The 71,113-nt window shown below is 43.3% G+C and overlaps 3 protein-coding genes and 1 pseudogene across 11 annotated transcripts; 2 read left to right on the top strand and 2 right to left on the bottom strand.

Annotated features, from left to right (window-relative positions):
- Positions 1 to 2,665: 2,665 nt before the first annotated feature.
- Positions 2,666 to 5,386, bottom strand: Hspa2 (heat shock protein family A (Hsp70) member 2). Its single transcript, XM_028789472.1, has 2 exons — positions 5,279 to 5,386; positions 2,666 to 5,046 (listed from the first exon to the last, which is right to left on the bottom strand). The coding sequence occupies exon 2, from the start codon at positions 5,039 to 5,041 to the stop codon at positions 3,140 to 3,142; it is 1,902 nt and encodes a 633-aa protein (XP_028645305.1). The 5' UTR covers positions 5,042 to 5,046; positions 5,279 to 5,386; the 3' UTR covers positions 2,666 to 3,139.
- Positions 5,387 to 12,325: 6,939 nt separating this feature from the next.
- On the bottom strand, positions 12,326 to 37,446 carry Zbtb1 (zinc finger and BTB domain containing 1). 6 transcript variants are annotated; one of them, XM_028788927.1, is made up of 4 exons: positions 31,297 to 32,182; positions 30,141 to 30,190; positions 21,958 to 23,871; positions 14,146 to 14,367 (listed from the first exon to the last, which is right to left on the bottom strand). In XM_028788927.1, the coding sequence occupies exons 2-4, from the start codon at positions 30,155 to 30,157 to the stop codon at positions 14,331 to 14,333; spliced, it is 1,968 nt and encodes a 655-aa protein (XP_028644760.1). In that variant the 5' UTR covers positions 30,158 to 30,190; positions 31,297 to 32,182; the 3' UTR covers positions 14,146 to 14,330. The 6 variants fall into 6 exon arrangements, with proteins under 6 accessions (XP_028644768.1, XP_028644760.1, XP_028644742.1 ...); XM_028788935.1 differs by lacking the exons at positions 30,141 to 30,190; positions 31,297 to 32,182 and adding an exon at positions 37,237 to 37,446 and having other exon boundaries at positions 12,326 to 14,367; XM_028788901.1 differs by lacking the exons at positions 14,146 to 14,367; positions 31,297 to 32,182 and adding an exon at positions 36,437 to 36,623 and having other exon boundaries at positions 21,468 to 23,871.
- A 918-nt stretch (positions 37,447 to 38,364) lies between these two features.
- Positions 38,365 to 58,208, top strand: Zbtb25 (zinc finger and BTB domain containing 25). Of its 4 annotated transcripts, none has more exons than XM_028790094.1 (3): positions 38,365 to 38,455; positions 51,338 to 51,517; positions 56,454 to 57,776. In XM_028790094.1, exons 2-3 carry the CDS (start codon positions 51,345 to 51,347, stop codon positions 57,598 to 57,600), a joined length of 1,320 nt encoding a protein of 439 aa, XP_028645927.1. In that variant the 5' UTR covers positions 38,365 to 38,455; positions 51,338 to 51,344; the 3' UTR covers positions 57,601 to 57,776. The 4 variants fall into 4 exon arrangements, with proteins under 4 accessions (XP_028645927.1, XP_028645933.1, XP_028645941.1 ...); XM_028790100.1 differs by lacking the exon at positions 38,365 to 38,455 and adding an exon at positions 50,668 to 50,684; XM_028790108.1 differs by lacking the exon at positions 38,365 to 38,455 and adding an exon at positions 57,878 to 58,208 and having other exon boundaries at positions 51,241 to 51,517; positions 56,454 to 57,409.
- A 9,512-nt stretch (positions 58,209 to 67,720) lies between these two features.
- LOC114641006 lies at positions 67,721 to 68,483 on the top strand (annotated as a pseudogene).
- Positions 68,484 to 71,113: the final 2,630 nt, after the last annotated feature.

Here is a 71,113-nt window from a genome sequence, read left to right as displayed (position 1 = left end):
TAGAGTGAGATTCAAAATGTCACAGATCTCAATTACTGTAAGCATATCTTATTTTAATAGATTACCCCAATTTATCACCTTTAAACAGAGATGTAGTAATCAGACATTCAGACACAAATGTGCCTGCTTTGTACTGCCTTTTTTAATCCCTTAGCTTCTATTTGGAAACGAATACTGCATTTGCTTTAGTCACTCCAGCTACTATTTGGAAGTTCAAATGATGTTAATTATTCCTTGGACTGTAATTTAACCCCCCCCCCAAAAAAAAGCAAGCATTGTTTCCAGTGCTATTTGACCAGGGCTGGCCTAACATGTGGTAAGGAGTTCCCAGGTGTTCTTGAGTTACTGGTTTCAATTAACTCTTGGAAACAGTGGCTATTTTAGTGGCTTTATCTTAGTGATATTCAAATCTAGATACACTTGAGAAGATAGAATTAAAAACTTGAAAAGCCCCCACAAAAAGGCTAGTTTTACAAATTACTTTTCAAAATAACAGGAAATGAGGTAGGTAATGCTTCGAGGTTGGTGTGACAGCAAGAGGTCAGAGGTCAGACCACGCTAGTCCTCATCATTGAGACTTTAGAAATCAATCTCTTCTAAAGTGAGGCCTGAGACGAATCATACCAATGTGCACTCCTAGAAAGGCCTTACCGTTTGAAGTTGGAGCCGGGAAATTTCCATTAGAGACCAGGAATTCTGAGTGCTCAGCTGTCATGAACAAGGTACCAAGTTCAATAGCGACCTTGGGTTCCCACTCCTCAGGATTGGAAAATAAAAACCAAACCCACCAAACCACATTGAACTAATAAAGGACTAAGGGAAAGAGCAATATAACTGTTATTGTCCTGGTAAAACTTGTGTAAAAAAGTCACTTTAAAGCCTTTAATCCCAGCACTTGGAAGACAGAGGTGCATGGATCTCTTAGTTTGTAAATTAGAGGCCAGCCTTGTCTACAGGAGTTCCAGGATAACTAGGGCTGTCTCAAAAAAAAAAAATATTTTTTAGGCCAGGGGTGTTGGCCATAAAGTTGTGCTGTCAGCTCAAGGTCATCCTCGACTACACAGGTTAACCTGTGTAGCTCCAGGCTAGCCTGGGCTACTTAACACACTGTCTCAACAAAGAACAAAATCATTCTAAATCTATTAGGATCAAAGTACTTCAAATGTGGTCTTGTTTCACTACATCCTTAAACACTCATGGCTGGAAACACTTCACTAGTGTTACACCAGCATAGATTAGTCTGCCTTCACATTTCCAAAGTATAATCTTTGAAAATGTAAGCATTCTGAAGCAATTTTACAACTGTCCGTCTCTCTTCCTTCCCCATCTAAGTGAGGCTTGTTAAAAAAAGGTCCATCTATTACATAAGGGTCAACTATGTGACAGTCATTCCCAAACCCCAAATCTTTGCTTTCTAATTTTTAAATTAATGCATGCTATTTTTCTAAAAATAAATCCGTGACTAACAAAGAAGGATCCACCATACGTTAGAAATATAGCTTATAAAAACTCACTAGTATTTTAAAAATAATGAAGCAAATTTTTATGTTAGAAAGATATTAAAATGTCTATGTGCTGTTAAAACTATACATTTTCAAATCAACTACTAAATTTCCCCCAAATTCCTCTTAAATGAACTTTTAAATGTAATACCATTAAAACAAAACAAGCTGGGCAATGGTGATGCACGCCTTTAATATCAGCACTCAGGAGGCAGAGGCATGCTCTCAATTCAAGGGCCAGCCTGGTCTACAGAGTGAGTTCCAGGACAGCCAGGGCTACACAGAGAAACCCTGTCTCGAAAAACCAAAAGACAAACAAAAAAAACGAAAGAAACCCTGTCTCAAAAAAACAAAACAAAACAAAACAAACCATGCCCCTCCCCCCCAAAAAACCTAAAATCAATAACAACAACAACAAAAAAAACTAAAAACCAAATGGCTCAGCAGGTAAAGGCACTTGCTACCAACCCAAAAACCTGAGTTCAATCCTGGGGACATACAGTATAGAGAGCCACTCACACAACTTTCCACCCCCAAATAAATGTAACTTAAAAAAAGAACTGTAGTAGTGTCTTGAGACAGGTATTGTAAAAGCTCTGCTCTAAGCTCTTCAAAGAGAAAAGGAACCACTTCCCAGGTAATTACAACTCCCACTCAGGTCCTTACAGAATTTGTCATAAGCTCATGCCCCTGAGCTGTTTTATAGGAAATGAAAACAAGCTCGACCGGACTAGGACTCAGTGTCATTCTTAAGCTTGCCTGCTGGCTGGCTCTTGTTTCAGGAACCTGTCTATCACAGAGAGCATGTTTCTATACCCCTTTGGCTATTGAGAAAATATGCTGTCATTTCTGTTACTCTGGAGAAAAACTATTTTGTACAGGGCTCTGGAGTCTGGCGTGTACTTTCCCACACCATTCTTTTGTCTTAAACTTGACTACTAAAGCCAGGGCTTAGGAGTTTGGATTCACTTGAAAAGACCCCATCAGGTTTCTGTATATTAAAGGGATTACCAAGGTTCTTCACCCCTTTAATTGTTGATTTGAGGCAGGAGCTTCATCTGAGAATTAGAGAAAATTGGATTAGATACATTTCACAGCACACTAACTTCCAGATCAACGTGAGCAAAACATGGGAAGAAGAAATTGAAAACGCCAGACAGCAGTTTTGAGATCAATTTCAGCTTTACTTTAAATGTGCATTTGTGTGTTTACAGAATATACCTGTCTTTACTATTACCACAGTGTGTACTTTCATCTCACAGTACTACATAAAAATAAACAATTCAAGCTTCTCTATCTCAGTGTAGGACAGGTGTGCAAACATCAGGTTTCTCAATTCAGGCAAATCTCCACGTACATACTTAAGCTTAACAACAACAACAAAAGCTCAAATCAGCAATCGCTCTAAATGCATTAAAGAGAAACCTCATTTTTCCCCCAAATCAAACTTTAGAACTAACCTTTTATTAACTAAACTAAGTTGTTGCACCTTTCCTTTCATATGTATGCACCAGGCTAAAGACTTTCAACAACAGATCTTACTTGGCACAAGGACATTTCAAAGAAACCAAAACAAAAGGGAGGAAAAAAAAAAAAGAAAGAAAGGAAAAGAGGTTTACGCGGACTCCAGCGCAAGCCTAGTCCACTTCCTCGATGGTGGGTCCTCCAGAGGAGCCGCCGCCGCCTGGACCGCCTTGGTAAAGTTTGCTGATGATGGGGTTGCACACTCTCTCAAGCTCTTTCTGCTTGTGTTCGTACTCATCTTTCTCTGCCATTTGGTTTCGGTCAAGCCAGTTGATCACCTCCTGACACTTGTCGAGGATCTTGTTTTTGTCCTGCTCGCTAATCTTGCCCCTCAGTTTCTCGTCTTCCACCGTCTGCTTGATGTTGTAGGTATATGACTCAACCGCGTTTTTGGCTGCTACGCGGTCGCGATTAGCTTCGTCTTCCGATTTGTACCGCTCTGCCTCCTGCACCATCCGGTCAATGTCGTCTTTGCTCAGACGACCCTTGTCGTTGGTGATGGTGATTTTATTTTCTTTACCGGTGCTCTTGTCGGCAGCAGTGACGTTAAGAATACCGTTGGCATCGATGTCAAAGGTGACCTCGATCTGGGGAACCCCACGGGGTGCTGGCGGGATCCCAGTCAGGTCGAACTTGCCCAAGAGGTTATTGTCCTTGGTCATGGCCCGTTCGCCTTCATATACTTGCACCAGCACACTGCTCTGGTTGTCTGAGTAGGTAGTGAAGGTCTGCGTCTGCTTGGTGGGGATCGTGGTGTTTCTCTTGATGAGTGGGGTCATGACACCGCCAGCTGTTTCGATGCCAAGCGACAATGGAGTCACGTCGAGTAACAGCAGATCCTGCACGTTCTCCGACTTGTCGCCAATGAGGATAGCCGCCTGCACAGCGGCGCCGTAAGCCACCGCCTCATCGGGATTGATGCTCTTGTTCAGCTCCTTGCCGTTGAAGAAATCCTGCAGGAGCTTCTGGATCTTAGGGATGCGGGTGGAGCCGCCCACCAGCACTATCTCCTGGATCTGGCCCTTGTCTAGCTTGGCATCGCGCAGCGCCTTTTCCACCGGCTCCAGGGTCCCTCGGAAGAGATCGGCGTTGAGCTCCTCGAAGCGGGCGCGGGTGATGGACGTGTAGAAATCCACGCCCTCGTAGAGCGAGTCGATCTCGATGCTGGCCTGCGTGGACGAGCTCAGGGTGCGCTTAGCGCGCTCGCAGGCGGTGCGCAGCCGGCGCACGGCGCGCTTGTTGGGCCCAATGTCCTTCTTGTGTTTGCGCTTGAACTCCTCCGCCAGGTGGCTGACCATACGGTTGTCGAAGTCTTCGCCACCCAGGTGGGTGTCGCCGGCCGTGGACTTCACCTCAAAGATGCCATCCTCGATGGTCAGGATGGACACATCGAAGGTGCCCCCGCCCAGGTCAAAGATCAGCACGTTCTTCTCGCCGCCCGCGCAGCCCTTCTTATCCAGGCCGTAGGCGATGGCCGCTGCCGTGGGCTCGTTGATGATGCGCAAGACATTGAGGCCGGTGATGGTGCCCGCATCCTTGGTGGCCTGGCGCTGCGAGTCGTTGAAATAGGCAGGAACAGTGATGACCGCGCTCTGCACCTTGCCCCCCAGGTAGGCTTCGGCGATCTCCTTCATCTTCGTGAGGACCATGGAAGAAATCTCCTCGGGGAAGAAGGTCTTCATCTCCCCTTTATATTCCACCTGCACTTTGGGCTTCCCACCTTCGCTCACCACTCGGAACGGCCAGTGCTTCATATCGGACTGCACGGTGGCGTCTTCGAACTTCCGTCCGATCAGGCGCTTGGCGTCGAAGATGGTGTTTGTGGGGTTCATGGCCACTTGGTTCTTGGCGGCGTCGCCGATGAGGCGCTCGGTGTCGGTGAAGGCCACGTAGCTGGGGGTGGTGCGGTTACCCTGGTCGTTGGCGATGATCTCCACCTTGCCATGTTGGAAGACCCCCACGCACGAATAAGTGGTGCCCAGGTCGATGCCGATAGCCGGGCCGCGGGCGGACATCCTGACTGAAAAAAAACAGGCAAAGCGACGTTAGGACGAATGAGTCACAAGAGGCAAGCCCGGACCCGAGCCAACGGTCGCTTCACACAACTCCCCTCGAGCGCGACTGGCGTCTCTCGGATCCCTCTGCTGAGCTCCTCGTTCTTATAGTCGTCCCCCTGCCTTCGGGAAACTCCCAGAGCCAATCGGTCCCCGGGCCCGCCCGCTCCAACCCGTCCAGCGCTCCCACAGGCTTGCCTGGTCGGAGTGACCAGCCGGTGGTCCAACAGATATCTAGTTGGGTGAGGAGCAGGACACCAGCCCCGGGCAGAGAGACCAAGGGGCGGCCGTTATGCAAATGAAGCCCCGCCCAGCGCCTCCAGCCTCTTGGGGGCGTTAAGCTCGCGCCAGGGGAGCCAGTGTGAAAGCCCCTTTCCCTCGCCCTTTGCCTTTTCTAAAGCGTGATTCGTTGACATCTTTCAGATTGGCGGGGCAGATGCCCAATGAGCAGCGCAGAACCCGAAGAGTGTGGCAGGGAGGCGCAGGGCGGGGCGCGGGGCGGGGCGCGCGAGGGTGGCAGGGAAGGGGCGCTGGCCTCCGGAAGGGTTTCTGCTCGGTTCGGTGTCCGGTGCCGCCAGTGACTCGGCCCCCGGGGCCCGAATTCTTTCTGGGGCGGTTGCACCGAATAAAGAACGGCTGGGATCGGCTCTCGTCTTCCCCGCCCCTGCTGTTCCTGCAGCGGGGACCCGGGCTGGGTGCGGGGCGGTTCCAGGGCGGGGACTGTGAAGTTGGGCGGGTGCGAGCCTCCCCCAACTCCGGGTCTTGGAGAGTGCGCGGCGGGGGAAGGCTGCGCGGTGCTTACCCGGGAGGCAGGTGGCTTCCCGCGCAGCGCGAGAGGCCACGGCCCGCGAGCCGCCTCCTTGCTTGGACCCGCCGTCCAAGCTTCTCCCTCCGCTTTCCCCGTTTATTTTCTCTCAAGCGCCCTAATGGGCGGTTTTGACTTGTAGGCGGCACTGAGTAATAAGCCAGTGTCACCCTCTGACTCCTGTCCCCGCACACGAGATCCTGTTTAGGAACTAGTCATTTTGCGCGGAGTTCGGTTGAGTGAGATTCTTTTTCCTACGGAGAATAGGTTGGCAGCGCAGACTTGTGTGAGGAGATAGATGAAAAAGAGTGAGCATCTTTGACACTTGTTTGGCCGGAATATGAGAATAATTCTGGAAAATACTCTCTGGCACCAGAGGGTGGGCAGAAGCTGGTTTCTGTAAAAGGACTCCCTGGAGGAAAACGGAGAGCTGTAATGTGGAGCCACCGCTTCGCCTTACGGATGGGAAACCGAGGACAGTCGTCGCCATAAAACTTTGACAGGTGCCTAATATGAGATGAAAAGAAAAAAGGAAATGGCCCTTCCTTAGGCCATTGTGTGATAAGGGAGTAAACATAAATCCAGAGAAGTCCGGTGAGAACACAGGGCAGGCAGGGGCATACTGAGCCTGAGGGGAAATGTCAGAGCATCCCTGAGAAGGTGACATGCCTAACTCCCCCAGAGGAGTGTAAGAAAAGCATTCTTCTTCCAGGTTGAGATGGTGGAGTGTGGGCAACCACGAGGGCAGAAGAGGTTAGAACTGAAGACTGGAGTCAGGAGATTTCCGCAGTTTTTTGTGCTGTTGGGATTTTTGTTTGTTTGTTTGTTTGTTTGTTTTTGTCTTTGAAGCTCCAGGAAAGAACCACCCCTTTGAGACTGGCTAGTGAGTTGTGTGAGACAGTCATAGAGAATACTTTTTGTATGAGAAACACGAAAGTTTCCTTTGTGTAAAAGGTAATGTTGACAGACTTCTATAAAACTTTTAAAAGAGTTTTTGATTTTTAAAGTTGTGTGTTTGTGTGTGTGCAGTGTGGTGCAGAGGCCAGAATTAGAGACCCTAGAACTGGAGTGACATATGGTCCTGAGCCACAGGTACTGGGAATTGAACCCAGTCCTCCGGTGGAGCAGTAAGTGCTTATCCTCTGAGCCATCTCTCTCCAGTTCAGAGTTCTAGAAAACTTAATCAGGAAAGTTTTAAAGATTCCTATATGTAATTCACAGTTTCAAAAACACGTTTGCCATTGGCACCGCAAGTCTCTATTTTCCATGAAAGAAATTGAAGAAAAACTTGAAATAGGAAAGGATTAAAGAAAATATCAGACGATGAATGATAGTCTATGTTTATACACTCAGCACTGGCGAGGTTCAGCGAAGAGAGAGAGGGGGGAATGGAGCTGAAGAGATAGCAATAAAGGGTACTAACTACTCGGTTGCAGGGCCCTGGGCTCTGTTCCCAACATACACATGGTGGTTCACAACCACCGTTAACTCCAGTTCTAGGGAATGTCACCGGTTTCTGACGTCCTTGGGCTCTTGTACTCAAGTGCACATAAATTCATAAAGGCAAGCACATACATAAATAAAAATAAACCTAAGGCAAGATGGTACACATCCGTGTAGACAAAACACCTTTATTATTATTATTTATTATTATAAATGATATATTTTAAAATTAATCTTTAAATAAGAAAGGTAACGGGCTGGAGAGATGTCTCAGCAGTTAAGAAGCTTGAGGCTTGCTCTTGTAGAAGACCTAGGGTCAGATCTCAGCATCCACACGGGGGCTAACAAAACATCTGTACCTCCAGTTCTAAAGGATCCAACGCCCTCTTCTGGCCTTCGAGGGCACTGCACATAACTTTAAGCAAAAACAAGACTGAGAGCTGTCAGGCCCCAAACCCTTTCATACACAGACCCTTAGAGCTTCAGAAGGAGCCATTCATTTCTGAAGTAACTCTGCCCTATTGATACAGTCATTGCAGACAAAACTTGCAGTCTTCCACCGCACTCATCTTTAATAGTTTTCTGAGATGACAGCAGCAGTTATACCTGTGTTTGTATTAGCTCTATTTTTCTCCTTTCACTTCTCACCTGGTAAAATTACATTTTCACACTGGATATGATATCGTGGGCCTTCCCCATAAAGGTACAGTAATAGCACTTTTATGTGACACTTCTTCATAGAATATTAGCATACACCCATCTTGTCAATATCTTTTACATTTCCTGTGTTTGGATTATGTTTTAAAACAGGCTTTTTTTCTTTTTGATAATTATAATCCATAATTCATTAAAAACTCAGTCCAGGTGGGTGTGGTGGCAGGTACCTAATCTCAGCACTCAGGACCAAGAGGCAGGAAGATTACTGCATAGTGAGTTCCAGGCCTATATGAGCTATAGATTGAAACAGGAAACCCACGTAAATAAAAAGTTAAAATAACAGTCCATTATAAATTATTAAATCAAGTTTTTTTTTAACCAGATAATATTGTGTTATCAGTGGTACAGTAAAACAGGCGAACTCTCCCAAGACTGCCCACTACTGCTGCCTTTCTGGAGGACTATGGGGCAGTGTTTTTGTTTTCGCCTTGAAGAGACCATCCTCTTTATCCAACGTTAATTTGTGTGGGGTTCTTCCTGAGGAGATAATAGAAAAAGCCTATGCTATTATTTATGGTGGAAATAGTAAATTGGAAATGGCTTAAATATATAACAAAAACCAATTGCATATATGCCATGGTGAATTATGTGTGTATGTACATATGTTCACAGGATTTTTGTGCATATATTTAATATGACTCTATATATTTACATATATATATGTCCATATATATTTATATATATTCTTTTTCTTTCCTTTTACCCCTGGCTGTCTCAGAACTCACTATATAGACCAGGCTGGCCTTGAACTCACAGAAATCTGTCTGCCTCTGCCTCCCAAGTGCTGGGATTAAAGTCACATGCTACCAGGCTCAGCTATTCGCAAGATTTTTAAAACTAGTGCTAAACTAGCATCAACATTTGGGAACATTTACCATCACATTTCTTTTTTATTTTTTAAGAGTTGTTTTATATGTGTGTCTGTGTCTCTGTGTGGTATGTGTATACCTACAGAGGCCAAAGAGGGCACTGGATCACCTGCAGCTGGGGTCACACGTAGTCGTGAGCTGACGGAGGTGGATGCTGGGAACTGAACTGAGATCCTCTGGAAATGGAAAGTCTGCACGTGTTCTTAATAGCTGAGCCATCTCTCCAGCACTGTTTACAAGATTTTTAATAACACAGGAAATTGCCCTTGATATAATTAAGTGAAAATGAAGATACTCAACTTCTGTATGCTTTTATTATTATTATTATTATTATTTGCCATCATACATACACCCGAATGCATGCCCATTCACTTGCATGAGTCTGTAAACTTAAACTGTCTTCCCTATCGCTCTCCCCCGACTCCTTTCGGACAGGTTGTCTTGCTGAACCTGAGGCTTTTGGTTGGTTGTGTAGGCTGGAAGGCAGCAAGCCCAGCAATCATCCTTTTCCTGCACACACTCGGAGCTGGAGCTACAGATATATGGGGTGCATCCATCTTGTTATGTGTGCACTGGGATCTCAAGTCTGGGACTCTTGTTGTTGTTTTGAGACAGTTTTTTTTTTTTTTTCTGCATAGCCCTGGCTGTCTTGGTTCTAGCTCTGTAGACCAGGCTAGCCTCAAACTTATGAGATCTCCCCTCCTCTGCCTCCCAAGTGCTGGGATTAAAGGCCCGCAGCATCACAGCCCAGCAAACTGTGATAATGTTGATTACACAGCAACTGTTCTTTAAAAAAAAAAAGTTTATTTATTTCATGTATGTTAGTGCACTGTAGCTGTGTTCAGACACACCAGAAGAGGGCACCATATCCCGTTATAGATGGTTGTGAGCCACCATATGGTATGCAGGACCTCTGGAAGAGCAGTCAGTGCTCTTAACCACTGAGCCATCTCTCCAGCCCTGCAGCAACTGTTCTTAAACAATGAACTATTTTACCATCTCCAACTTTTGTATCTATTAGTAGAATAATTCTATGTATATGAGAACTATACCAGAGTTTAGATAGCAGGATTATTAGTAATTTTATTTTTATTATGTTTTTAGAATTGATTTTTTTTTTTTTGAGACAGGGTCATATATAGCCCAGGCTGACCTGAAAGTCACTATGTGGCTGAAGATGACCTCAAACTCCTGATTCTCTTGCCTTACCCTTCCAAGTGCTAAGATTATAAACATGTGCCAACATGCCCAGTTTATTCATATAAGGATTAAACTCAGGGCTTCATGCATACTAAGCAAGCTCTCTGTCAACTGAGCTACCTCCCCAGCCCCTATAATTGAGTTTTAAAATGGCATCTAACATTCAACTGAAACAAAATTCATCAGTCCCATTATTTACACATAACTAGTACTGATCTCCAACAGGTTAAACCTCTCTTTGTCAGATCATACATAGACTTTTCAAACTACTTCCTAATCCAAAGACTAAATTTTCACAGATTTGTCAAAGAATCAAGAGCTTTAACATAGTGTAAACACTCTTCAGTTAATCCCTAGTATCCAGAAAAGTATCTAGAACACAGTAGGAATTCCTAGCCTGTTGGGTTTGGATTTTTGGCTTGGTGTTGGTGATTGAACCCAAGATTTCATGTCCACAGAGCCTGAAATGCCCCTTATCTCTGGGCTATATTCCCAGTCCATTCATTTTTTATTACACATTACCCAAAGCACAGTATTTCAATCTGAAAACAACTTCACCTTTCCTCTGGGTAAGAAAAAAAATCCCCTTACATGTTCCTGTATCAAATGACATTGCAGAGGCAAACAGTTGAGACAGGTTCCTATCTGAAAACATCTGTGCTGGAGATCTCGAGCTAACACGAGGCCTAAAATGATGTGTGGTTAGTGTACCAGAGGCCTGAGATGATGTGTGGTTAGTGGACCAGAGGCCTGAGATGATGTGTGGTTAGTGGACCCACTGGTAGTAGAGCACAGGGCTAAACTGCCCTGGAACTTTTAATCCCATCCAAGCACAAGCTTTCTTAGGGCTAGGGCTGGAATTGTTTTGAGGAGGCCTGAAGAGTAAAGAGAGAGAGAGAGAGAGAGAGAGAGAGAGAGAGAGAGAGAGAGAGAGAGAGAGAGAGAGAGCAACAGCTTGAAATTTGAGGATGCATAAGCAGTTTGGAATTCAACTAATATTTATATACAAGGTCTCTAATAAACAGTGCCATTTTAATACATCTTTGAAATGCCTCCGCCCCTTTTTGTGACAGGATCTTGCTACATGAGACAGGTTAGCCTTGATCTTCCTGTCTCACGTGTCCTTTGTTGGTTTTTTCCTCATACATATTTACTGTATGTGAATACACATACATACACATGTTCTTGTGTGTATGGCGGTCAGAGGACAACTTGAGATTGCTGGTGTTCACATGGTTCTGGGGATCAAACTAAGGTCTTCAAGTTTGGTGGCAAGTGCTATAACCTGGTGAGCTACTTTATCAGCCCTAAAGCGCCTGGTCTTAAAATAATTCTCCAATTCCTTGGCCCTACACGAGGGGAAAAAAAAAAACACTACTTGATTTCTTTTGACTCTTAAATTTTTGTCTTATTTGGTATAGTGATTTATCCTGTAATTCCAGAACTCTGAAGACAGAGGCAGAAAGATCACTACCAGTTTAGGGCAGCCTGGGCTACAGAGTGAGACCCTGTCTCAAAACAAAACAAAACAAACAGTAAAACAAAGCTTAGTGTTAAGTTACAACTATAGTTAACTGGAGATACACAGGAAGTGGGCAGGAGACTCCATGTCCCATTCGGACAGCTAAAAACCTGGACCCAGAAGAGATGCTTTCTGAGACAGAGGTAACCAGAAGATGCAGGAAATTTGCTTTCTTCATCTTGGGCTACCCTGATTCATGGTCCTTGGGGAACAGCCTGAAACAATCTGGCAAAGTAAGATTGCCCTGTCAACAGGACAGACAGACCAAATACTCCATTATTGTCAGCACATAAAAAGATTCCTTACCTGAAAATAAGGAAAGCAAATTATACCGGATAAGTTATTTCTTTGAATAATGTTTGCTATTTTGAGTAAGGAAGTCAAAGAAAGAGCTAATAGTTTTATCAGATTTTTATACATCATTATTTTGTCTCAGGGATAAACCCAATTAATTTGTTTTCAGGTTTGCCATGAAACAATATTTTCCAATCATTCTTCTGTATCAGAAACAAACAAAAAACGATAAATTTTAGCTAATTCTCTTTGGGCCACACATAACCACCTCTGGTGACATCACAGTGACACTAGAGGACAGGAGGGGCTTGTAACTTATCCGACTAATTATGTTGTAAAAGAATCAGGTTTCAAAACAATTTAATACAAATAAAGTAATGTACAGACAGTTTAACTTCTGAATGTAGAGGAGGAACTTTTATTAGAGGTAAAAGCAACGGATTTTAAAATGTAACAAAAATAACTGTATGTAATCCAAAAATTCCATTTTAAACAACATACAGAAAATAATCACATTGTAATATGCACTTATGCCACTTATAATTATTGTAATTCAACTCAGTGTGGTCAGTACAGTCAAAATCCAAACCATTTTCTTTAGTAAATCTAGTGTGATAAAAATGTAATCAAAAATTGTTTGTTGAATCATTTCTATCTTGATATGGTTTAATTACTGGGAAGCCTTTCTGTTTTCTACGTGTTTTAGGAAGCCTGCAGTTCTATATGTTTCCTTATGTTCGCTAAAGAGATTAACTCTGGTGGGTGTTTAAACACTAACGCTTGTCTAGCCTTTTTGTCTTAAAGCAGTCATATACTTGGAAAATGTTTTGTCTGTTTGTGATAGGGTCTCAGGCAGTCCAGGCTGACTTGGAATTCACTCTGTAGCCCAGGCTGGCTCTGAACTTTTCTTGACCATCCCACCTCCCAGGACCTAGGACTACAGGGAAATGTCACCATGCCTGGCTTTGCTCTTTGGGGAAATTCTCTTCTTTCGTCTCTTTTCTTCTCTATCCCTACTATGCTATCATGGTGGACTCCTTCTCTGGTTTTTCAACCAAAGTTTCTACAACAGTTTCAAGTTCTTATTACCTCAGAATTAGGATTTTCTTCTATTTTTAATAAAAAAAATTTAAAGACAAGGTCTCATTATATAGCTTTGTCTAGCCTGGAACTCACTATGTAGATCAGGCTGGCCATCAATTTACAGAGATCAGCCTGCCTCTGCCTCCCAATTACTGGGACTAAAGGTGTGTGCCGCTACATTTTTCATTTCCTAAGACAGATTTCTTTGGGTAACTTATTAAAATATTTGAAGAATTTTGCATGAAAACAAAGTAAGCATTTAAACATTTGATATTACACACACACACAAAAGCAAAGCAATAAGTACTTAGTCACATAATTAACAGAAAGTAAAAGAAAATATATTCACAATAAGGAAATAATATGATCATAAGATTCCTATGGTTAAGGAGTGTATGTGTAGCAAAACATTTGTAGTCATAGCCAGACTCAACTCTCACTAAATCCTTTCTTCAGGAAAGGATTTCTACAAACATGTTACCATTTCATTTAGTACTTAGTTTTGAGACTTGAAGAAGAGCATTGCACTACACACTAGTTCTGACTAACAGCTCACACAACAGAAATTTATTCTACTCTATGGCATCGTAGTGGTAAATTCAGAAGAAAATAATGTATGATTTGTGAAAATCTACCACTACTGAATAATAATGCTCCTCTGTTCTTCAAGAGACGTAGAAAGAAGCTTCGCTATAACATTCAGAAGGGTGTGTGTGACTGGTACCCAGTGAGAAGGGAAGACTAGTGTTACATTTGTATAGTAGCTACATTATCTTGTTGAAGAACTGGCCTGGAGTCTTCTTTCTCGGTACCCATCTCTTTTTACTTACCCTCTACAGATATTTTTAGTATTCTTTTAAATTGCTTAACTATATTTCATAATATATAAGCTATAATTCTGGTTATTTTTAGAATGATGTATTTATGGAAATACATAATTATCTCCCTTTATAATGTATGTAAATAGTCTAGCAAGCCCTATTATTCTAGATCCACGAAGATACATGTCATAAAGTTTCATTTTAGTGTAGCTTTACTCACTGATGTCACATGACCTTTACAGTCACTTTTCTTTAGCAGATTTCCCATGAGTACTGGGAGAGTCACCATGAATCAGTTTTGTTACAACAAATTGATTCCAAAGTGATCTTTATTGAGGTTTTCTTGGATCTTTGCAACCGGAACTTTGGGGATGATGACGTTTGTCAGGGAGACAGAAAGGATGGTGCCACGTCAGATCTGACTTCCTGGGTCTGCACTTAAAGATTATCTGTTGAAGAATGATTCTTCCCCATGTCCTCTCCAAATTCAGATCTGTCACTTCTCCAGAGGCTTAGAAGGCCCTACTGCACCACTGCCACACAGAAAAAGACAAAACTCAAGAAAAATAGTATCACAAGTCAACTGCTCTACAAGACGACATCATGCTTAGGTCATAGTATTTTAGCTTTGGCACAGAGTAGGAACCAGAGAATCGCTCCTAGAACTCAAAGTTACTTCTCAAACGTAATGCACTGTACCTTTCAAGTATAAGGTATTATTACTGAAATAATTCTTCAAACAGGGGCACCTTTTTATTATTCATAACTTAAATAAGGACGGCTGGGTATGTCAATGTGTGACCCATGGGACATCACAAGTGAGAGCAAAGAAAGTGCTTCCCTTCAAACACGACAGTTTACAATGTGTTTCTAATGGACAGACATCTGACTGACATACAGATGTGATACACTGTAATGTCCATGGTTTTAGTCTGCAGCCATCACATAAATGCTACTCTATCCAAATAGTAGTTGTATACTCTGCAAATGAAAACCAAGTACAAACGTGGAAGGATTAGACCTAGGTCTGTAACTCTCCTAACCTGTCCCCTGGTATTGGGTGGAGTAATATTTTTGCAGGAATGTTTTGCCCTAATATTGATATCCTTTTAAAAAGTCCCTTAAAATGTTTTTCTGACATGAGGGAACATAAACATTTGAAGGTAAAGGTGATTTTCATAGTCAGTGTGTTTACGTTTGCTTCACCATCAACAGTATGGCTGTGCATACACGCTTGTGATACTGGCACTTGGGAGGTAGAGGCAGGAGGATCAGAAGTTCAAGGCCAGGCTGGGCTACCTGAGACCCTGTCTTCAAAACAAAACAAAACCCTAGTCCTATCTATTCACTTGATAGAGTGAATAACCAGGTATAAACTGTTGGTTTAAGGAGAAAACACAACATTCTTTTAAGTATGGCTTAAAGGCTTTATGTTTAACTCTAGTCCCTTTTCAAATAGGTCATAACAGACTATTAAACAAGAGAGAGAGAAAGGGGAGGGGTGTTTCTCTATGTAGCCCTGGCTGTTCTGGAACTCACTCTGTAGACCAGGCTGGCCTTGAACTCAGTGGTGTGCACATACCATCATGCACAGCCTTTTTTTTTTTTAATGTAAAATTTCTTACACAAAATTATTAATATTCTTGGCTCTGAAAGGTCTTCTGTCACCATCCTCAGGTGCTAGCCTTTCCTATGCCTTTATACTTAGCTTGGTGATCAGCATATTGACACATTTGAATGGAACCATGTACTGAATTGTAATCTTCACATCACCTTTCAGTTATAATGGCCTTCTGCCTTCCAGGGATCTATGTGGGCTTTGATACAAAGAATATCATTTATTAATTTACCTCAGTGATTTGGTTCTCCTGAATATAACTCAATGTTTATTTCAAATCCTTCTGTGTATGTATGTACATATGAACGTTGGTTATAAATTGGTTCAAGATTAGTATGGACTTAGAAGTTGTTACTGTCCTTTGGTTAATTTCTATTTACTGTCACTGACAGACAAACATGAAAACCCTTCTCTTTTTGTCTTTAGAAAGAGCAAAGTCTCATGTTTTTATTGAGATTATACCCTTACCAAGTAACGTGTCCTAGAGTTTGACAGAGGGCAGTGAAGAGCAGGCCACCTAAATGACTCTGTTGGTATTATCCACAGAACCTTCTCCACTCTACTGTTTTACTTAAAAAATGATGTATATTGTTCTCCTTAAAGCATTACTTAACTATTTTTAAGTGCTGTTAGACTTGGGTGGTAAAGAGCTGTCACTTCATGGGGTCATCTATCACTTTTTTTTATAATAAGACCACCTTTAAGGAGCTTGCCTGGAAATCTATAAATACTTTCATAAATGTAAGACTAACCAGCTTTTGTTTTTAGCCAAGCAACAGTACTATACCAGTGGGGGAGGGGAATTTGCTGCCAAAGAAGAGTGAGTTTCCTCATCTATGAAGGCGAAAAGAGGAAACTGGTTATCCTGTTATCTTGCTCTTTTCTCGGGGAGATTTGTTCAGGTAATCTGACTTCAACTCATTAGCTCCATAACCAATATGAGGAAACAGGCTTGTGGAGACATTAACGTGCAAAGAGCAGGAACAGAGCAGAGAAAGGGAGGCCCAAGACAGATATGTGGAATCTGAACCCAAGCCAACTTTTCAACTGATTATTGGGCCCCCAAAGAACTAACCATCCTGGCAAATACTTTAAGTTTAAATGAAGCAAATCAAAAACATTCCTCGGCGTGTCACATTTACGTCTAAAACAACTCACTTAATGACTCGTTACAATCAAGTCCGGCTTTCTACTCTCAGACTCTCCCTCATCCTGTTCCTGAGGTCCTACTAGTACCAGCCACCTTACCAGGCACCACTGATGACAGTTGATCAAAGAGCACAGTCTCACACCATCTTTATGTGTGTCCTGTGCTGAAAGGCACTTCTTTTTAGATGAAATGGAACTTCATGATTACAGACAAGAATGTAGCCTAAGTCAAAGATTAAAGTTCAAACCCCGGGTCTAATGTATACAGTTTGTGTGCTTTAGGAGAAAGTTTGTCTCTGGTCCTTAGTGCCCCATCTGGAAAGTTACTTACCTCAAAGGGGATGAGGCTTGATTATGCATGCAAAACACCTGAGAATAGAGTATTGCCACAGTGGATGCTGGGATTAGAGAGCCAGACTATCCTAATCCCGGATGTAAACTTCACATTCTTAACAGCAAGGATGGTGTCCCGTGAAAGCTTCTTAGCACACGTGCTAGCACTCCTATTGAGCCGCAGCTACCAAGCACGGGAGACAGGATGCTACAAACATGCTCCCCTGACCTGCCACTACTCTGCAATCCTAGTTAACGGTAAAGAATTTTCCAATTTTATCATTGGAAAGCACTTGGGAAAGCATTGGGAAAGAGGATGGTGACCACATTTGAGGAACTGATCAAAACAGATCAATAGGATTGGGAGTGGGGCTTCCATCTTTTCTTTCTTTCTTTTCCTTCCTTTCTTCCTTTCTTTCTTTTTCTTTCTTTCTTTCTTTCTTTCTTTCTTTCTTTCTTTCTTTCTTTCTTTCTTTCTTTCTTTCTTTTCTTTCAACAGAATTTCTGTGTAGCTTGAGCTGTCCTCAGAGAACTGTCTTATCTTTCTTTTAAACAATTCGTGACAGGTTATCATATAGTCCAGGCTGGCCTTGAGTTCTTAATGGTCCTGGTTTAACGTCCCAAATATTGTGTTTATAAGTATATACCATCATATCCAGCTCTTAAGTTATAAGCCCAGTTCAAATCAGGTATGTCAAATTTTAAACTTTTCAGCTATATATGCACATGTTCAGGTACCGTTTTGTCTATTGTTAATGATAGGTTTTACTTTTAAATATTAAGCTATGACACTGGTTCTTAGGAAGATTTTCAGCGATCTAGATGATACAGAGCTTTCCTAGTGATATAAAATGAATATTGCTTAAGCAGAAAGTTACCACCACTCACCACCACCAGGCTTTTGAGGCACATCCTTGGCATCACCACTATCCCATTGGGTATTTCAGTTACAGCTGGATTAGTCAAATGACTTGAAAGCCTATACCGTCTCCTACAACTTCTCTATATTGGTGTATGCTCAAATTTACAGGTTTTGTTTGTTTGTTTGGCTAGTTGGTTTGGTTTTGGTTTTCTGAGACAGAGTTTCTCTCTGTGGCCCTGGCTCCTTCCTGAGTGCTGGGATTAAAGTGGTGCATTAACAAACTCGGCGTATGTTCATATTTTTGCTTTAAGCTGAATGATGAATTTTCAAGCCCATTATTGTCCTGTCTTAACAAGCTGTATTCATAAGTATCTTTAATTTTTCTGAGACAGGGTCTTACTATGTAAAGACCAACATAGCCCTGAACTCAAGAGGTAACCCTGAACCTAGCCTAGCCTCTTTGGATTCTGGGATTACAAGCATAAACTACTACACTCAGTTTAATTTTTTTTTTTTTTTACCAGCACTCTCTGGAATCCTTTCTTCTAATTAATTCTTTGCTCAGAGTCAAACTGTTCATTGCTTTAATTAAACATTTGCTAGATACCATGTTTCCCATGTGGGTCATTTCTCTTGAGATTTTTCACTTTAAAAATATGGGAAATTAGCTGGGTATGGTGTTGCATTACTGTAATCCCAGCACTCCCAGTGGAGGGCTAAAAGAATGGAGACCTCCATCCCAACGTTTCTTGAGAAACGAAGAACCCGAATGCTTTAGCACTCTTCTTTACAGAACACGGGAGGCTGAGGCAGAGACCAGCATGGCCTTGGATTTGGAGCCGCAAGCCAAGGGAAAAAGAAGGGAAAGTGGAGAGGCTCAATCCAGGTCTTTTGCTGCCTTGTTTCTACTTAAGTTCTGAGCTCCAGTCTTTATGAGAAAATTATCTATCCACGTTGTAGTGTCGACCTTCTTAGAGATGGATTATCTCTTTAGGATTTTTGCTGTTTCCAAAAAGGAAAGTCCAGCACATAGCTCAGGAGAGAATGGCTGCCTAGCATGTCCAGGCTCTGGGTTTGATCTGGACCACCAGGGGAAAATATCCAATTAGACTGTTTGTGCCGGGCAGTAGTGGCGCACGCCTTTAATCCCAGCACTTGGGAGGCAGAAGCAGGTGGATTTCTGAGTTTGAGGCCAACCTGGTCTACAGAGTGAGATCCAGGACAGCCAGGGCTATAAAGAGAAATCCTGTCTTGAAAAACAAAACAAAACAAAACAAACAAACAAACAAAAAAAAGATAGACTGTTCTTTGTTTATTGAAATTCCAGAAATGGGCCTTCAAAATGAAAAGTGTCACTAACAGAGGGAAAAGATGCTATGCTTCTCTGGTTTCTCTTTTTATCTCCAGATAAGAAAATCTGGATCCTAAATGTGTATGAGGCATCAAAGCCAGAAGTTCCAGGCAAATTCCATTCCAGCCTTGACAACCCAAAAGGAGAGGCAATATGCAAAGGAGGTGGAACTTTCCTGGACCCTCCCAGGAAGGAAGGTGAGAGGGGTTTGAGAAGAAGCAGTGGCTGTTTTTCATTCACCTTAATTTTATAATTTAAATAACTTTACCTGGGTCCTGTCTTGTTAAAGGAAATTGTACATGCTGCTTAGAGAAACGTGTGCTACCTTGTGACTTAATTCCCCAAACCATGTGTGCTATGTAGTAATGACACAAATCATCACCAAACAAACCTTTTTGAGACAAGTGTCACAGCTGAGTAAAGCTAGCTTACGTTTATACATTCGCTTGCTAAATTGTTGTTAGCACACACTAAAACACTAAATTAAGTCTCTCTAATGAAAAAGGGGATTCCTCTCTCAAAGTGGGGAAATGACTGTAACTGTGGGAAAATCTTTTCAATAGAAATTCTGACAGGAAAAGTGACCACAAGAAAATTGGGTCCCCTCAGACACCATATAATCTGAACATTTGTCCCCTCTCCCTTTACACTTTTCGATGTCTGGCTTTTTTAGAGAACATTTATCAGGCTCTTATTAGTAATCTAAACATACTATTTCATTTTCAGTTCTAAGTATTTGCTAAACCAACATATCCAAAACATTTTAAAATGAACTTTTCCAGATTTTTCTGTTAACTATGTACCTTGGGGGGGGGGGGAACAAAACCAAAACAAAACCAGCTCAAGAGCTCATTTGTGCTTTGTGCCTCTCCTCGTGGTCACGCTTTAACTCTGTTCTGGGCCTGCACATCCCATTTGTCTCACTAACGCTTCAACACCCCCCCCCAACCCCCCCAGATCTCTGTGCTCACCCTGGACTTTCGACTCACCCTGCACTAGCCAACATGTCTCTCCATTCTCTTGGCAACTTGTGTTCTTATGCAAATAGGATGTGAAAATATGATTTGCATATCTTAAAAAATATCACGAGAGCAAAGAGCAATGGTTTTAAACTGTGGTCCACAATCAAAGTCATACTTTTAAATATAGATGTTCGCTAAAACCCCTTAAGAAGGGTGTTCCAAGTAATGCACATTAAAAGGCATTCTACAGATAGACGTGTTTATTGGTGGGTTATTCTGCCAGTGTTTTAGTTCACATGTAACTGATATAGACCCTGTCAACAACTGACAATATGATTATTTTACCTGAAAAGTAGAAGCTGTTTCCATTTATATGCTGAGATTAGTTTATAGTCCTCAAATCTTGTATCTTTTACAGAAAATGATATAGAAAGCATAGAAGTAAACTGTAATTTGCCACAACACATTTTCTCCAAATCTTAGTGTAAAACACAACACACTTTTGTGCACTCTACTTTTATAGAACAACCAGATTTATAATTGATTTCTTTATTTTATTAGATTTATCAATATACATGGCAGCTTTTTCAAATCTCAGTTCCAAAGTAATTTTAAAAATGAAAAATCATTTTTCTTTAGATGTCATATTCCTAAAGAGCTATTAAAGTCTATTTATAAACAAAATAATTGATAAACTAACACACTTTAGAAATCAGAATATTTTTAAATTAAAATATTTTAATGAATACAAGATGTCTTTTTTTTTAATTAACTATCATAGTTAAATTCATTATCACAAAACAAAATGGCTTATCCTCACTAATATCTCAAGTGAGGGAAAGTCATTGGGATTTACACTTAATATAAGTTTTAAATGTGATTATTAAATGATAACATTTTATCAATTATAGGAAATGTTCATTTATAGGAGTCTCCTTAGGTCTATCCATCTCAGGCCAAGACTGAGCCCATGTCAACCTTGAAGGTTAGATTCAGTGCACCTCACTTGCCTAATAAGTTTGTCAATTTAAGAATATAGATTTCATTTGTAAGGGAGAATAGTAGCCACCCCACTATACAACTGACAAAAAGCCCCCCAAAACAAAAAACCACCAACAAAAAAACCCAAAAAATCCAAAAAGCAAAAAACAAAGTTAAAAATGAATAGGATAGTTTTAAATAATTATTTTTAAATTCTTTAAAAATTTAAGCAGGAATGGTCAATAATCTTGGGTTTAAAATTTCATAGGATAACCTTAAAATGAAAGTACACAGAAATAGCAAAGTCATTACCTTACTGACTAAAAAAACAAAAAACAAAAACTAGTTTTAATAGTCACTGACGGGATAACAGCCACTTACAGTCTCCATCAAAAGTCATTTTAATGTAGTTAAAACTAGAAACAAAGAATGCGCTCAAAACCAACAAAAATGATAAACATGTAATGCCTAAATTATACCTAAGGTCCTAAACAAAAATGTTCAAAGTAAAAGGGCCTTGAAAATTTCCCCAACACTTGTTATTAAATCAGCTCTAAATAGCTCATATCCTTTTTGCTTTGGTGTTCTGCCTAGCAACTAAACATGTGTACAGTAGAAACCCATCAGGTTCTTTTCAAATGCTTGGCATTATAATGTGATCTCATATCCTTCCTCAAATTAAACTTCGCTCCACATATTCCACACGTATACAGATGAACATCCATGTGCTGCTCCAACTGCTCATTATTTGGGAATATCTGAAAGCAGACCTGGCATATAGTCTCACCACCAGACAAATGAGAGATCATATGCCGGACATGGTCATGTTTTCGGAAGTTTCCTTGATCACAAATGGAACAGACGTACCTGGCCATGCCTTTGTGCATATCATTGTGCAGACGCAACTGGCGCTCTCTTAAAAACTGCTTTCCACACGTCTGACAAACAAACTGCTTTTCTTTAGTATGAACAGTATAGTGCTCTCTCAAATGACAGCGCTGATAAAATCCTTTTCCACACAGATTACAAAAATGTTTTCGTCTGTGATCTCTTTCATTTTCTTCCATGATGGTACCCTTAAACATATCTTGGTCTAGGCAGCTAGACATATGTTCCACCACTAAATTTTCAGTTTCAAAACGCTGGCCACAATTAGGACATCGAAAAGGACAGGCAGAATGTTTAAATAACTGCTTCTTCTGGAGACTGTTTATCTGGTAATGATTGTCTCTGAAATCATCTAGCATCTCAACAAACATGTCTCTTATCTCAGCCTGCTCATCAGGGTTCTCTTCCATGTCCATTTTCTCGTCAGCGTTCCCTAGCCCATTCATTGTCAGATCCTGAGGTTCTCCGCATCTCTGAGCATGCTCCTGAAGCTGTCTGCCCTTGACAAGTATCTGTCCACATTTGCCACACGCACAGATATTTTCGATGTGCTTGGCTAAGTAATGAGATGACAGGTCCTCCTCAGTTATTGTGAGTCCACACAACTCACAGGATGCATTCTCTGCGTCCTCCTGGACTGGACTGGTGTTGTTCGGGGGTCTCATGTTCTCTAAAGCACTTCTTTCATCCACACTGATGGACATCCGAGGTTTCAGGGTTTTCCTACCACTTTTTTTAATGCCGACATCTTCCTCAACGTAGTATCTATAAAATGGCTCTTCAGGTTCATCTTCTAACTCATCATTGTCAGTGGACTCGTTGCAGTCTTTCTCAGTAACTTTAATAATGTTAAAGTCTTTCATGTCATCTGCAGGGATATCTTCTGGTTCCATCTTGATGATAATTCGTTTTGTCTCAGCAGCTCGACTTTTTTCCTCACCAGCTATTCCAGACTCCACGGTGCTTTTTCTGCTTCCAGTGGCTGACGCTGAATCATCAGGCGCCTGGCTGGCGTCTTCTCTGTATTTGTCTGTCTGTGCAGAAAATGGTTTAGAAGAATCCTTTTCACCAAGTTCAGCTTTGATGTTATTTTCCTTTCCATCTCTAATATCTACTATTCGGTGGTAAGCTCTTGTCGTGTTCTGGTAGGAGTGTCTGTTGGTACAGGTCAACACATGTTCGTCTAGTAATTTTTCACAGCTGAAGCCAAACCCACAACTATCACAGGTAAAACTCCGTCCAAAGCGTCGTGACACACGTTCTTTTGGAGTCGATAATTTGGACACAGAACTTTTTTTACACACATCAAACAGTGGCTCAGGAAAATTAGCCAACTGTAAAGATTCTTCATCAGGCTCTCTGTTATGCGGCGTATTCACTGTCGAACTGGGCTCCGCACACCACCTGTTGGCTTCGTTGCCATTTCTAGCCACCGTGTCTTCATACATTCTCACCCCAAAAATCATCTTGCTGTTCTGTTTGCTGGAAGCAGAAGACGAACATTTTGAACTAGAACAGTCTGCATCCTGTATATCTTCTAAGCAGTCAGGAACATTATACAGCTGGAGGTAGTTCATAGCCACTTTGAACTGCTCAAAACTGGAAGGAGCGGTCATAATCTTTCCTAAATACATGAACTGCAAAATGAGATCAAAACACTCAGCGCTTATCTTCATGTTGCTGAGGTTCAGTTGTGCAGTACTATGCTGATGGTTCATGAAAAACATCCTGAAGTAGGAGCTACAGGCAGCTAGGACCGCTTTGTGTGCCTGGAAGTAAATGTCGTCAATGGCAATACAGCAGTCACAGAGAAAGCCCCACTCTCTTTGGTTGTTTAGCTGCTGCAGGACATAGCTGCTGTGACTGGGCTTGGCCATCTTCTGTTGATTAGACCTATGTAAAATAAAAACACAACAGTCAGGTATCAGAAAGGCACTAATTCAGCGTGATTTTTGACTTGTATACTTTTGCTGTTACAACCAAAGTATAGTTTATAGTTTTCTACATTAAGGAAGCAAAAGCTGGTAAGTTTTTTTTTAGGTTTGAAGATGAAAATCCCTAGTCATTTATTCAGTTTTCTCATCTTGAACAAAAGGAATCAGAAGCAAAATCCTTTATATTTTTTAAATTGAAAACAAATCCAAACCCAAGCTCTCAGTTGGTGGAGTGCTTCTCTTAGAAAGCACGAGGGCCAGGCTCTGAAGCATCTGGTGTGCGGGGGCAGTCTTTAGTCCCTTAACAGCCGCACTCAGGAGGCAGAGCCAGGCAGGTCTCTATGAATTCCAGACCGGCCTGGTCTACAGAGTAAGTTTCAGGCCAACCAAGGCTGCTCACTGAAACCTTGCATCCACACAAACGAGGAAGTATAAGGACTACCCAGAAACCATACATTTAAAAAACCTGGGCATGGAGGCAGACCCATGAGACCTGCTGCAACTGGCTAGCCTACTTAGAAGTTCCAAGGCAACGAGAAACCCTGTCTCATAAAACAAGGTAGACAGCACCTGAAGAACAATGCCCGAAGTTGACCCTGGCCTCCACGTGTGTGCGCGCACACGTACATGTGCAAACACACACACACACACAGAGAAACAAATGAACATATAAAATGAATACAAAAAATGTTTTCATCCTAGAGGGAAAACATAATAAATCTGAAAGAGACCAGACATTAATTCAAAAGACACAAACAACAAAAGTAAATAAAACAGCAATTTAAAGTAAAAATTAATTTGAGAGATGAGCATTAAAAAACCCTTTTGAATGATTTGATGGTAAGGAACTGCTGCTTGTTTAAAAGTGCAATATGAGCCCCCCCTTTTTTTTTTACTGTGCTAAAAGTCTTCCCTTTTCAAATTAATTTTGAGTTTTTATTTTCTGTGTCTACGTATATGCACCATATATATGGAGGGGCCTACGGAGGTCAGAGAGGGCACTAGATTCCTTGGAACTGGAGTTACAGGTAGATGAAAGTGCTGAGAACCCAACCAGGGTCATCCGTTGGAGCAGTAAGCCTTTAACTGCCACACCATCTCTCCAGCCCCCTACTGTGATTCCCCCCACCCCTACCCCAGAACCTGGAACTCACTCTAGGTAGCTCAGGCTCACCTCAGGCTCAGAATCCTTCTACTTCAGCCTCTTGAATGCTGGATTACATGTGTGAACCACCACATGGAGTTAAGAACTTGTATCTTTAGATAAATGTATGAAAGTACTTACAGATGAAGTCACATATTTGAACTAAACCTCAAAACAAATGAGGAGGGAATGAAAGCGACGGATAAGACTGGCTGTGTTAACTACTGAAGCAGGGCCATAGACTTTCATTTCATATTTGCTTGAAACTTTTCACAGGAAAAAGTTTATTAGCGCTAGAGAATGGCTCAGTGGTTAAGAGCATTTGCTCTTCTTACAGAGGACCCAAGTTTGTTCCCCAGTACCTACATGCAGCTAACAACCATCTGTAACTCCAGTTCCAGGGGAGTCAATGCCTTTTCGGGGCTCCATAAGTAGTGCACACATGTGGTGCACAAACATAAATACAGACGAAATACCAGCACACATAAACTAAAATAAAAAATCTTTTAAAAATAAATAAAAAGTTCTACTAAAGAACCTGCTGGGCTTGGTGAAAAAAGTCCCAGCACTTGTGTGGATCTCTGTGAATTCCAGGACAGCCAGGGATATACAGTGAGACCCTGTCTCAAAAAACAGAAAACAAACTTTATTAGGTTATATAGAAATTACACCAATAGTTTATAGTCGGAATATAGCATTTATTATTCATCATGTAGTTAAGGGGAAAAGAAGCAATGGATATTTGGAAAGACAGTATCTATCTAGTTTTATATTGTAAACTTTCTCCTTCGGCTAAAAGAAAATTTGCTTAGGGGCTGGAGAAGTAGCTTAGCAGTTGAGAGCACTGGCTACTCTTTCAGAGGACTTCCCAGCACCCAAACAGAAGCTCAGACCTGTGTGATGTAACTCTAGTTCCTGGGCTTCTGACACCCTCACATAGACATAAATGCAGGCAAAACACCAATGCACATAAAAAACAAAACAAACAAACAAACACCCAAAACAGAAACCTGAATACTTAAATCCTAAAGGTTCTATTATCTTACAAAGCAAAAATAAAATCCAACTTAAAGATGGACATAACATATACCCATAATCAAAGGCTGAGACAGGAAGATTTTCAGTTCAAGGCCAGCCTAGATTACACAGAGTTCCAGGCTAATCAGGTGCACATAGTTGGACTCTGTTTTTTATTTTGTGTATATGTGTTTTAAAGAGGTATAAAAAACAAAAATTTTCTAAATTTTAGTCTCAAATTTTAATATGTACCCATAAAACTTAAAAATATCAAACCCAGCGGGCTGGAGAGATGGCTCAGTGGTTAAGAGCACCGACTGCTCTTCTGGAGGTCCTGAGTTCAAATCCCAGCAACCACATGGTGGCTCACAACCATCTGTAATGGGATCTGATGTCCTCTTCTGGTGTGTCTGAGGACAGCTATAGTGTACTCATATACATAAAATTAATTAATTAGTTTAAAATACAAACAAATCCAACAACCATAACAAGTTGTTCAGTGAAATAAAATATTCATTCTCTTATTTATTTTTTCCTTTTTTGAGACAAGGTCTCTCTGTTTAGCCCTGTCTGTTCTGGAACTTGCTAAGCATACCAGGCTGGCTTTGAACTCACAGATACTCCTATACTCCTACCTTGATTCATGTTCATTCGTGTTCGTTCTCTCTCTCTCTCTCTCTCTCTCTCTCTCTCTCTCTCTCTCTCTCTCTCTCTCTCCCCTCCCTCCCCCCTCTTCTCCAGAGTGCTGGGATTAAAGTTGTGAGCTGCCACAATATAGCTCTAAACCCTTTCTATCCCTCTAATAGTAATCAAGAAAACACCAAACCCACTTACTTCTCCTTGCCTTTATCTTTCCTCACAGATAACTACAGATCACAGTTGCTCATGCTTCCTGCTATATACTGGCCCATACTGTCCCCCTTCCTATTTCCTTCCCTACCTAAATGTCGACAGAGTTCCCTAGGAAGAGATGGGGCCTATGAATGGAGAAGCCATTGTGTCTCTCGGAAGCAAGATCAAGTGTTTCAAAAAGGTAATAAATTTCAAACCCATGTCTCGGATGTCCACAGCTAAACTGAGGACATGCCTAAAGACAAAAGCTGTACATGTTCAAAGACATCATTTATGTTATTCATAAGAGTTAATTACACAGGCTGGTGAGATGGCTCAGCAGTTAAGAGCACTGACTGTTCTTCCGGAGGTCATGAGTTCAAATCCCAGCAACCACATGGTGGCTCACAACCATCTGTAATGAGATCTGATGCCCTCATATGGGTGTCTGAAGACAGCTACAGTGTACTTACATATAACAAATAAAAACCTTTGGGACAGAGCGAGTGGGACGGGAGTGAGAGGGAGGAGGGAAGGGGGTAATAAAAAAGCCTTAAAACATTTTAAAATAAAATACAACTCACTAATGCACATAAAACTAAAGCTGTAAAATGTTTAAAAATGAAATATACTGATAAATGAAGGTACAGAAACAAATTATGTTACAACTAGAATTATATAAACAAATCTACACAGTAATACAACCTAATGCAAAGGTAAGAAAGTATACAACACTGACCCAAGCCCATCTTAAGAAAGGTGAGATTTTGAGGTCACTAGCTATTCCACTGCAGGATTCACAGAAACATTTAATAAAAAATAAAGAGAAACAAGCAAGAAGGCTCAAAAGCTCTAAATGAGTGTCTAGTAGTAACAGTTATTGGAAACTGAAAGAAACCGGGGTGGAACCTAGTGGTGCCCACACAGAACAGGGATGAAACTGAGTGAGGCAAACAGGGTGGGGCGCTGTCCTGCTTTCCCATTGTGCAAACTGCTTACAATCATTTGCCCCAGCAGTAAGGTGGGAATAGTAACAATGGCTCCAATAACAAACACAAAGAATCACACAACTAATGTGTAAAACGCAGCTGGCCACGTAATAATTAATGGAAACAATACCGGTTGCGGTTGCAATGGTGGCAATATTTATCTGAGCACCAGGAGGTAAATCTAACTAGTTAAGTTTCCTTCCAAGTAAAAGAAATGACAGAGTCAAAATCCCAAGACCCCTTCTTAGCTAAATGAAAAACGCTGACTTGGCCACTAACAGAAATGAATACAAACATAGAAGAAAGCCAACTACATACATGTGAAGCTATAATCACTTTTCAACAAGTTAAAATTCACATACTCTGCATTAACCCAAACAGGCACTATTCCAATCAGCACAGCCTCTGAAGCACCTTGATGAACATTTATTTATTCAATAAATCAGAAACTGTATACACCACTGAAACCAGCAAGGGCACAGGTGTCCTAAAGCCCAAGAACACGTGGAGAAGTTTTCTTCCCTAGATCATGGATTTCACACAACATGTAACCAGAAGTGCCTGCTCTAAAGAAGGCAGCACCTGTGCTGGAGAATAAGAGAGTCCAATGGCACGTGTAAACCCTGTGTGTCATATTCCTGTCCTGACATAGAAAGTAGCTGGGTGTAGTGGCACATTCCTCCAATTCTAGCGCTTGGGAGGCAGAGACAGGAGTGTCCCTTAGTTTCTGGCCAGCCTAGTCTGTAGGGCATTCCAGGACAGCAAGCTCCCTCCTTCACTCCCACAAAGAAATTATATTAAGCATTTATTTTTTATTAAACAATTTCACTCAAATGCCAAAAAGTTTCCTTTCTTTTTAATTTTTTTTATTTATAACTTATAAAAATGTTAGGAATAGGGAGATGGCTCAGTGGTTAAGAGCACCTGTTGCTCTTACAGAGGACCTGGATTCAATTCCTAGCACTCACATGGTGACTCACAACTGTCTGTAACTCCAGTTCTAGGGGATCCAATGCCCTCTTCAGACCTCAGCAGGCAACAGGCACACAGGTAGTATACAAACATACACAGAGGGAAAACACTCACAAAAAACACAAAATAATAATATGAGTACACTGTCCTGTCTTCAGACACACCAGAAGAGGGTATCAGATCCCATTACAGATGGTTGTGGATCACTATGTGATTGCTGGGAATTGAACTCAGGACCTCTGGAAGAACAGTCAGTAGTCAGTGCTTTTATCTGCTGAGCCATCTCTCCAGCCATCAAGATGTTTATTTACATATACAGAGTCCTTATATTTTACCTGCTCTGACTTATGTGATTAAAATCTGTTGCTGTATTTGTTTGTGTTACCAGCTATCACGGGAAGAACATGTTTATCACAGCTGGCAGTTGGGCCGGGACAGAAAGTCAAACCCTCAACTTGCATTCAAAGGTCTGATACCCAGGTCACTGCCAGCATTAAGGAGGCAGAGATCCAGTACATCTTCCACTACAATTGAAAATTACTTTGAAAATGTTTACCAACTAAAAAATTTTACATGTCAAAATGGTCAAGAAACACATCAACTGCATTAAGCAATGCAGAGTCATAAACCTATAGAGAATAGATCTTAATCTAAGTCCAAGAGTATCTCATGAAAGTCAAACGCCTAGGACTACTAAACACTGTATCAGGATAGAGTTAACTGAGGTAAACTAGGTACTAGGATTATAGACAAGTAGTCCTGTGTACCTCAGATGGTACGAAGACTTCCTTGGTACTATCTCGTATGGTCTTCTCCGAATACCATCAACTAAGGACTGGGTAGGGGTCCTGAATTCAGGTGCTATTGTGTAAGTGCAGAGCCTCATCTGAATGATAGCTGTGATGTGGCTTTATCTGTCTTTACTGACATGTTCCCTAAGGACACTATATATCCCTCATATATCCTAAGCTGTCTTCAAACTGTATTTGTAAAAGAAGATGACCTTGAACTTGTGCTCATCTTACTTCTGTCTTCCAAGCTCTAGAATTACAGGCCTGCATCACCATGCCTGCTTTACTAAGTGCCTGTGACCCAGGACTTCCAGCATACTGGGTAAGCACATTTGTCAATAAGCTATACCCCCAGGCTTGTAGAAGCTATTTTTAGTAAATTTCTCACTGACATAGTAAAATCTGAGGAATAATTTTCTGAGGATAAAGCTCCTGAATTACTAGGTTTTGCCGGATTGCACGATACGGGTGTGTTAATACGTACGTAAGTAGCGGTAGCATGCACCTTTAATCCAGCAGTTCCACACCACAGGGCTACACAGAGAGAAGAGAGACACCTGTGAGAATAACCAATTGTAAAGATTCCTCAAGATAAAAGGTTTTTACTCTGAGCCACTTAAGTGACAAACGCAAAAATTATTCACTATTTAAACCAGGCTTTCTGGCTAGCTATTAAATTCAGTGCTTAGTACAGGAAGTTCTGAATTTATAATTGGATAATGTTCCAAAACTTATTTTTAAGTTATTTGGAACCTGAAACACACATTCCCATAGAAACAATGCTATAAATGGTGGTTCAGTTTTGTGCTCACACCCAAGTCTGCTAAAGCCACCATGTGCCCTGCATCGGTCCTAACAATGCTGGAGTATGCTGTGCCATTAGCACTCCCCATCCAAGGAGCAGTGTGGTACAGTAATGCCCACTGTACCTAACCCTCAAGGACAGGGACAATGCTTAAAGGCCTTTCTGTTCTTGTGCTCAGCAGTCTTCCTACATGGCTGGCACTTAGCACATATTTGTTAAGTGAGAGGAAAAAGGAAAAAAGTCCTGGAAACAGGCACTCCTAGATATGGGTACCAGTTACCCCCGCTCAGTGACTCCCAGAACCTCTCCATCCTTGACTCCTTCTTCAAAGCATGGCAGTCACATTCAGCCAAGGACTCCAGCATTAACTAGCAGCATCAGTGGATTTGGCAATTTAATTTTTAAAAGTTAATGTCATTACACTGTACACAATTTATAAAATTTCATGCAAAATCAAGTTCAATTTACTACTCTGCAGATCAGAAAACAAACCCAGGCTTTAAGACAGTGGCTGTCAACCTTCCTAACTCTGTGGCCCTTTGATACAGTTTCTCAAGGTGGGTGATGCCCAACTATAAAGTTATTTCTGTTGCTACTGTTATGAATCATAATGTATCTGATTTTCAGGATACCTGTGGCCCCTGTGAAAGAGTCGTTCAACCTCCCAAAGGGGTCCCAACCCCCAGGTTGAAAAGCACTGCTCTAAGAGGTTAAGCAGCACACTCAGTCACATCTGGTTTCTGTGGCTGTAAGGGTCAGACCTGAGTCTTCCTCCTCCTAATCTAGGCTCCTCCTGTTACCAACAGTGCCTCTGCACCCCCTGACTTCTCCTTACCAGGAGGCCTTGCTGAACGCAGGAGTTTGCACTAACTCAAAACTCAGACTGCCGCTCTTTGGCTTGTCTGTTTCTGTTCCCTGGTCAAGCCAACGGCTGGCACTTCTAAAAGGCATGCTGGCCTGCTGTCCGCCATTTTAATCTCCGATAGGCCATGAAACTACCTACATAATTTACTTCTTTGAGGCCCTTTGTTATGTACTACGTAGAAGGTAACCAAATCGTCTTTTGGCTTTATGACAGGTCAATAGATAATAAATGTTACCAACTAACAGGAACGAGCCATTTCTGAAGTTCAACTGGATCCCACATCTAGAAATGGAATTCATCCACACAGAAGGCAGGAGGAAGAAAATGGGGTTTTGAACTCTGCTTTCTCTCCGGTATAAGAGGAAAGGTATTTTACATATCCATTTTTAACTCTCTAGAGGTAGTATAGCCATTTTCTGAACACTAGAGGGCAGTGTAGGCACCTCTGACCTAAAAGCAGCTGCACCACCAAATTAGTCCCTGAGCACGTGGCATTTGTATTGTTGAAAGAGTTTATTTTGTAGTACTTTTACTTATTCCAAAGTATTGGCTCTGTGAACTCACACTGTCTGCTGCAATTGTTAACAATTTGAAGGCAGGCCTCTAGAACTTAGGTATTCAGTATAAGCTGGCAGGGAGCTCTCCACATTGACTGTTTGCTTCCTTCTCTCAGCAGAGCCTGAAACTCAAATGAAGAATACTGTTTCCAGTTCTGCAGCTCCAGTGCTGCTAGTTGTAACCAAAACTGAGAAAACTTCTCTTCTTCTCTTTGGAGAAAGGGTCTCCCTATGTATATTAGGCTGGCCTCTAGAGATCAGCCTGCCTCTGCCTCCAAGTGCTAGAATCAAAGGGCATGTTAAAGGCAGGCACCTCTTTTCTGTGAGGCAAAAGCCTGCCCATGAGCCACAGGGAGACAAGAGCTGGGTTATCTAACCTGGAGGTTCTATGATCCTTCAGATGAAGGTGTTGGATCAAGCATTAGTACAACTCCAGTTGTTGCCTGACATTTAATTTAATGAGTTTTTTCAAGGAATAAATATTGAACCGGGCAAGTTTTATTCTGCTCATCAGTTTTTGCTTCTGGCTGTCACTGAAACTTTTATATAATTGTTGTCAGTTTTATAGAGCCTCTTTCATTGGTGAACGCATTCTCACAATGCCCCGAGATAGGCTTTTAGTTCTTTTGTGAATGAAGAAAATATGTGCAGTGGTTAACGACCCATCTTGTAAACAGAAGCTGAGGCTAAAACCCTAACTCTTGATTCGAAATGCAGAGTTTCAGTTTCTGTAACGCAGACACCACTTTCTGGGTATGATGATTCAGTGATGTGCCCCTCTAGAACATTCGAAGCCTCCCACGATCACTGTTTCCATCACTGAACAAACTCCCAGCATTCTTGCTGTCTTCTCTTGCAGTCAGGCAGAACGCACCCCCTCCCCATCTCCTTCTCCATCTGCTGACCACCATGCTCACCCCTACCGCTGGCAACTTCAAGTGGAAGGAGCTCTTCAGTTAGCTCTTAAAAGGACGACATGCACCTCACACAGGAAACTAACAGAAAATATAATTAGCAATTTATTATTTTTTGGTGACAGAGTCTCACTATGTAGCTGGCTGGAACTATGTATACCAAGGTGGCCTTGAACCCACAGAAACCCACTTGCCTCTACCTTCTTTTTTTTTTAATGATCTATTTATTTTATATATATGAGTACACCATTACTCTCTTCAGACACACCAGAAGAGGGCATCAGACCTCATTACAGATGGTTGTGAGCCACCATGTGGTTGCTGGGAATTGAACCCAGGACCTCTGGAAGACCCTTGCCTCTACCTTCTAAGTGCTGGGATTAAAGTAATGCACCCACACACACTGCTATTCTTTAATTTTTAATATTCATTATATTTTGCAGTGCTGGGGGCTGAACCTAGGGCCTCGGGCCTGATAGGCAAGTACTCTCCTACTGTACCTCCAAGACTTCAAATATGATTTTGAGAACAATTTATATTTACATAGTAGTGTTTTAGTAGGATACGCCCCCTGCTCCCCCCCCTTAAAAGCAGCTGGTGACACATGCCTTTGATCCCAGCACTTGGGAGGCAGAGACAGATGATCTCTGTGAGTTCCAGGACAGTCAATGCTACACAGAGAGACCCTCATCTCAAAAAAGCAGCGTGTCCTCAACACCTTCAAGTAACTACTGTGATTAAATCTGTATCTGTTCTTTTGGAGTTTTACTAGGAAATGCACGTGGAAGCTCACATCCACCTTGAGAAGTAGCTGCGTAATGACTACACGGGACACAATATCAGTATACTTAGAAATCTACCTTAAATATGTAAGATGCCAGATGTGGGTGGAATTCAGGCTAGATCGTCTTTGCACTTCCCCATGCCCCACTGCCAGTCCTTCCCACACCATAACTTAAAACAACACTCACTAATGCCCTCCGTTCCTCTAATTTCCTTTCTATCAAGTTTCTCTTGCAGTTGTACGCGGACCGTGAGGAACCCACCGCACCACACAAAGGCACAGGGATAGCTTGGCAGTGAGTGGTCTTTGCTGCAAGTGTACCTACTCATTCCCAGTGATAAGCTAAGAAGTTCTCTGCACTCAAGAGTTTCCTTTAATGAGTATACGCTGCATAAATCAGTCAGATAAGAGATTGCAATATTTGCTAAGGGCGAGAAGCAGCCCACCAAGGTGAACTGCGTGAGGTCTAACCTAAAACAGCAGTAAACATAAAAATACGTCCACATGTTACTAACTTACAGAATCAGCTCAATGCAAGCCAGCCCTCAACCTGGGAAGTCTCAGCAATCTGAGTTATAAGAAGAAAGCATAAGTCTGTGAACTGGAACAGGCCGGGGTGAGACACACACAGCAAGCCGCTCCGATGCTGCCTTCATGTTTTAAACAAGGAGTTGATTGTTCACAGTGACTATCTCTGGGGAGTGGGAGTCAGAGTGACTTTCAGATTTGTTTATGTACTTTTGTCTGAACTTTTATAAAGAGCATGTACTTTTATCATTGAAAAGGTATTTCCACTTTGAGAAAAAATTGTCATAAATAACTTAATTAGGCTCACATTAAAACATATGAACAGCAATGCATTTTCATTATTTTATCACGAGACATCACAAGAAACTACCAAAAATTACTACAAAGACCTAAGTGAACTTCAAGCAGATGTTTTACATATTTAACCCTCCCAAGACAACAGACTGCAGTCTAAAATTTTTTTTTCTGCATTCTAACACAAAATTTTTCCCCCTTTTAGGCAAAGTCTGAGTTCTGTGTAGAGAAGAACGGGCCAAAAAAAAAAAGGCAGCAACATTTTTTTCCTGAATGGTGTGACAAGGACACTGGGCACTTTGAAAAGGTCCCCAGTTGTACCAGAAACTGACAGAAGTGGAGGAATGAGGAAGCAGAAGGTACAAACATTTGGCAGCTACTATGAAATAAAAACACAGGGTCATTAGCAGGCCTTCAATCCTAGCACTGTGGATGCAGAGACAGGCACATCTCTTAAGAGTTTGAGGCCAGCCTGGTCTAGAGTTCTAAGTCATCCAGGGCTACACAGAGAGACCCTGCTTCACAAAAACAAAAACCCACAAGGTCGGAAGCCTGGAGTGGCGGTGCAAGCCCGTTAACCCACCACTAGGTGAGAGGTTGAAGGAGGACCAAAAGCTAAGGCTGCCCATAGACCTCACAGTGAGAATCTAGCTTTAAAAAACAAAACAAAACAAAAAACATAAAACAGCAGTCATGGTGGATTTCTGCCTTTGAGGCTAGCCTGGTCTACAGAGTGAGTTCCAGGACAGCCAGGGCTACACTGAGAAATACTTGTCTCCAAACATTAAAAACCAACTCACAAAGTCAGGAAGCTGTGCTCGTGCCTGGTTAAAATGGGTTCTCTTTCCTGACACCGATGCAGCGGCCGTGGTGCAAACCAGCAGGTATCGTGTTAGGAACTGGAAGAACACAGCCGGCTGGAAAGACTGATCAACCAGGTCTTCCTCAACACCATGAGAACTGAGGCTTTGGGTTTTTTAGTTTTAATTTCTAATTATGTGTATGTGGGGGGAGGGGTGTGGGCATGAGTACAGTTGTCCAAGAGTCCAGAAGACAGTACAGAGTTCCCTAGAAATGAAGTTACAGGTAGTTGTGAGCTGCCTGGTATGGGTGCTGGAAGTCAAATTTAGCTCTTCTGGAAGAAAAACAAACACCCTTAACCACTGAGCCATCTCTCCATCCCTGAGTTTTGTTTTTTGAAAAAAGGGTTTTGCTATGTATGCCAGGCCCAGGTTAGCCTCAAACTCCTGATCCAACATCTTGAAGTGCTGGGATAGGCGTGCACAACCACACCCTGTAAAACTTGGCTGCCAGCGGAGAGATCCTGGTGTTAAAATGGTGCAAGTGTCTATAACACAACACTGTAGTGCAGAATTTCTAAGTATTAACCTTTGGAAAGGCATTTCACCTCGTGTCTACTTTAGGTCCGTCTACTTAAGAGGAAGAAACCTCACGTAGCTACTAATGCCACTTAGTATTACTGAGACTTCAGGAGATAACAGCAAGTGATTCAAAAGGGAAGTTTTACACTTCTGGGCAATTGACCAGCCAGCCATCAGCTTCTTGTACCTTTATTCTCCCCATTTCTCCAGATCATGTCCATCTGAAGTGACAAAATTCCAGAGAATCTATTCTGTACCTTTAAAAAAACCATGGTTGCTTTAAAGCTCTTTAAGAACTACATCGATTTCCCCAATCGACTTCAGGGAGCCTCAAACTTCGGCTCAAGAAATTCTAAGTGGTCTTGGAAAGCCTCAGAACACGCCTATCACCCCAGAATTTAGGATTTCCCAAGGCAGGAGAATTATCCTGGGCTACCTAGCCAGACCTTGTCTCAAAAGAGGGGTGGGAGGGAATGCTTGGAACGCTTTGTGGATTCCAGTGTCAAAGGGAAAAATGTTACCGCAGCGATACATACTGTACGGAAATATTCTGACCAGTGGAGAATCTACGTGTACCGTCACAGTGACACTCGACTTAGGAACATGATCATACAAATACCCTCTCCCCAGAAAACAAGGACTTTCATTAACCTGTTCCAGACGCGTCCGAGTTGGAAAATGTCTTGTCAACCCCTCAGATCACGTGGACAAGTGGCTAAGGTGGAAAGGGAGCCTGGGAGCGGCGGCTGAGCTCAGATCCACGCCTGCACGCTTCAGCAGCAAGGACTCCAGATCGCCACCCAACTAGCTCACCGCCTCCACCACAACTTCTACTTGTAAGCGCCCACCACTGGAGGCAAAAAGCACTTTCTTCTCGGGACTCGGGGGGGGGGGGGGGATCTCGTACACAGAACCCCCCCCCAAACTCCCGAGACCTACCACTTTGGACCCGAACAAAAAGCGTGTGTGCTGAGGAGCGGGGGTGGGAAAGAGCGAAGCAGGAATCCGCGCGGCCCAGCCGCCTCCTCCCTCGGAGCGCGCCCAAGTCTGCGGCCTCCGGCTCCGGGACGCTCCCCTCCCACCGGCCGCCCAGCCGCAGCTGGAAGTTAGCGAAGCGCGCTCTGGGCCCGTCAATCAAGCGCGGCCTCCCGCCTCCACCTCCCCTCCCCCCCGCCACCGCCACAAAATAAAATAAAGGGAAAAGAAGTAATTTGGGAAGTCGTCTGGAGAGGGGATTCGTCCGGACCCGGAGAGGCCGCGCGCACCGGACTGACGGCCGGCACCGAGCAAAGCCGCTCGGCAGACCCCCGCCACCGGCTCCTCGCCGCGCGCTCTCCACGCTCCGGTTCCCCGCACCGGTCGGCGCCGCCTCGGCCACGCACTCCGCCAGGCCCGTGGCCCAGCTCCGGCCAAAGTTACGCAAATAGCCCCGACGACTGGCAGATACTCACCGGGCGCGGTGGGACGCGCGGCTGCGGAGGTTTTATGGAGTTTAGGGCAGCGGGGCCGCGGGGAAGGCGGGCGGAGGCGAGGGGCCGCGGGCTGCAGTTGACGGCGCGCGGCGCTCGGCTGGGCTGCGCCGAGACACTCCGGCTCTGCCAGGGACTGAGCTGCAACAAAGGACTTCCGCTGCCGCACAGCCGCGCCTGCCGCACCGCACTGAGCCGGCCCCGCTTACGCGGCGACTCCGGGTCTGCCCACCAGTTCGCGGCGGCGTCCGCCAGCCTTCCCCTCCCTCTCGCCCGCCCACCCACTCCGCCGCTGGCGGCTAGGGGCACCCGCGGTCGCCTGTTGGTTGCAACAAGTTTCTGCGTCGGGCCGGGGAGGCTGCCACTGCCCGCAGCGCGGGCGCCCGGGCGGCGGCTCGAGCAGCACTCTCGCCCCTCTCCCCTGGGTCGGCTCGGCCCTCCTCCTGTTTGCACAGCTGGACGCCACTGGGATCCTCCCGACTCCCCCGGGGCTGGATGCCGATCGCCCTCTGCCCAGATGTCAGACCCCTGCCCCGCAGCGCCCCGCAGTTGGACCCGCCCCCGCGCTCCACCCTGGACGCTTTGGGGGGGCTGACACCCTCGTCCCGTCCAGCCTAAAGCCTGTCCGCTCGGGGTCGCCCGTTCCCCGTGCCCCCCGACTCCTCCTCGCGCGGGCCCGCCGGCCTCGGGCCTGAGTCACTTCCCCCGCCATGCCCCGCCCGACCCGCCTCCCTCCCTGGCTCCCGCCGCATGTGGCCGCCTGCCCCGCGCCCTCATCCCCCTCCCGCGCCATCCGCCGGTGCATCCTTGCCCGTCCCCACCCAGGGCCGAGGGGGGGGCACCAGTGCTTTTGCACACGCCGGGGAAAGTCCCCGGGTCACGCTGAGACGTGTGGGGAGCCTGTGACGCTCAAGCTTGTCCCCACACTTCCGCCTCCAGTCACGACTGGCGACCGTGGCAGAGGCGCCCCAAGCGCGGGCCGACCCCCGCCCTGGCCACTCGGGCAGGCGCGCACGCACGCACGCACGCACGCAGTCACGCACACCAGCCCGGGTGCCGCCGGCTTCCCAGCAGCCGGGTCACGTGGGCCGGGCGCGGGAAGCCGCGCGAGAGCAGCCCGCCGGGTGCGTGAGCCGGCGCAGCCGCGTGTTGTGCGCCGCGCGGGAGCCCGCCCGCCCGCCGCCGCCGCGGCGGAGTCTGGGTAAGCTACGCGGCCCTGCCCCTGTGGGCTGCTCCGGGCTCAGTCCCTCCCGCCGCGAGCCGCCGGGGCGGCGGCTGCAGCTGCACCCGTCGCGGGACAGATGCAAGTAGCTGGGGAGAGGGGTGTTTTTGGTCCGTTGGAGATGTCAGTCAGGGCCCAGGAGGAAATTAGCAACGGCGAGCGAGTGCTGGGCGCGCGGAGCCGCCCTTGGCCGTGGGCCGCCGGGGCCTTACGCGGGCGGGATGGCGCGCGCGGGAGCCGCACAGCCTGGAGCCCCTCCCGCTGCGGGCCGGGCTCCGACCGGGCGCAGAAGCCTCCATCCGTCTGTGTCAGCTAGGTCCCGGGCAGCCGCGCCAGGCCTACAAGCTCTAGCTGGTGGGCGGGCATCCAGATCAGGCTGCGCAGCCCTCCCTGTCCCCTCCCCCACCCAGTTTTCGAGTACCTAGCTTCTAGGGCAGGCAGCCCCCTACCCTAATAATTTTTTTCTCACGTATTTTCTCTTAGCCAAGTGATTTTTCCTTTTTGAACCCTACCCCCATCTTAATCATCGTCTCCCTAGCACTCATCTGGAGAAATCAAGCCGTTATCAGTTGCTTAGGCAACGCACAGCGCTGTACCTGGAACCTGATAGCTGCTAGTCTTGTGTGTTTTATAAATTAACTCCCATCTCCCTCTAAGGATTAAACTTGGCCTTCTTCCTCTAGAGACTCGAGCAAATCCTTTAAAAACCTCAGAGCTGTTGATTGACGGGATTAAAGTACATCTTAGAATCAGGGTTTTCAGAGCGGAAAAGGGCCGTAAGTTATATCGAGTTCATCCCTCATTTCACAGAACACCCGGCCTAAGGAGCATAGGAGCTTGACCAAGTTTCTGTACCTTTCATGATTAGGCTTTAAGGCTGCAGACACTTTCGCCATTGAGTTCCAGTTTATCCTGCTTTGGACAACATATACACCAGAAGTGATTACATCAGGTTTACAGGACTTCTCAGGTTGATAGTCTAGGCTAGTGTAGAACCAGTGATGGATCTTACGTCAGGCTCCTGCGTGCAGAGACTTATACAGGCCATATGCCACCTTGTCTAGCCACTTGCTTATTCCTTAGTTTTAGGCATAATTCATGGAACACTGCCCGATGGACAGTGGGATGGATAGATATGAAATAGTTGGGATGCAGTTAGGAAGCAGTGACATGTCTAGGGTGGTCGGTGAGAAGACCCCCCACCCATAAACTAGATTGGCCCAGCACTGTAATAAATGTCTTCTAGCTATAAAGTGTTTCCAGTCAGGTTCGGTCACTGGTTAGTTCTATGTGCTAACCTTTAGCCAGCTGCTTTAATAGGTGAAATCACTAAAAAGGTAGTATTGTCTTGTTACAAATGTGTTTTAAGCCTGCAGAAGTGAGCCAGAGAGAAATACCTGACTGTGGTGACAGAGTATTTTGCAAAGGAATGTACGTCTAGATGGCTCGTCTTCCAAGCCTAGTCAGCGCTCCTCTGCGTTATATCTTGCTCCCCAGGAAGGGGGGTTAGAGAATGGCCTGTGGCTGATGTATTGGCGCCTGTGGTTGCCCAGAGAGGCCAAGCAGGACTTTCAGCTGCCCTCTATGCCTTACAAAGTGGAGCTATGTACTTCCACCCTATCTCCTGAGGGGAATGCAAAGGAGCCAGGCTGTCTAGCAGAGGAGGAGGGGCCCAAGTGGCTTGGCAGTAAAATCTCCTAGCATGGCTCTGCTGCTGGGAAGTGTTGCATAATGCCTTCCCTACCACTGACCCAAAGTGATTTATTCCCTGCAAGCTGTTGGTGATATCTGACCAATGTGTCCATTTTTGAAGTCAGAGCTAGAAAAGAGTTGAACAGCTGTATTATTATAGGGGTCCCATAGAAAAGCAGGACAGGTGTTCTTGTTTTGATGAATTGTAAAGTAGTTCTCCACCACTTCCTGTGCCCCCTTTCTGTTTGTTTATTTCACAGAGCATGTGCATCTGAAAGCCAAAAAGAAAATACTGCTCCAGTTGATAGTTACCCATACCAGGTACCAGCTCTGTTGAGAGCGCTTACTGTGCTTATAGACAGCTCAGATTTGACTTCCAGCACCCTTGTGGCTCTTAACACCTTTCTGTAACTCCAGTTCCAGGGGATCTGATTCCTTCTGGTTTCCACAGGCTCCTGCATACATGTGCGCCTGAATTTATAACAAGTACACACATAATATGTTTTACCAGGCATGGTAGTGCATGCCTTTTAGATCCTAGCACTTGGGAGACAGAGGCAGGCAGATCTCTGTGAGTTCAAGGCCAGCTTGGTCTCCGTAGTAAGTTTCAAGACAGCCAGAGCTACATAGTGAGCCCTGTCTCACCACCCACCCACTCCCCCCAAAAAAGTGGAGGAAAAAGACAGTACTCAAAGCTAACATGAAATTCGATTTTCAGTTAATTTTAGTTGTATTTGGTTATACTCTGGGGATCAAACATGACATCTTGTGAATGCTAGACAGCACCTCTACTACTGGGCCATATTGTATCCCCAACCCTTTGTTAGGTGCCTGTTCTCATTTTATTGAACCTTTTTTCTTCTCTTAAAAAAAAAGTTAACCGCCGGGCGGTGGTGGCGCACGCCTTTGATCCCAGCACTTGGGAGGCAGAGGCAGGCGGATTTCTGAGTTTGAGGCCAGCCTGGTCTACAGAGTGAGTTCCAGGATAGCCAGGACTACACAGAGAAACCCTGTCTTGAAAAACCAAAAAAAAAAAAAAAAAATTAACCTTATTTAAGAAAAAAGTCTTTATATTATGAAGGTTTTAAATTTTTTTCTAATTGCTTTTGTAGATGCAGATCAAAACCAGTGTTTTATTCTGAAAGATCAGGCTTTTTAAAAAGGCAGAGGATCTTATTTAGTGTGTTGGTAGTGTGTTCATGGAGCTGTAATTCTCTGGCAAAGGAAATGGTAGTTTACTTACAGAAGCTTAGTCACTTGCCTGCTGTACTCTGGGTCTCTTCTGGTTCTGTTCTCTTTCTCTCCCTGACCTGTGAGTACCCTCTTTTGCTCTTGTTAGAATGCAGTTTTTGGAATAAGTCAAGAAGAATTTTGTCCTTTTCTTTTTTTATTTCTAAGTTTTATTGGCTTAGTGCTTTATCAGATAGACAGACACATGCATGCACGATGGAAAAGGTGCCAGACTATCCTATCGAAGATTTCTAGAATGTAACTGCCCTTTCCTGTGTCATCCACCACATCTCTAATATTCTCTGTAAATGGGTTCCTGGCAGGTTTTATCTGTGTCTGTATTTTCAGATTTGGCATTTCCTGTATCATTTTTAGACACTATGGAAATAAATTTAAAGTTGTATAAGAATAAATGCTTCTTTTTCCTAGATACTTTTCACCAAAAAGTTTGGAAATGGTGTGGCCCTTCCTGGTCTCTAACAAGTCTACAGAGTGCATTAGTTTACATCAATTCTGTTTCTCTGAGGGGGGCGTCTGTGTGTTAAAGGTTGACCTTGGGTGTTTTCCTCACTGGACATGGAGCTCACTGATTCATCTAACCTGGCTAGCCAGTGAGCTCCAGGGATTTGTCTGGGGGAGGGGAGTGAGGACAGTGCCCTTGGGGACCAGAAGAAGGTCTCAGATCCCCTGGAGCTGGCATTACAGGCAGTTGTAAGCTTCCTGAGGTGGGTACTAGGAATCAAACTCAGGTCCTCTGGAAGAACAGTACTGTCTTAACTGCTGGGCCATCTTCCCAGGTCTCACTTAACATTTTTAATTTTTTAAAAAAGGGTTTTTAAGTTTTTATATGTATGGATGTTTTGTCTACATCTACACATGTACCACGAGCGTCCATGGAGCTCAGAAAATAGTTAAGAGTCTCTGGAATTGGAGGAATGACAGTTGCGAGCCATCGTGTGGGTGCTGGGAATCAAACATGGGTCCTCTACAAGAACAAATGCTCTCAACCAGTAAGCCTTATTTCCAGCACCACACACACACTCTGTTGTTGTTTATAAGGGTACCGGGGATCTGAACTCAGGTCCTCATATTTGAGTGGCAGACACTTTACTGACTGAGCCAATTTCCCAAGGGTCCTATTTTCTTTTTAAGATAGGTTTTTCTAAGCTCAGACCTCAAACTCCTATGAGCTGAAATTACAGGTATGCAACAGCGTGTCTAACTACTTACATTCCTTAAACCACCTAAATTTTTAGTTTAAAGTTGCATTTACAATAATCGTTGATATTTATTTATCTAACACAATCAACACAATTCTTTGGAATACTTATGCAATAGTAAGCATCCTTCCATAGTTGCTGGGAATTATGGTATATGCTTATGATCCCACTGTTCAGGAATCTGAGGCAAGAGAACGTACAGAGTCAGCCTGGGCTACAGTAAATTCTAAGTCAGTCTAGGTTATAGTGAGATTTGTCTCATAGATAAAACCAGATCAACTGTCACACGTCCAGTCCATTTAAAAATGATTACCATTTTACAAATACCAAGTCTCCCTTGTTGTAGAACGCCTTTTATCATGCAACATTGGAGATTTTTTAACTGTAGATTTTTTAAGCTTAAAAAAGCTTGACATTCCTCCGCCAGCTTTCCTCTTACTGATGATTGATTATAAAGTCTGTTAAGGATCCTTACAGTGTGAGAGAATGAAGAGCCGAGTATTCTAGGCTGTTCTACTGCCGATCTGAGAATGTGGGCCAATCAAAAAGAGTCTTCTAAACAATCCAAGATGTGGAATATCATGCGAACTAAATTATAAACAAACTAGTATAAACTTGTTTCATCTTAGTTTGAACTAATCCAGACCTAATTTACTACAATCTAGAAAGTAAATAAAGCTTTTATAGTCTCATAACTGTCAATACTAAGCTTGTTATAAATATTACTTTGGTGGTGAGGGTATGGTGCTTGGATGGGAAGGATATTATGATGATAAAAATACCTTGTATACACGTATGAAATTCTCAGAATAAAATATTAAAAATACTAATTTGATTTTTTTTTTTTTTTTTTTTTTTTTTGGTTTTTGGTTTTTGGAGACAGGGATTCTCTGTATAGCCCTGGCTGCCCTGGAACTCACTCTGTAGACCAGGCTGGCCTCGAACTCAGAAATCCGCCTGCCTCTGCCTCCCAAGTGCTGGGATTAAAGGTGTGCGCCACCACCGCCAGGCAATAAAAATGTTTTTAAAGTTTTTAAATGCTTTGCTTCTCTAAATAATGAAGGGTAAATTATTTTCTGCAACCTATTTTACGTATTTTTTTCTACCAAAAATCTTTTCTGTTAATTTTTGTTTGTTTTTTTTTTTTGTTAGATAGATCCAGGCCAGCCAGCCTTGAACTCAGTCTGTGTAGCCCTGGCTTATGTTGAATTTGCAGCAATCCTCCTGCTTCAGCTTCACAAGTGCTGGGACCACAAGTGTATATCACCATATCTGTCTTTCTCCCGGATTTAAATTTTTTTTATTGTTTTATGTATGTGGGCATTTTGCCTGCATGTATGTCTTGTCACTATGTGTGTGTTTGAAAATTGAATTGGCAGAAGGGTTAGCAGTGGATGTTTCTGTTTTTATGGCTTTGGTGGCACAGTGGCTGACTAAAGCTGGGATAACTGTTGCTAGAAGAAAAAGGGCAGAGCACAGCACATAACATACAGAGGGGAAGTGAGGGAGGTGCTCAAGAAATGGTGTGTTGGGGTGACGTGTAATACTCGGAATCTTGTCACCACTGAGCTGGACACGTTTACAGCAGCCACCAGAGACTATACCTGAGGCCAAAACCCACAATCAAGGGGCAGAACTTGGGAGTGTTAAGTTCAGCCAAGTTAATTATAAAAAAACAAAAACATCACTGTTTGGAGGAATATTACTGAATAAGAGTCTCTTATTCATAGTTTGTTTTATGTGTATGAGTGCTTTGCATGTATGTGTGTATACCATATATCATGTGCATGCCTGGTGTCCATGAAGTCCAGAAGAGAGGATCTGATCCCCTATAACTGGAGTTAAAAGGTTGTGAGTTGCTATGTGGGGTCCTGGGAGTTGAACCCAAATCTTTAACCAGAACAGTTAGCTCTTCAACCACCAAGCCATCTCAACAGCCTCTAGTCATAGTTTTTAGTATATAAATGACTAAACATGAGGGAAAAAAACCCAAAAGACCAGGAGGCCATCACCCTAATCAATGAAGGTTGATCCCACAGTTACACAAAAGGTAGTAGATCAAAGATGTAAAATAAGGCTGTAAGCAAATAGGACATTTCAGCCCAGAAAAGGCTTCCAGTAGAAGGAATGACACCAAGGCCGAGGAGGGGGAGGGCATGGCGACCAGATTGAGGTTCAGCTCCTTCCTGAGAAATTCTGGTACAGGTACCTGAAGATGGAGGAGAGGTATCATGTTAGAAAGAAGTGAGACAAGAGGAGAAATAGTTTTAGGCCTGAAAATAAAAGATTTGGAATCTCACAGAGTGGGTTTAACCACTTAGAGAAGGCAGGCGTCAGTGATTGTGAGGATTGATGAATGGAAACTAAAGTAGGAAGAAATTACTGCATATGACTGTTCTTACACAGCTTAACCCTGCTAGTATCTTAGGTTCCCTTTCCCTTTCTGTGTGAAATGACTTCATAGTATCCTCAGTCCCTCCAGCTAACTCCCTGGTTAATCTGGAGTTTGTCTTCAGTCTCTAAGGTCTCACCTTCCACCCAGAGCTCCTCCTGAGGTCTGCAGCTTCCTCAGGGCCCCACCCTCACCACCCTGAAAGGTTCTCTTGAATCAGAAAGTTTGCCCCAGCCCTCCCCTGTACTTGTAGGTCACCTGCTCTCCTGGTCACCACTGCTCCTTCTCTCAAGGCTCTGCCTTTTCCTCAGGTCCCAGGTTTTCCTGGTTTGTTCTATTGTATCTTTTCTGTTTTTCAAGTTTTCATACTTACCTTTTTTTTTTTTTTTTCAGAAGTACTGAAAAGTATACCTAGGGGCTCATGCATGCTAGACAAATCTACCATCATCTAGACTCTTTTTTAAAAGGATTTTTATTTTGACACAAAGCCTAAGTTTCCAAAATCAGCCTTAAGCTTATGCTCTATTCCAGGCAAATCTTGAGTCTGTGAAATACGGGCCCTGGCATCCAGGGTAGCTTTGATTACAACATGTGTGCCACCAGGCCCAGCCCATACTTAGCTTTTTAAAGTTTCTTTTTTTTTTAATTTGGCTTCACTGTATAGCTCTATGTATATTTAGAAACTTCAGTTTTGTCATTTCAGAGGCCTCCTTTGACACTGCTCTTTCTAGAGCTGTCTCCACTCATCACCAGACATTTCTACTTCCTTTTCCTGGAGTAGACACTTTGAACTCACTGCATAAGAAACCTCCTCCTCTAAGCCAGTTCCTGTGGCTAGCTGTGGTGTTTTACATTAATATCAACACCGAGAATATGGCAGTCACTGTGAAAATGTGCGCTGAAGAGATAAATGACATCTTCTAGTGACCCACTCACCTTTGTCTTGCAGCCTGTGGTTGACTGTCCTGTCTGCCACCAGGCTGTGCCGGTTCTGTGTCTGGTGGCTCTCATGCTCTCCCTCCATTCCTGCTGCCATTACGTGGTTTCTAGTTGGCTCCTTGACTGACCAACCTAGAGATGGTCCTGTCTAATACTTACTGAACACTTACTACAGGTCTTACCATCAAATATATATACCTTCTTGTCCCCCTCCCAACCCCCTCATTAACAAAGGCTCATGATGGTTCAGGCTGGCCTTAAATTCCAGACCCTCCTGCCTCAGCCTCCTGAGTGCTTCATCTGACACCTCAGGAAGATACTGCCATCAGTCATACTTCATAAGTGCTACTGAAGCCCAGGAAATTGTATGCCCTGTCAAGAGACAGACCTAGTTAGTGGCTGAGCTGAAACTCTCTAAGAGGTTAGGTTTCAGAGTCGGAGATTACAGTGCTATGCTCTTCTCCTTGCCACAGAGTGACTGCCAGTGCTGTTCCTACACAAGCATCTTACATAGCTCATTGCAGACAGCGGGGTACCTTCAGGTACAACTAGGGTACACTTAAACATTAGCTTCCTTAGTGAGCTGAGCCTGTCATTTCCTTCCATTTACTCCTTTTCTCCTCCCCTCTTTATACTCAATTGAATTCCAATATCAAAATATTGACACCCCTCCCAGGCATCTAGCTGAAGACCAGTTTGAATTTTATTTATTTATTTATTTATTTATTTATTTATTTATTTATTTATTTTTTGGTTTTTCGAGACAGGATTTTTCTGTGTAGCTCTGGCTGTCCTGAAACTCACTCTGTAGACCAGGCTGGCCTCGAACTCAGAAATCTGCCTGCCTCTGCCTCCCAAGTGCTGGGATTAAAGGCGTGCGCCACCACAGCCCGGTAGCCTATATTCTTGACTTGAGTGTTTATGCCATTTTTTTTTTCTGGTATGTAACTTGGTGCAACCCATGCTTTTCATGTGTATGTGTTTCAATGAGTATCTGCTGAGGAAATGAAATTTTTAACTGTTACTCAGCCCATTAACCACAAGATCTTTGTATTGCAGCTTTGTGTGTGCTATTTCTCATTTCTGTATGGCTCAGTAGTTGGTTATGTCAGTGAATAGAGATAAGCTGTATTTGAAAACATGGTGAAAATACCTATGATCCAAGAATTTGGTGGGGTTTTTCTTTTTTTTTTTTCTTTTTTTGGTTTTTCAAGACAGGGTTTCTCTGTTCTCTGTGTAGCCCTGGCTGTCCTGGAACTCACTTTGTAGACCAGGCTAGCCTCGAACTCTTGAACTCAGAAATCCGCCTGCCTCTGCCTCCCAAGTGCTGGGATTAAAAGCGTACGCCACCACCGCCCAGCTGGTGGGGTTTTTCTATGAAGCATTTTTAAAAATAGCTGATTTAGATTATGTTACTTTGCCGGGCTGTGGTGGCACACGCCTTTAATCCCAGCACTTGGGAGGCAGAGGCAGGCGGATTTCTGAGTTCGAGGCCAGCCTGGTCTACAGAGTGTGTTCCAGGACAGCCAGAGCTACACAGAGAAACCCTGTCTCGAAAAACCAACCAACCAAACAAAAAAAAAAGATTGTTACTTTGGGCCATTTTATTGATCTTAAAGTGTTTTTGCATGCTGAAGCTTCAAATATAGGTCTTTTAAAAATCTCCTTGACATTGGTGATGGTTTAGAAGCAAATGTGATGTAAGCAGTAACTTTTGGTCAAATAACCTCTTAGGACCCTCAGTTTGCAGTTTTATTTTATTTCAAAGGATAAGCTGAAGCTTCTGTAGAGTCCATTCAGTTATTTCAGTGATGCCAGAAGGGTTTTGTTTTTGTTTTTTGTTTTTTGACATGAGGAAGGGTCAGCAAGATGGCTCGGCATATAAAGGCGGTTGCTGTTTAAGTCTGACGGCTTGAGCTTGAGCCCTGGAACTTGTATAGGAGAGAGAGAACCAATTCCACAACATTGTGCGCACACACACACACACACAGATACACACACATTAAAATAATAAATGTTTAAGTGAGATGGGACCAGTGAGATGATTTGGCAGTAAGGGTGTTTACTGAGTTTGGATCCCTGGACCTACATGGTAGAATTATAGAACCATGACACATCTGCGAACTGTCATATTGTCTCCCCATGTGTGCCACGGCATACTTGTACCCAAACACACATACACATGCATACACACACACACACATGCACAAAATGTTAAAAATCCTTGTAGCTTATTTATGTTCACGTATGTGTTTGTGTGTGAGTGGGAACATGGAGGCCAGGAGCTGTAGGTAAAGGCATTTTCCAGGAAACCTGGTTTGTTATATCAGTGTTGGGATCTGAAACCTGAGCCAATGACAAGGAGGGGCATTGTTTGTTTGTTTGTTTAGATTTATTTAATTTATATGAGTACACTGTAGCTATCTTCAGACACACCAGACGAGGGCATAAGATCCCATTACAGATGGTTGTGAGCCACCATGTGATTGCTGGGAATTAAACTCAGGACCTCTGGAAGAGTAGTCAGTGCTCTTAACCGCTGAGCTATCTCTCCAGCCCCAACAAGGAGATTTTTTAAAAACCTGTATTTGAAGTTTCAGTATACAAAAACACTTTAAAACCCCTGTTGGATTCCTATTAACACAGAGTGACTCCCAACCACCTGTGACTTTGGCTTCTAGGGATCTGATACTTCCAGGAGCATCTGTACTCATGTCCAGAGTCCACACACAGACACATAGATACATAGTTTGAGATAAATAAAACCTTTCTTAAAATAATGTCTGAATATAGAATTAAAAGAATCAATTTATGGGATTCTTGAAGTTAGTTATTTATGAAGAATAAAACTTGTAAACAATACTATCCTTTTGTCAAAAATACGGTCCTACACAGGCAGAGTGTGATGATGTATAAGAAAGTCGAAAGCAGGGCTGGAGAGATGGCTCAGAGGTTAAGAGCACTGACTGCTCTTCCAGAGGTCCTGAGTTCAATTCCCAGCAACCACATGGTGGCTCACAGCCATCTGTAATGGGATCTGATGCCCTCTTCTGGTGTGTCAGGACAGCTACAGCTACCTCTGCTTCTTAGTTTCTTTCCCAGAGTTATTGAGGAGTGAAATGAAAAGCCTGCTGGTCTGTCTGAACCTTTCCAGTGATATATACACGGGCAAGAAGTTATTTATATAATACGTTTTCTCCCATGTTTAAAAGTAAAATAACCATTCAGTTCCTTTTACATAGTTTTCTTTATGTAGTTTTATATTCTATCTCTTATGTCTTAGAGATTATTTTGCATCAATATATTATGTAGTTTTTAATAAAACAGGTTTTGTCAATATTGTCATTATGCTATATTTTAGACGTTATTTTCATATATGTATATGTATTGTTGATGTATATCATCTGCTTAAGCAGCAGGACATTCAGGTTTCTCCCTGACTCTTCCTGTTAATACTCCGTAAGCTTCCCGTGGAGTTACTACTATCTGTAGCTCCTCTCAGTGCTCCTCTAGTCTGTGGGTCATGTTTCCTTTTAGGGAATATGGGGGAGGCAGATTTGGCCTTTGGAGCTTGGGTTTGAATCCTCTGCTTCTGCCCTTAGTAGCAGTGTGATCTTGAGTGTTTGTCATTCAGTCCTGAATTGTAAAGAGAACCTAATATTCCTTTGCTTGGAAAGTTCTGTTAAGAATAGAATGGGTTAAAGTGCCTAACATATAAGAAGCACTGTAATATGTTAGCTGTCTTTATTGTATCATCATCAATTGCTCACCTGTCTGCTACCCATGCTTCTGCTAATCTCCTGATGGTTGCCTCAGCCTCCATTACCGACTTCCTCAGACCGTGGTCTCTCTGGCTATGGAAGAAGCCTCATTCTCACTTTCCGAATCTGCTCTCTGAGAGGATGTTTCCCAGTGCCCTAGTGTCTCAGGGCGTCACTGCTGTGAGGGACATCATGATCATAGCACTCTTGGAAAGGACAACATCTAACTGGGGCTGGCTTACAGTTTCAGAGATTCAGTCCATTATCAGCATGGCAGGAAGCATGGCAGCCTGCAGACAGAGAGTTAATTCTACATGCTGATCCACAAGCAGCCAGAAGGAGGTTCTGATTCCACACAGGGTGGAGCTTGAGCATAGGAGACCTCAAAGCCCACCTACACAGTGATGCACTTCTCCAACAAGGCCACACCTCCTAATAGTGCCGCTCCCTATGACCAAGCATTGAAACACATGAATCTATGGGGGCCAAACATATTCAAACTACCACACTTAGTGACACCCATCGAATTGCAGCTGCCCTCTCCCCAAAGCACCAGGGCTGTTTGCACAGCTAGAGCAGAGGTGGTGGTGAAGATTAGCCTCCCAACTGCCTGAAACTGACTTTCCTGTGTCTTTGTTGCTTAGTCACACAGTCACATAGTTTGTCTCGGTCAGTTCTTGCTTGCATATCCTTGTGCGGGATTTTTCCCCTGGAGGCTCATTTGCCATCTCTCCCTTTTCTTACCATGGAGAGTCTGGTGTGTATGAAATCAGCTGTAGGTTCTTTCTCATGAGCTCTCAGGCCCCATATAAATCAGGGTATGGCTTGACATCTGTGACTGCTAAGTCCCACAAACATTTTGTGTCAGGAGGCCAGTGTCTCCTGAATGCCAGAGGATCTCAGAAGAAAATGGACAGTTCTAGTCCAGGTCAGATGTCCATCAGGCTGGAGAGATAGCTGAGGCTCACAACCAGGTAGAATGCCCTGTTATTCCCACTTATAGTTAACATTTAAATAGCATTTTCCATTACAACCCAGTTTTCACTGTTATCTCATGTAACTGAGCCACACATCAGTATCTCATTTCATCTCTCCAGGTAAGAAACAGCATTAGAATCGTGAACACAAGATGGGGGTAGAGCTCAGAAGTAGAGTGTTTACCTGGTGTAGATGAAGTCCCGGGCATTAAACCATAAGGAGGGTAGGAGTGGGGCTTGCCTAGCATGTGCAAGGCCCTGGTTTGATCAGGTACACATACACGAGAGCGAAACATGATCATATCGAAAAGCATGAGCATGTCTCACACTCATACAGGTTACGTTCTTCCTTGTTTAAAAAGACTGTTTGACTCTTTAGTAGTTTATCTTAGTGTCATAATTAAGGGGTTTAATGTTAGATGAGAATGAAGTCAACAGTGTTGAATATTTTCATTTAAAATGAGGCCTTAATGCTCTAGGTTTGTATGAACTATAACCAGTTTTGTGTATAAATACACATATTTGTGAGTGTGTGTATGTGTGTGTATATATACACACACACACACACACACACACATATATATATGTGTATATATGTATATAAACATCTATGCATCCCAGACATGCCTATCTATGTTGGTTTTTCTCAGAGCCGCGATGGATACTGCCAGCCATAGCCTTGTGCTTCTGCAGCAGCTGAACATGCAGCGAGAGTTTGGTTTTCTGTGTGACTGCACCGTTGCTATTGGGGATGTTTACTTCAAAGCCCACCGAGCAGTACTTGCTGCTTTTTCTAACTATTTCAAGATGATTTTTATTCACCAAACAAGGTAAGAAGGGGCTTTTGTAAATGAGAAGAATTTTTTAATGTTGTGATATATGTCTTATCGTTTAAGGCAGTGGTTTCTCAACCTTCCTAATGGTGAGACCCTTTAATACAGTTCCACGTGTTGTGCTAACCCACAGCTATAAAATTATTTCTTTGCTATTTCATAACTGTAACTTTACTAACTGTTATGAATTGTCATATTAATATCTAATATGTAGGATTTCTGATAGTTGACCCTGTGAAAGGATTGTTTGACCCCAGAGAGGTTGAGAGTCACTGGTTTAAAGGCTTATTATTGGGTTATCCTAATACAAAATTTTAATTATAATAACATATATATAGGTGTGTGTGTGTGTGTGTGTGTGTGTGTGTATATGTATGTATGTATGTATTAAACTTAGTACATGGTGTCCATGGTAGAACATATTTAAGGAAAACAAGTATAACTTAGATTGATTAAAGGCTTAGCCCAGTCTGGTGTGAGGCTATATTCCTTTAATCTTACCACTCAGGTGGCAGAGGCAAGGGGATCTGTCAGTTTGAGGCCATCTTGTCTACATAGTGAGTTCTAGGCCAACCAAGGCAATCTAATGAGATCCTGTCTCAAAAAACCCACTACCAACAAAAAAGGCTTAGCCAATACCCAGTCATCAAGTCCTATAATGTAAATTCCACTGTTAAATTCCACCCTGGTGTCAGGGAAAAGGCAGCTGAGACTGAGCTGTTGAATGGGCCATCCAGGAGTAAATGGCTGATTAGTTGGGCTCAAGTGTAGATCTGAAGCTAACCTGTGTACCTAAGCACTAGGCTGTTGGTCTTTGATGTAGCATCACTTCAGTGACATGTCACCAGTCAGAGAGGGTTTTGCTTCACATTTTCTGTTTTTGTGGTTTTTTTTTACTTGTTTTGCATTTTTTGAATTTAGGTAGTATGGGAATTCAAATTCTGAGCTCTGGGAAAAGATTAATTTTAGTCTAGTCTAGGTGTAGACAATTCTAGAATCTTGCTTGCTTGCTCATTTGTTTGTTTATTTATTTATAAATTTTGAGATAGAGTCTCACTAAGTTTCCCAGGCTGCCCTTGAACTTACTCTGTAGCCCAGGAGGACCTTGAACTTGTGATCTTTCTGCCTCAGCCTTCTGAGTAGGGAGAGCCATAGGCCCAAGCCGCCAGACTTAGTTCTCTGTGTATTTGGTGGGTTGTTGTTTTGTTTTTAAAAGACCTTACATGAAATTGAGGTGTCAGATCCCAATTATGTATTTTTTTATTTAACTGTTCAGTCAGTTAAATATTTCCCTTTTGTTTGTTTGTTTGTTTGTTTTTCGAGACTGGGTTTCTCTGTATAGCCCTGGCTGTCCTGGAACTCACTCTGTAGACCAGGCTGGCCTCGAACTCAGAAATCCACCTGCCTCTGCCTCCTAAATATTTCCTAAGTACATACATATTAGAGATTGAGCTGGAGTATGGTTATAAGTAAATTATACCCTGTCTTCAAGAACTCTGTAGTCTGATAGAAATGAATGTAAAGCGAATAATTGATCTGTCTTGTGTTAGTCACTCCCTGGTGCTGCGACAAAATCCCTAAGAAAACAGGATTTGTTGTGCTTTCAGTCTCAGGCCTTAGACCACTTGCAGCTGGCTGGTTCCCCATTACTTTAACATTGGGAAGGCATGAGATACCTTGAAAGAAGGCATAACAGAAAAGCTACCCACTTGGTAGTAGGCATGCAGAAAGCAGGAACAGCAGTGACCAGAGACTAGACAGACAGCCCTGGCAGGCGTGTACTTAGTGACTCTTCTTCCACCTTGGCCCCATCTCCTAATGTCTTCTACCTCCAAGTAATGCAGTCACATGACATTGTGATTCCATGACTGGAGAATACACTGGTGAAGCCAGAGTCCTTGTGACCTAGTCACTTCCCCGGAGCCCCTCAGCTGGCCACCAAGGCTGTAAGATTGCACACCTGAGCCTTCAGGGGGCATTTCAAGTTCAAAGTCTAACACTCAGTTCTCCTGTCTGTTAAATGCTACATGGTATTTGGGTATTCAAATATTAGTGACATTAAAATGTTTGGAACAGAGCTTTGCTGATAGTAATATGGTGTCAAACATCAGGTATACTCAGAATAGAAGAGTTCTAGCAGGCCTGTTTTAAGAAGTTTGCAACAGACTTTTCAAATCTGAAAAATCGAGTCTTTGAGATGTTGCAGAGGAATATAAGGAGAAGTATTACAATTGGAAGGGAAATAGCATGGATCACGGTTTGGTCCATAACTTGTATGTATCACTGTTAAACTCAGTACATGGTATCCATGGTAGAGCATACTAATAAAAACGAGCATAACTAAGATTGATTAAAGGCTTAGCCCAGCCGGGTGTGGTGGCAATGCTTGTAATCCTAGCATTTTAGGTACAGAGACAGGAGAATGACTGTGAGTTTGGGGCCAGCCTGTACTATACTGCAAGTGCCAGGCCTGGACTACATACTAAAACCCTGTCTTAAAAAAGAAAAAAAGAAAGAAGGGGGGGGGGAGTGGCACACGCCTTTAATCCCAGCACTTGGGAGGCAGAGGCAGGCAGATTTCTGAGTTTGAGGCCAGCCTGGTCTACAGAGTGAGTTCCAGGACAGCCAGGGCTACACAGAGAAACCCTGTCTCGAAAAAAAAAAAAAAAAAACCTACACCTACTCCAGCAAGGCCACACCTTCTAATAGTGCCACTCCCTGGGCCAAGCATATACAGACCGTCCCACAAGCAGAGATGATATAAAACGCAGATATGATCATTCAGACGACAGAGTAGATAAAGTGGCTAGAAAATGTGGTGTGGTACAAAGATGGGGTTGGAGTGAAGTCCTGCTAGACGTCTGATGTGACGTTGTAGATTACACTCACCACATTACAAATGCTACCTTCCTCTCAGTCTGCTCTGAGCTCTGAGTTGTTCAGCTTCTAGTGCTAGCTAAACACAGGCATTGTGAAGGCGAGGCCTGCCTTGTCTTGGGTTTGTATGATCAGACACCTTCAGGTAACAGAATTCTGAATTTACACCCCCAGAATGCCTGTCATAGGACATGCTGGTGAATAGACAGAGCAGATCAAAGAGTGAGACCTGAGAGAGCAAGCAGTGATGTCGGGATGAAGGACTAGAGAAACTAGACTGTCAATATGCTGGCTCCCAGAACAAACTGCTTCAGGGAAACAGTCCACCAACACTGCCCACTGCTTCTTCAAGTGCATCACCCCCTTTGGTGCCTCTACTCTAATTTCACAGAGTGAAATTATCACTATCTAGTAACCATATTGACTTTGAAATTACTAGGATGCTTGTCAGAATTATACCTGTATTCATTTGTGATTTAAAGATTTTAGAAGCCAAATAGCATCATTTACATTTTAAGTGTTAACAATTTCATTATATACCTTTAAAAATATAAATATTTTTGTTTGGTTTGGTTTGATTTTGCTTGTTTTGGTTTTATGTGTGAACTTGAGTATTTTGCCTGTGTGATGTGAACTGTTGTATGGGTGCTGGAAACTGAAGCCAGGCCCCCTGCCAGAGCAGTAAGTGCTCCTAACCACTGAGCCATCTCTCCAGGGCCCTGGTTTTGGTTTTCAGAGGAGGGTTTCTCTATAATTAGCAATTTTAAATCTTATGTCACCTGCAACTGTCACTGCTGTTTCTAAAACCTTTTCAGAAAGGTTCTAGAAACACTGTACCTAGTAAGGAGTAACTCTCCGTTCTCCTTCAGCCGCCTGTAACCACCCTTTTTAAACTGTGGGTTTCCCCACCCCACATGTCTCTGTCCTTGTCCCTTGTATATGGGTGTGTGGCCTGACTGATATATGTGCCCCCCTTGCACACCTGGTGCTCACTAACCCAGAAGAAGACATCAGGTCCCTTGGAATTGGAGTTACAGACAATTGTGAGCTACCATATGGGTGCTGGGAATCAAAACCAGGTCTTCTAGAAGAATAGCAAGTATTTTTAACCACTGAGCCCTTTGTCCAGCCCGGTGTAAGTGTTGTCTTAGATATTTTGTCCTTTGTTCGTTCTGTTTTTTTGTTTTTGTTTTTCCAGAGAGGGTTTATTTATCCCTGGATGTCCGTGAGTGCTGGGATTGAGGGCCCAGCTTAGTTTTAGCTATTTTGTGGATGTGGTACCATACAATTTTTGGCCTTTTGTGTCTGTTTTTTTTTTTCCTTAGTATGTTTCAAGAGTTCAAAGTTATAACCCATTCCAGAACTTCCTTGTTTGTATGGCAGAATGACATCCATGATGTTCCAGCCTGCTATGCTTACCCATTGTTTCTCTTTCTCTTTTATTTTTCTTTTATTCTTTCTTTTTTGAGACAGTCTGTCTATGTAGTTCTGGCTGTTCTGGAAATCTCTATTTAGACCAGGCCGTCCTCAAACTCAAAGAGATTCACCTGCCTCAGCCTCCCAAGTGCTTGGATTAAAGGCTGCACCACCACACCTGGGTCCATTCATCTTTTGATGGGTATTTAGTTGTTTTCAGCTCTTAGCTACTGTAAGTAATGGTACAGTGAACACCAGCATATAGGCATCCTTTCGAGTTTCTGTGTCTAGTTCCTTTCACTATATGATCAACATGAAACCAGAGTGCCTCTTTCAATCACTATTCTCTCTGTCCTCTCGCACCTAGAATAGACTGCACTGCTTAGGAGTCACCTGGTGTTGAACTATGAACATCTCTGTGTTTCCTGCTGTTAGGCAATAGGTTGAACACACAAAGCCTTGTTGATGAACCATAAAAGCAGTTCAGTTCAAAGAGTGATTTTTGCTGTTGTATTTCATCAAGGCAGATTGTCAGATTTAAACCTCTAAGGAAGAATTTGTTTTAACCTAAGACTGTTGGAAACCAAAAGGCCAACTAGGTTGTATTTCATTTTGTGTGGGTTTGTTTTTGTTTTAACAGTGAATGCATAAAAATACAACCAGCTGACATCCAGCCCGATATATTCAGCTACTTGTTGCATATTATGTACACAGGAAAAGGGCCAAAACAGACTGTGGATCATAGTCGTTTGGAGGAAGGGATCCGATTTCTTCATGCTGACTATCTTTCTCACATTGCAACTGAAATGAATCAAGTGTTCTCACAAGAGACTGTGCAGACATCCAATTTGTATGGTATTCAGATTTCAACAACCCAGAAAACAGCTGTCAAACAAGGGCTGGAGATCAAAGAAGCTCCTCCCAATAACAGTGGAAGCAGAGCTGCGGTCCCAGGGGACCACCCCCAGCTGCAGCTCTCCCTTGCAATTGGGCTAGATGATGGTGGCGCAGAGCAGCAGAGGGCCCGTCCTGCTGCCCAGGCCTTGGAGGAGCACCAGAAGCCCCCAGTGTCCATCAAACAGGAGACATGTGATCCAGAGTCTGTGATCTCCCAAAGCCACTCCTCATCCTCATCAGAGGTGATTGGCCCCTCTTTTACAGAAAACAGTATCAAAGTCCACTTATGCCATTACTGTGGGGAGCGTTTCGAATCCCGAGGTAACCTGAGACAGCACCTCCATACCCATGTGTCTGGATCTCTCCCATTTGGTGTCCCTGCTTCCATTTTGGAAAGTAATGACCTCGGTGAAGTACATCCACTTGGTGACAGCAGTGAGACTCTTGAATGCCGGAGGCTCAGCTCCTTCATTGTCAAGGACAGTGAGCAGCAGCAGCAGACACCGCCTGAGCTCTCGAGCAGGGGTACCTCAGAGCCGGTACAGATCAGTCAAGTATCTTTGATCTCCAAAGACACAGAGCCAGTAGAATTAAACTGTAATTTTTCTTTTTCAAGGAAAAGAAAAGTCAGTTGTACCATTTGTGGTCATAAATTTCTTCGAAAGAGCCAGTTACTGGAACACATGTACACACACAAAGGTAAATCCTACAGATATAACCGATGCCAAAGGTTTGGAAATTCGTTGGCCCAGAGGTTTCAGCAGTATTGTGACAGCTGGCCCGACGTCCCCTTAAAAAGCTCTCGCTTGTCACAAGAACATTTAGATTTGCCTTGTGCCTTAGAGTCCGAGCTCACACAAGCGGGTGTGGACACCATCCTGGTGGAGTAGCAGCTGTTCCTGCAGAATTCTTAACTGATCTTGGAAGAGACTCACGTGCCGTTTCTAATCATAAGTTAGTAACCTCCTCGTGGTCTTTTGACTTAAAATAATCTGTCCCTAGTTTTGAGGTTATACGTATCAGTTCTCATTATAAGACATGGGTATTAAATGTAACTTTCAAATTATCCTATGAGCGTTTTTATAAATTGAATCATAATTTGAAAATCAGAAGTTAATGTAGAAACTTTAGAGTGAGTGTTATTTATAAAATGTCTTGTTTTTCCAGGTTGCAGAATCAGTAAAATGAACTTGAATAAGAAGCAGATAAGATCTGTGTTAAAGACTTTTAGAGACTGAGTGGAACGCATCTGTAGAGTGCTGCCTAGCGTGTGTGAGGAGGCCCTAGGTTCAGTGGTCAGCACACACTCACACGCTCACACACAAACACACTTCTAAACCGTCACTCGGCTTATGTTTTATAGGAATTATGTTCTTAGGAAAGTGATTTTTAAATATTTTCTGCCATATAGGAAATCAAGAGTTATTTTAATGTATAACTATATATAAGAAATAAGTAGTTATTTTAACGTAAAACTACATATTATAATGTATAAAAAGTTTGTTTTGTTTTAAGACATGGCTATACCAAATCACGAGTAGTTTTAACTGTACTTTAGCATTCTTACATGTCCTTTTATTTACTAAACATCAAGTATACCTCATTTTTAATAAAACTATTTCAGCTAAAAGGAAGGACTGGCGAAGTCAGTGGTGAAGAAGTCTTGAACAGAGAATGCAGTGAATTCACATAAGTGGAGCACAGCTCCAGGTCTGTGTGAACTAACCCTGGTGCAGATAGGCAGATCTGCAGTGTGTCGTAGACACTTTCAGATGCCTAGAGCAAGAGGCTCACCGAGGTTTGAAGAGGAGAATGATAAGACACACGTCATCTCCCTGACTTAGTGTTGCAGACTTGTCCAGGCTATCTGGATTGATGACAGTTTTCTAACAGTCAGTCATAAAGGTAATTTTTTTTTTACCTTTTTTTTTTTTTTTTTTTTTTTGGTTTTTCAAGACAGAGTTTCTCTGTATAGTCCTGGCTGTCCTGGAACTCACTCTGTAGACCAGGCTGGCCTCGAATTCAGAAATCCGCCTGCCTCTGCCTCCCAAGTGCTGGGATCAAAGGTGTGCACCACCACTGCCCGGCCTATAAAGGTAATTTTACAGTGGCATGGCTTTCACTTTTCTGTTAGTAAGACCAGTGGAGCGGGTGCATTGAGCATTGCAGGCCTGGTTACCAGTGGAGCGGGTGCACTGAGCATTGCAGGCCTGGTTACCAGTGGAGCGGGTGCGCTGAGCATTGCAGGCCCGTTTAAAACCCAGGCCAGCAGCTCTGCTTTAGTGAATACACTCACTTCCTTTTATAGTGGCAATCCTTAGAAACTTAAAACTCCAGGAAAATGGAAGTTGTTGGACTAAGTGATGGATTTTCTGTGCCTAACAAGTAGCCCAGCAAATTACATTGTTTCCTAAGTGTTGTTTAAACTTGAAGTTCTCTTCTCAAGGATCAGAAGGCAAGACAGACTGTAGAACACCCCACCACCACCACCACCCTATTAAAGTCTCAGGCTCACAGACACTTGAAAAACATTTGAGTTGGTCCTGGCACACATACCCTCTTCTCAGATTGGAAATAAGAGTCCTGCTATGTTCCCAGGTTGGCCTTAAAAATCTTAAAACCGTTACTTTTTGTCACATCTGCAAAATGGATCCCCTTCTGCTCCCCTCCCTTCCCCCCTCCGCTGCCCTCCTTCCCCCCATCTCTCTCAAGCAGTATGGTTTGTGTAATGGCTGCCTAGTTGAACCGGAGTTGCCATATGTACTTTGTTGCCAAATGTCGCCCTCTTGTGGTGAGTAGTCTGCTGGGTAACGATTTTGAAGGCATGGTGGAGCAAGCACAGTTCTTTTTTTTTTTGGTTTTTTGTTTTTGTTTTTGTTTTTTTTCGAGACAGGGTTTCTCTGAGTAGCCCTGGCTGTCTTGGAACTCACTCTGTAGACCAGGCTGGCCTCGAACTCAGAAATCCGCCTGTCTCTGCCTCCCAAGTGCTGGGATTAAAGGCATGCGCCACCACCGCCCGGCCTGCAAGCGCAGTTCTTAGCAATGGCTGTGTGCTAGGTGGAGACTAAAGAGGTCTCTTCCACTTGGGCCAGCTTTAAGTCTTCCCTTCTTTATAGATCCTGCATGGAGGTGTTTTCCGGAGAAAATCAGAGGCCGTTTCAGCATTTGTTTTTGGTAGGAATGCTCAGTAAATGCAGTCTGCTTCACACACTGCATTGTTCTTTTTAGTATATAGAATGTTTGAGGTGGTTATGTACTTCTTCCAGCCTACCTCCCAGGGCTGTTGTGAGGCTTTGCTCTAACATGGGCTGGTGGGAACCAGAGCAGGAAGCGGCTCCACAGCTAACCCTAGTCAGTATTCCATCCAGTAGATTCTAGAACATGTGTGCAGCACTCAAGCAGTGCTTAATAGATAATTAATTGAGAAAATCAGTTTTTATGAAAATGCGCCGGAAATAGGATTGCTACCTGAGTTCTTTCTCTTCTGTAATTTCTCTCTACTGTTCAGCAAGGAAGATGGGGTTTGACATTATTGGAAAAAAAATATGCCAATTTCGGCATTAATGAAACTTTCCTCCAGAATACATTATTTTCATATGTGAAAAGGAACAAAGAAATAAAAACCCCACTGTTTCTTGGATGAAGACAGTCTAAGTAATAAGTAGGGACAGGAACCGGAGTGAGAATTATCCATAGGAACTCACTAACGTTCTTTTGAAGTAAAGCTGGAACGCCTTCTCTGAGCACTGAAGGAAATACCTGCTAGTCATGGCGAGGAGAACAAGCCGGAAAGCGGACAGTTCCTGAAGCCTGTTGGCACAGGCAGATTCCTGACTCTGAAACTTGGATTCCTGATGAATACTTGATAGGTATTTTTGTGGTATCTGTGCTAAAAATAGTTTATGTGGAAAATGTTTATACTGTAACCTGTGTCTTTTGGTATACTTAAACTAAATATGTCTGTGGTGTTTCATTAATAAGTTGTTAAATTCCTAGGAGTGAACTCTAAACGTTTCTGTGCTCAACCATGCTTATGTAATTGGTCTTTCTCTTTAATCTGGTATGTCCCAGTCTTTTTTTGTTTTTGTTTGTTTGTTTGTTTGTTTGTTTGTTTTTGTTTTTCGAGACAGGGTTACTCTGTGTAGCCCTGGCTGTCCTGGAACTCACTCTGTAGACCAGGCTGGCCTTGAACTCAGAAATCCGCCTGCCTCTGTCTCCCAAGGGCTGGGATTAAAGGCGTGCGCCACCACCGCCCGGCTGGTATGTCCCAGTCTTAAATCTGGACGTCTTAAATGCAGGTGTCCAGAACTGGCTCTCATCCTAGATTGGAGGAACCCCTGGTGCTCGGTGTGTTTGTGTGTTTCTGATTCCTCAGATTTATCCTTCAGCACAGCTGCCATTGGCCCCTCAGTCACGTCAACAGAGTAGGTCAGAGGAGAAACTTCACCCAGCATTCAGGAATCTGAAGCGCTATGATTGAGTTTAAGGCCAGGCTGAGCTGCGTCTTAAAAACTTAAAATAAGGGTCTGGAGACATGGCTCAGTGGTTAAGAGCACTGGTTGCCCTTCTACAAACCCAGATTTGTTCTCAGCACCTGTATCAGGCAGCTCATAACTCCCCGTAACTCTTGCTCTGGGAGGATCTAGATCTCGGATCTCTAAGGTACCTGCACTTGTGTGTGCCATACCCATGCACAGATACCCATGGTTAAAAATAAGCCCCAGTTAAACTTAAGAGCTTACGTAACAAAAAGGCCTAGTGAGGAAATCGTCAGATTATCAGGCATACACAGCAAATGGAGGACGATACACTGTAGAGTTATACTTCCATGCATCCGGAATATTCTACAGAGTTTTGTATCCCAGTTTGGAAACTTGTCTTTCATCTGTTTTATGAAGACATAATGTGATTTGATTCAATGCAACAAAATACTAGCTTATAGACCTGATCTTTAGAGCATTTTCTGTCAGCGTCACCTTTGTTGAGGTAAGTAGTCTCTGCTGGGTAACTTTTAAAACTCTTTTTTTAATCTCTGTGTTTTTTCTGAACATACGTATTTGCACCATGTGGGTTCCTGGGGCCAGTGGAGGCCAGAAGTGGGTATCTGACGTAGAAGTGGAGTCGCAGGTAGCTACAGGTCACTCTGTATGTGCTGGAAACTGAATTTGGGTTCTCTCAAAGAGCAAGGGATGCTCTTAACCACTAAAGCCATCTCTCCAGCCGCTCTTAAATTGGGCATGATGCAAAAGGCAAGAATGGACCCAATTCTTACCAACCACAGCCTGTGGCAAGAGAAAAAAAAGCGTGTCCTAATCCAGAAAGGCCCAACTGAAAGAAAGGGCTAGTCATTTCTCAGGGTTCTTGGTGTACTTTTACTGTCTGCTTTATATTCTGTCCTTCTGCCCCCAGCACCATTATCTACAACAGTGGTTCTTAGTCAGGGTGTATTAGGATCTTCAGAGAAAAGAATACGGGAAAGAAATAGGCAAGTAGATCTGTTCCGCTGACTCAGGGCTGGTGTGGTGGTACACACCTGTAATCCAGACACGTGGAGGTAATGACAAGAACAACTCTGAGTTCAAGATAAGCCAGGTCTCCTTAGCGAGTGCCATGCCAGTTGGGGCTTCATAGTAAGACCCTATCTCCCAAAACAAAGACACAAAAATAGAAAATATGACCTTGATTCTGCCTTTATAGAGACAGAATTATGAAGAGCTACACTCTGCAATCTGAGTGCCTGGAAATAACTGGTGTAATTCCATTGTAAATCCAAAAAAGGTAGAACCAGGAGAACCACTGAGACAAATTCCAGTTTAAAAGCTGGCAAACCCAGAAAGATAGGATGCTCGCATTTTTGCTCAAAGTTAGGAAAAGATGCCTCTCTCAGGCAGGAGAACGTTGGCTTTCTGTGCAGGCCATCAGCTGGCTAAATGAAAGCAGTCTATTTTACTCACACTACTAATTCTCATGCTACTCTAATCCCCAGATAACCACCACCAAAGCCAGACGTGATGGCTGACATACTGAGGTTTAGAGAGTTAACTGAAGTGGGAAGACCATCGGCGTACATGGAGACCAGCCTGAGCAAGAAGACCTTGTCTCAAAAACAAAACAAAAAGCACCTTCATGCATGCCCAGAGTAGGGGGATGGGAATGGGGCTCAGTAGAGTGCTTGCTTGGCACCCACAAGGCCTTAAGTTGCATTCTGCAAAATAACATATACACAAAAATATATTCCATAGCTCACTCAATGCAAAATTGACAGTAAAAACTATCTTCACCTTGTGGATGATCAATAATGTGGGGATATTCGGGGTGTTATGTCTGGGTGGAGGGTATGATAAGGTTGCTGCTGGTGTCTAGTGAGTGGAGAGCAAGCAGGTTGGTAAGCATGCCATGATGAGTATCTCCCGTGCCTATGCCACTCAGACCCACTCAAGGTGTCAGTAGAGTTGAGGTTGACTCGCTCTGGTCTAAAACTCTTTAAATCTTGTGATAGTGCGTAAGGGCACAAAAGTTTGGGGTTTCTGTCTAGTCAGTTTGGAGTTGATGTTGATCCAATGGGATGTATGATGTCTGTACAAAGTCAGTTCTACTTATATTACCCTTTTAGAAATCTTAAATTGGATTATTTAAAGTCTGAGCTGCAGGAATGGGTTAGTGGGTAACATGCCACTTACACAAGCATCAGGGCCCATATAAAGCCCATGCTGTCGCACATGCGTGTAGCCACAGTGTGTGGTGAAGATGGGATGGACGGGTGGATTCCTGAAGTTCACTGACTCAGTGAGAAACCTTGTCTCAAAGTATAAAGATGGAGAACTGTGGAGGAAAGACCCACGTACAGCCTCATTCGTGCACACACCCACTCACACTAACAAGTACAGACGCAACACTCTACAAACACAAGTGTAATAAAATCAGATATATTCATCAGCAGACTTGGCTATCCTGGAACTCACTTTGTAGACCAGGCTGGCCTTGAACTCAGAAATCCGCCTGCCTCTGCCTCCCAAGTGCTGGGATTAAAGGTGCGCAACATCACTGCCTGGCTCAGCAGACCATTTAAAATTTAACATCCTTTAAAAACAAAAACCCAGCCGTCTTGTTCTGTAGCTCAGGCTAGCCTCAAACTCAGTTCTTTTACCTCAGTCTCTCAAGTTACGGGACAATAGATGTGTGCTGCCATTTTCAGGTCCAGACAACTTTAAACTTATTAATAATGTTGAACCAATTTTATGTCTAAACTCTGGAAAAAGAAAAATATGATTGTTGTTTATAATTTGTGTGGATTTTAATCTGGCCAAAAGATGGCGCCAGCGTACTGTAAAAATGTGTATTCTCAGTTATGGCGTTACTCTCCAGCTCCTTTTGTATTTGATGAGCTGCATTTGGATCTTTCCCTGCCTTGCAGTCCTTCGGTGTTAGGTCTTGACATCCCCTCCGTGCATCCGACTCACAAGAAGTACTCCAGCAGGGAACAGCACACGTAACGGTTGTACTATTGAACAAGTCTGAGGATTTTTGCACAGTCATAGGATTTTACTCCAATGACATTGACCTTCCTAATCATATATCAAACTCAGTTAATGTTTTTCCTGGCCAAGAGCTAAATGGAGACATTGAAGAAAATCATACCTTGCTTGGTTCCCCCCCCCCAATCTTTTATTGGCATATATTCACTGCACTCAGTGTTGGGTTTCATAAAGTTATTTCAAGTCTCTCTTGTGTTTTAACCATAGCCAACCCCTCCCACTTCCTTCCTTAGCCCTTTCCCTCACCCGCTTGTCTACCCCAGTCTCCCTTTTAACTTTTTGCTGTTTTATGTTTGGTTTTGTTTGTTTGTTTGTTTGTTTTTGAGACAGGGTCCCTCAGTTATGTTGCTCTGGCTATTTTGGAACTGGCTGTAGACCAGGCTGGCTTCAAACTCACAAAGATCTTCATACCCCTGCCTCCCACATGCTGACATTAAAGGCGTGTGCCACCATGCCTGGCTCTTTTGTCATATGTGTTTTTTGTTGTTTTGTTTTTTTTCTAAAGGGGAGGGGGTTTATTTAGGAGATAGGGAAGAGGAAAGAGAGAACAGAGAGGTAGAGGAGTGGAGGCCAGCCATGACCATGTGGAGAGAGGGGGAAGGGAAGGGAGGAAGGGCAAGGAGAAGCTAGAGGCAAGAGAGTAAGAGCTGTCATATGTGTTTAAGCATGAGGCTGGAAGTGAACAAAAGCATGTATTTTCTTTCTGTATTCAGCTTAGTTTTCTTAGTATAATCTCCAGTTCCATCCATTTTGATAGCAAATGGCTCATTCTTATGGCTGAATAAAACTTTGTTGTGTATGTATACCACATTTTTTTACTGCTGGACACGTAGGCTATTGTGGATCTGCTGTAATAAGCATGGATGTGGAAGTATCTCTGTGGCGTGCTGATGCAGACTTGTTCAGGTATATACCCGTATAGTGGTACTGCTTGGAAACAATACCAAGAATTGATAGGTGGAGATGCACAAGATTTAAAAGCTCCTAAACAGCCCAGGCGTAGTGTCTCGCCCCAGGGAAGTAGAGACAGGAGGACCTATGAGTTTGAGGCCAGCCTGGTTTAAGGCATGCATTCCAGGACAGCTAGGGTTGCATAAAGAGACCCAGTCTCAAAAGCAGAAGAAAAAGGAGAGGAGGGAAGAGAAAAGAGAAATAGGAGGAGGAGGAGGAGGAGGTCCTTTGGCAAAGGAAAAGAGTAAATGGTAGTCTATGGAAGGGAGAAGACCTGTGCATCTGACAGGATTACTATCAATATATAAAGAAGTCAAAAAGCTAAACACACAAACAATCCTGTCACTGAACGGTCTAATGGAATAACAGCTAGTTCTCAGAAGATCAAGTAGAAATGGCTCAGCATCCTTAGCCACCACTGAGACACTGCTTAAAGGCACCCTGAGATTCCTCCTCTCAGCAGTCAGAATGGCTACATCAAGAAAACAAGCCGAGGGCACAGGAAGCCTCATGAACCAGTGGGTGCAGAGATTGACAGTCATTGGAAACCAGCATGGAGCTTCCTCAGGCTAGAACAGGCTGCCTCACTTGTATCTTGCTTCTCCTTCCCTTTGTGAGCTGTTTGCCTTTCAAAAACACAGTCCTGCCAACCACAAGGGTGCCCTTAGATTCCTTCCTTCCCCCCTTCTACCCAGGTCCCTCTTTAATAGACTTCTCAGCTCTCATAGTCCACCCTTTTCAGTGCCCGGACTTTGTCTGTTCTCCCTGTTTCTGCTAGTATTCTCCTAGGACTTCCTACTAAGTCAGTTTCTGTACAGCTGAGTCCTCTTCAGAAATGAGTCCATTTTCTCTCAGATAAATTGTTTCCTGGCGTTTACACAAACCATTTCCAGCTGAAACAATTTGGTAGTACTGTATCAGAATAACAGAAATAAAGTATCCCTCCAGCTATCCATTCCATGGTGTCTTCTCCTGCCAGAAACCTGAAAGAATGGCAGTGCTGTTGGAGGATTCTTGTATATTCGTTGTCCCTTCGCTGGGGACTAGAAGCCCATACAGGGAAGGAAGTCTAAGCACCCAGGTAGCCTTCGCCTCTGTGGCCCTCTGCCATTTGACTTTCAGGAAGGTCCAGGGAAGAAGATCTCTGTGTGCCTCATAGGCCTTTGAAGAAGGGAAATTTGTGAATTCAACTCTACCATATTTTTCTATGGTGAAAGCTGTATAGAGTCCACATCCTATGTAGATTAAAGTATGAAGGCAAAGGGTTCCTTAATGCACACCAAAGAGGGAAGGAGAGGGAAAACTCAAAATTCTCACCAGGTCAATCTTGCCCTCCATCAGCCTCTCACTCCCACAAGTCTGCAGTCTCCAGTGCTCTTAGGAAGTGGCTCCTGATTGATTTACTTTTGGGTTTTATTTCTTTTTTCTCTTGAGTTCCCAAGACACCACCATACCCAGATTAAATCTACATGTCTGTATACTCACAGACACGCCCTCCCGTATTAATGCATTAATGCAGGAAATGCATTAAACCCAACCCCTGGCAAGTGCTCCAAACCTTCCTGCTCTCCATTTTGATTGGGGTTTTAAACCAGGAAGAAAAGCATAAAAAGGGAAATGCCAGTCCTCAGCACCTGTGTGGATGTCTCATGGTGGCTGTGTCAGCCACCACAGTGGCCAGAGAGTACACTCAATCCCACCCGGTGACCAAAGCTCATCAATGAATGCTTTTGAGGTTATTTGTGCTACATGTCACAGTGGGGCATGCCAGCCTAGCTTTCTCCTGGACTTTTGTTCTTGTTTATTAATTGATTCGTGGATGCAGAGTGTGTTACTTGCCTGGCTCTCCCTAATTTAAACACTGAGATTTAAAAGCTTAATTAAGCCAGGCCTAGGGTCCAAATCGAGTTCCAGGACAGCCAGGGCTATTCGAGAAATCCCATCCGAAAACAAACAAAACAAAAAAAGTTATTTTGGATTTCTGCACAAATTGCAAGTTTTGCTAACATAGGAAAGTATTTTAAACTAAAAATACTCAGGTAGCATTTGCAATGGTTACTTTTTTGTTTTGTTTGTTTTAAAGGGTTTCCCTCTGTAGCCCTGGCTGCCCTGGAACTGTTATGTAGACCACGGTGGCCTCGAACTCATAGATCCTCCCACCTCTGCCTGGGATTAAAAGACATGTGCCATCATACCCAGCTTTATGCTAAGTGTGGTGACATGCGTGTCACCACAACACTAATGAGGTACAGGCAGAGGCAGGAGGATCTCGAGTTCGAGGACAGCCTAAGCTATACATGCCTTGTCTCAAACAACAAAAATAACTTTTTAAAAGTTCATAAGAGGCAGCGCCTTGGAGGTCCTGTGGATCTGTATCTTGCTTCAACAGTGTTTGTATGGAACAGACCCAGGGACTCCCACTTTATTAGCTTCCAGCCGCCTTATAAGTCTCTCCAGTCGCAGCTTCCGGGACCTCGCTGCCTTCGGCTCCTAGGACCAGTTAGCCCCATACCCCGGATCAGCCATGATCTCTCAGATCCTTCAGAATTATTCCACCGAAGTAGAAGCTGCCGTGAACCGCCTGGTCACCTTGCACCTGCGCGGCTCCTATACCTACCTCTCTCTGGGCTTCTATTTTGATTTGGATGATGTGGCTTTAGAGGGCGTAGGCCACTTCTTCCGTGAACTGGCCGAGGAGAAGCGCGAGGGCTTCTCAAATTGCAGAACGATCGCGATCCTGGGGCGGTGCACTCTTCCAGGATGTGCGGAAGCCATCCCAAGATGAATGGGGGTAAAACCCAGGAGGCCATGGAAGCTGCCTTAGCCCTGGAGAAGAACCTGAACCAGGCCCTCTTGGATCTGCATGCCCTGCGTTCTGCCCGCACAGACCCTCATCTCTGTGACTTCTTGGAAAGCCACTTCCTGAATGAGGAGAAGCTTCAAGAAGATGGGCAATCACCTGACCAACCTCCATAGGCTGGCAGGGCCGCGATCAGCGCAGACTGGCTTGCCCCAAGTATCTCTGGGAGAGTATCTCTTTGAGCAGCTCACTCTCAAGCATGACTAGGAAGCCTCTGCACCTTCCAAGGGCCCCCCTTCTGCTCTGCACTAGCCAGCTTCAGGACCTCCACCTGAATGAACCTCTCAGGCCACTAGGCAGCTTTATAAGCACCATGGAGCCTCTCCCAAGTCTTGGACCAAGTAAATATAAAGCTTTTTGACACAGCACCCCCTCCCCTCAAAAGACAAAAACAAAACAACAAAACAAAAAACCAAAACCAAACCAACCAACCAAACAACCAAACAACGTCCTAAGAGCTGTTGTGGTTGCAAACAGCTTTAATCCCAGCACTTGGGAAGCAGAGGCAGGTGAATCACCTGTGTTTTTAAAGATAGCCTGGTCTATGTAGCAAGTTCCAGGACAGCAGGGTTACATAAAAGACCCTGACTCAAAAAAAAAAAAAAAAGAAAAAAAAGAAAAAAAAAAGAAAAAAAAAAACCAAACCCCCAAAAAACCCCAAACAAACCAAAATTATAATAATAGTAACAACAAAAATAAAACACAACTCTGAAGAATGTGAAATTCCTTATGTGTAGTTCTTGTACAATGTTAGGCGGTAAGGGAAGTCCATAGCCAGGTGTCATTTCAGGATCTTGAGGGTGCTATCAACTTTTCAATGGGTGCCGAGATTTGGAAAGTAGAGTCTCACTGGACTCAATTATTACTATTAGGTTGTTTTTAGGGGAAAACAAAAACAAAAACAAAACTAAAACCAGAGGCCAAGTCTAGTAGTCCATTCCTGTAATTCAGCACTCAGGAGGCTGAGGCAAGAGGGTTAGATAGGTGTTTAAGGCTACCTATCTCATGCTACAACAAAATAAAATTGGTAGCAGAATGAAATTGGGGCTTTAGGAAATAAATCCAACTCATGGAACAGCAAACTAAAGTTGGTGTCAGGTGAATAAAGTAAATCCTTCCATACCATGACTTGTATAAGAAACCATAGGGATTACTAACAATTCATAGCCATATACTATAGAAAAGACAGGCTGGCTGGTGGTGGTGGCGCACACCTTTAATCCCAGCACTTGGGAGGCAGAAGCAGGCAGATTTCTGAGCTCGAGGCTAGCCTGGTCTACAGAGTGAGTTCCAGGACAGCCAGGGCTATACAGAGAAACCCTGTCTCAAAAGAACCAAAAAACAAAAAAAAACAAAAAAACAAAAAAAAAAAAAAAGAGAGAGAGAGAAAAAAAAAGACAGGCTGGGTGGTGAGAGACAGAGGTGGGTGGATCTTTGTGAGTTCAAGGCCAGCCTGGTCTACAAAGCTAGTTTCAGGACAGCCAGGGTGACACAGAAAAACCATGTTTCAAGAAACTAAAATAAAAACACAATAATAATAATACATAAAAGCAATGCATGCATCTGATAAGAAACAACTCATTCTTTCTTTTTCCTTTGTTTGTTTGATTTGGTTTGTTTTTAAGGTCCTGGGAACTGGGCATGTAGCATGCTACATTGTACATGTAGCAAGTACTGTGTCACTAGGCTCCAAGTACTGTGTCCCAAAGTTCTAGTGGCATCCGAGTCAGACCTTGCTCTAGTGGTTGTTATCAGAGTCCTGTTAGCATTTCTTTGCTGGAGGAAGCCTCCTGTGTGTCTGTTTTGATGTCTGTCTAGTCCCCAGAGTAGTGGAACTTTGGAACTTTTTTTTTTGTAAAGACTTATTTATTTTATATATGTGAATACATTGTCACTGTCTTCAGACACAGCAGAAGAGGGCATCAGATCCCATTACAGGTCGTTGTGAGCCACCATGTGGCTGCTGGGAATTGAACTCAGGACCTCAGGAAGAGCAGTCAGTGGTCTTAACCCCTGAGCCATCTCTCCAGCCTCAGAACTTTTTATAGAACTAAACATCCTCATCAGTGTGATCTTTACAGTTTTTGGATAGCAACATAATTTACCAATTTTAAAGACACAGTTAAATAAATGAGCTAATATGATATTTATTCTGTATTAGTCAGTACATGAATCAATTCAGCTTGAAAGCTTTTTCTCTACAGAGTATTATTTCTTCACTATTAGCCTTTGATTCACAGTAATACTAATTTCAATGAGACTACAAAATGGTACTCTTACTGTTATGACGGCTCATCCACTTAACATTTCTGCAGGCAAAGAACCTGCATATGTGGCATCATGCAGCCCTTTTTCCTGTACCTGATGACAAATCAGAATGGATAAGCTGTTTATGTTCAGACTGCTCCTGCATTCAGACCCCAGCTTCTCCATCCCTTCAACCTCCTTCCTGCATTGTCTGTGGCTCTGCCTTACCCTTGTCCTGGCTTCTGTTGCCACCTCCTTTGCCCCCAACACACACGCACACGTGCACACACACACACCCTACCCAGGATGAGCTGTAGGAGGTCCTACTCTCATGGTCTTTGACAGGTGTTAGCATGTTGACTCTAACGTCACTGGGGCACCCATACTCTATGTAGATTCATTCTAATACATTTTTTGTCATCAAGGATCGTTACAAAAATTCTTTCGAAAAATGTGCGATAAAATGAAGAATGGGTTGAAAATTTTAATTTCATGTAAGAAACCTTGTTACACGGTCAAACAGGAACTTGAACCTACAGAACTCTACAACTTACACAAAGGTTATTCTAAAACTGCAAAACTGACAGATACAAAAGTCAAATCTGGGGTGCATTTAGTATTAAATAGGAAGTAGACCCCTTATTCAGGGGAGCTGACTCAAGGGACTTTTCAAACAACAGGGTTTGGAAGTCTAACAATTATATTAAAAATTCTGCCATAATCCCCTAAAAAAATTCTCAACTATAAAAAAAAATAATAAGGCAATTGGAAATCAGACACTTGCAGATGAAATGAAGTCTGGGCTGGATG

Source organism: Grammomys surdaster, unplaced genomic scaffold (genome assembly GCF_004785775.1).
Source record: "Grammomys surdaster isolate TR1022 unplaced genomic scaffold, NIH_TR_1.0 127, whole genome shotgun sequence".
Taxonomy (NCBI): domain Eukaryota; kingdom Metazoa; phylum Chordata; class Mammalia; order Rodentia; family Muridae; genus Grammomys; species Grammomys surdaster.
The sequence above is the reverse complement of the archived record's forward strand: the minus strand, read 5'-3'. Positions and strand labels throughout refer to the sequence as shown.

Bases quoted from the DNA above. Each gene is read 5' to 3' on its own strand.
- Hspa2 (XM_028789472.1), bottom strand. From the start codon at position 5,041: ATGTCCGCCCGCGGCCCGGCTATCGGCATCGACCTGGGCACCACTTAT.
- Zbtb25 (XM_028790089.1), top strand. From the start codon at position 51,282: ATGTATATAAACATCTATGCATCCCAGACATGCCTATCTATGTTGGTT. The intron at 51,518-56,453 runs GTAAGAAGGGGC...TTGTTTTAACAG, and splicing joins ATTTTTATTCACCAAACAAG to TGAATGCATAAAAATACAAC.